The 72,089-nt window shown below is 42.1% G+C and overlaps 1 long non-coding RNA gene across 1 annotated transcript; it reads left to right on the top strand.

The window, feature by feature from the left end:
- Nucleotides 1-42,304: 42,304 nt before the first annotated feature.
- Nucleotides 42,305-44,729, top strand: LOC137150854 (uncharacterized). Its single transcript, XR_010919099.1, has 3 exons — nucleotides 42,305-42,360; nucleotides 44,002-44,117; nucleotides 44,676-44,729. It is a non-coding gene; the product is annotated as an uncharacterized lncRNA (long non-coding RNA).
- Nucleotides 44,730-72,089: the final 27,360 nt, after the last annotated feature.

The following is a 72,089-nucleotide window of genomic DNA, read 5'->3' as shown; positions in this document are numbered from 1 at the left end:
GCTTTTATGCCCTTAATAATGTTTCTTTGAAAAACTACCAACAATCCTGAACTCTTTTTTCCCTTAGACTTTTTTCCCATGGGATCCTACCTACCAATTCTCTGAGTTTACTGAAGTCTGCCTTCTTGAAGTCCATTGTCTTTAGTCTGCTATTTTCCCTCCTACCATACTTTAGAATAGTGAATTCTATCATTTCGTGATCACTTTCATCCAGCCTGCCTTCCAGCTTCAAATTCTTAACCAGTTCCTCCCCATTTGTCAGAATCAAATCAAGAATAGCCTGTCCCCTAGTCACTTTCTCAGCCTTCTGTAATAAGAGCTGTCTCCAGTGCATTCCAATAACTTGTTGTTTTGCTGCCTTCCCAATTGAAGTCCATCATCACCACCAAGTCCTGTGCTTTGGAAATTGTGTTATCTGTTTAAAAAAAGCCTTATACACCTCTTCTTCCTGCTTAGGTGGTTTACAGTAGACCCCTACAATGACATCATCCTTATTTTTTTACCCCTCTTATCCTTACCCAGAGACTTGCCTCTCACTTCTAGTTCAACGTCAGTGCAAATGTATATATATTTGATATACAAGGCAACACTTCCTCCATTTTTCCATATCTATCCTTCTTGAAGAAGATATACGCTTCCAATAATGTGAATTATCCAACAGGTCTCTGTGATGCTAATTATGTCATAATTGTGATTATTCACTACTATCTCTTGTTCTTACTGCTTGTATTGTATACAGACATCTAAGATGTTAATTAGATTTACCCTCTATAATCCCTCTTGTCTCTCCTTTGTCACTTCTATGATTATCCATGATCCCCCCAGATTCCAACTCTTCACCACGTCTCCATGTTCTGGCCTTACCAATTTACTGTGTTGTCCTTCTGTTTCTTTTGAACTCCCACTTAAATATTGGTTGAGAGGTCGCCACAGGGCAATTATTTATCTTTTCCAATTGTGTTAATATTCTCTTCTTTGTATAGTTTTGACCTTGTAAAATCCATTTCCAGAGGCTATTTGTCTTCATGTCTTCCAAGGTTTAAATCACTAATGAAGAATTATCAGGGTTTATGTGTTCAGACTCTTGCCTGATGGACATAGTTTACAGTAAACATCTTTTTATGTTTGATCATTATATTTGATCTTTATCATGTAATCTTTGGTTCCATAGCTAAATTTTGAACCCATAATTCTCAAGAGAATTTGAAATTCAGGGATGGTCCTAGTTATTTGCAAACGTGTAGTTGCACAAGCCTTGAATGAGTGGTAAGGTCCACACAATCAGCACCTGCCTCTTCGATCACTTTTTACCACCATTTATTCGCTCACACTAACCCACCCCACATCTTGACAAATTATCTTGAAGATTTAAAGCTTCTTCTTAGACAAATGCACTAATCAACAGTTCTCAGGATACTATCACTCAATTTCCTCATTCATCTCCTATTTAATACAATGGGAGACTTTCTATTCATTTCAGTGGTCACTAGATCAGAATTAAAATCCTCTGAGCTTCCCTTCCCTAGCTGCCAGTGTGTGTCCTTCTACACACTAAGCTGTTTGTGGAAGTCTTTAGAATCTGTCACACATCTTATTTCATACTGGTCCCTGTTGGTTCCGGATACTTTGTGATCAGTGTGAATACCAGTGAGACATGGTACTCCCGATATGCAGATCAATAAGGTTTAATGTACAAGGTTTTCTATAAATATACTAGTTAGATACAAAGCCTAAAATTAACTACAATGTATCATACTCACTAAGCCTGGAGAGCTAAGCAGTCACTCAGAAGACTGTATACAGGAACAGCTTTCTTCAGGGGCCCCACCAAGGAGTCAGTGGCTCTGGTCCAACCGTCAGCACCTCTCGCGGAGTCAGGTGTTGATGGAGCACCCCCCCCTTTATCTAAGTGTAACTACTTATACCCTTCCATAAACAACCTTCACCTAATTATTTCTTTCTCATTATCATATATGCTAATTACCTACATTGGGTTTCCACCCAATGTACATTTCATTCTCAGCATAATAATTGGGGTCGTCAAAACAACATCTGGTAATAGAAGGGGCGGAGTAAAAGTATGCCCCTTGGCAATAAAACAGTGTACCCTAGACGTTCAAGGATAGCTTCTTGTTCCCATCACCATTTTCTATGTGCAGCTGCAAGTATACAGTATCTGTATTTTGTCTTATTATGTGCCGTGCTATGAAGAAACTGAGACATCTATAAGGTTATTCAGTCTCTCCCAACTAAAAAATGTCATGCTACAGGGGTCAAAATAGCCAAGCAAGCAACTAAATGCTATGCTAAGCCTGTAGAACAGTGGTCAAGCAACTCAGATTGTACTGGGTCTCCAACAGTCCCAATAAAGCTTTAGATTGACTACACTGAAATGTAACCATACCCATTTTTCCATCTTCCAAAACTCCATACTAGCTATCTTCATTTTCAAAGGTATCACCAAAGTCTACAGGCTACAGCTCTTGAGCTCATGGATTCATGAGAAAACATCCAGGATAGAACATAGGATCTGACAATTTAACAGTGGAGCATAAGAAGTTTAGATCTATTGCCTTTCTTTCTTTCTTTCTTTCTTTCTTTCTTTCTCTTACTGTTATAAGCAACTATGTACATACATGGTGTGATAAAATCAATTATAATAAATTTAAATATAAAATCATCTTACACTTTGTTAAATAAAGATTCAGAAAATTACAATAATCAATTATATATATAATAATTTGAGAAGTATTTCATGAACAGAGTCAAATTTAATTTTTGTAAAGAATATTATAAAGAGATGCAGAATATATCTTCAAATTATATTCTTGAAAAATTTTAAATGTGAAGAGACTATCTAATTTTTCTCCACTTTCTAAAACAATTTTGATTTTGTTTTTAAAAGTACTTATCTATCATATTTTTAGATACTTTTAGATAATTTTTCTCTTTTTAACATTATGAATACTTTGTCAAATATAACTTCAGCCTCAGATATTTATATATTTTTATTCAATATTTTTATATTAAGTTTTGATTACTTTTTCTAAAATACAGTGATGAGCTGCAATTAGTTCCTTGCTCTCAGTCCCTCGGGTAGTTCACTAGACGTGCTGCCTCTCATGCTGTTAAACTGTACTTCCTTGTGTCTTGATGGAGCTCATGCTAGCTGCTCAGCGAAGGAGTTGAATTAGCTGCAGGCGGGGAACTTGTGGTGACTAGTGCCAGCTGTGGTAATCTAGGGACCACTACCTTGGTCAGCTGTTAATTCATATGGGGCTTGTCCCAAAATCAAAGGATATATGGCTATTTTTTTCCAGACATGAAAGTTTAAGACCCTGAATAATTACCATAGAAAATCGAAAAGCTTTTCTATGGTAATTATTATTTATTATTGTGGTGGATATCAGCCTTTACATGAGCCAACAATGTGATGCTGTTGCAAAAAAGCAAATGCAGTTTTGGGTTGCATTAACAGAGGCATAGCATGCAAGTCATGGGAGGTGATAGTACCGCTCTACTTAGTGCTGGTTAGGCCTCAGCTGGAGTACTGTGTCCACTTTTGGTCACCAATGTATAGAAAGGATGTAGAGAAACTGGAAAGAATCCAGAGGCGAGTGAGAAAGATGATCAAAGGGATGGAATGCAAGCCATATGAGCAAATTCTGAAGGAACTGGTATGTTTAGTTTGGAAAAGAGGAGATAAGGGTGGACAAAACAGCTGTCTTCAAACACTTGAAAGGCTGCCATAAAAAAGATGGAGAAAAATTGTTCTCTCTTGCCACAGAGGGCAATACAAGAGGCAATGGATTCCAACTACAGTATACCAGTTTTAGATTAAATGTCAGGAAAATTTTCTTAACTTTAAGACCAGTAGGACAATGGAACAAACTGTCTAGGAAAGTCATGGAAGCTCCTTCACTGAAGGTTTTCAAGAGGAGACTGGATAGCCATCTGGATAGCCATGGTTTAGACACAAGTCCTGCATTTTGGCAGGGCGTTAGAGTAGATGACCTTCATGGTCCCTTCTAACCCTATGGATCTAATTCCATTATTTCTAGACTGCCATAAAATTGAATTGTGCTGTTGAGACAAAACTCAACTCCCTACCCTGGCAAACTTTCTCTCTATGTGCTTGTTCTGTCCACATACTGAGTGCTTTTGCAAGGTGTTGCATACCCTAAGCCTGCAGTGAACACAATGGGCATTGATTTGACCCATTACAAATCAAAATCGACTAGGGAAAATATGCAGAGTCAGTTATCATTAGGAGAACATTCCAAACCCTTCATAATCACTCAGAAAACATTTCCTTTCAACTAATCAAAATGCTTATGACTATGCTCAGCACAACAAAAAGAAACCCTAACTGAATGGTCAAAAATGGGTTTCCTCTGTGTTTCCTTGTCAATAACATAGGAATGATATGCATTAATTTTTATGAATGTTATGTTTATATAAAATGTAGGTTTGGGTGGTTATGGTATTGATGACTAAATAGCAGCTAAGGGTTAAGTCCTGAAGGAACCCATAAACAATGGTTATAGACAGAATTAAATTGCCTACTGCTGAAGGGACAATTCCAGGAATCTACTATGGGAAAAGTACCCCTGACTCCTCTGGAGAAATGCATAAACCAGTTTGGTCAGGTTCAGGTGCCTTGATGCAGGCTTTCCAATGGATAAACACATTGCTTATGACTTAAAGGGAGAGGGATGCTGTCTGAGAGGCTGCAGTTGCAAGTGGCAGCCTTTCTGACTGAGTCCAATGCTTGGGGGAGCTTGGGTTAGATGAAACCTGCTTAAGCTGTCGGGAAAGGCTAAGTTTAGTAAAGACAAGGTAAGCTTAGGCTTTTATTGCTTTAACCCTATTTCTCTCAGCTTATTAAATTTCTGTGAACCAATATTATTTGCAGTGTTGCTGTAGCCAGGTTGGTCCAATAACTTAATATTTCCCTACAAGTTCAATAAAAAGAACAATGTACAGAAAGTGAAAACAGCAGAAATGGAGAAGTTACAGTTTAGGGGTGAGATGCACCTGTGACATCTCTCTTAGTCTCTCCAAGGGCACTGCTTTTGAATGACAGACCAACACCTGCACTTTTCCCAGAGTGGAACGCTTCAGTTCACCTACTTCAGACTGTATCAGCAGGCTACACCACCTTCTTTTTACCAACCATATTTACCTCAGGCAACCCAGCTGAGTTTGGATCCTGCTATAGAATTGTTACTGGGAGCTTGTGACTAGCAGGAACTTGCAATGATTTAGGACAGCTTCTAGAAAAACAAATATATATATATTGCTTGACAGAGAGACAAGATGGATGAGGTAATATCTTTTGCCTTTTATGGAACAATATTCTAATATGAGATGCTCCAGAATCTGCAGTAATATCTTACTCCACAATAGGTTTCACTTACTTAAACTGGAGTAAGTGTATCCAAATCTAGGGGTATGTCTATACTGATGGTGGCAAAGTCACTGCCATCAGATCGACCTTTCTAGTGAAGACCTGCTCAATCGATCCAGAAGTCAATGCAGTAAAACCACCACCTCAAGTGGCGTAACGCTGTGTTGACAGGAACGCGGTTCCCATCTACGCAGTGCAGTGAAGACACCGCACAGAAGGGAAGCACAGCAGTTGATGGGAGTTACGCAAGCTATGACAAATATGACAAAAAGTTCAAGAAAAGAATGTAAATTGTGTGTAATTATTTATATTCACCCACTACACTGATGTAACTTCCTATTGCCTCGTCAAACCAAGTACATTTGTGTACAACTGTCTAATGATTGCTGATTTCTGGTGTCCCATATCAATTATGTATATAACTACAGGAAACCGAGTCAATAGTCTTTTTTTTCATTTAGAATGCCTGCTATCCTCCTGTTTCCAGCAAGATGAGTTGTCTCCTGGTCTAATGCCTTCTATGAAATCAGAGTCATGCTCTAACAATAACGTGATTTTGGTTTATCAGAGAAATGAGGTTTTCTGATCCCCGTAACTACTCAAGCACAACAGTCATTTGAGAAAAGGCATTTTGAATTTGTGCTTGAAGAAATACATGTACGTCTCAAGAATGATTTTTATTAACTGACATTCAGAAAATGACAGCAATATTTTTTGTATGCGCTTAAAAAGCAGCTAAATCACACTGCAGTAAATAGAGGTATGAAAAACACAGAAAATGTGCTGATAGTTTCTGACATGTTTATTTTGGTTACAGTTCACAGAGGAATCAATTTGATTAGACTAATAAAACAAATTCTACCCTCCATCACCCTCATGGAAATCCAGAGTAGCTCCTTTGCCTTCAATTAAGTTAATTTAGGTTTAAATCACTATAAATGAGCAGATTTGATGCAACAGCTTCAAAATGAGCTGAGAGAAGAATAAAATGTTTTATGGGAATACTGGCTTTTAGGAATATTTTTGTACCTCGAGCTATGTCAGTTTCAAACAGTTCACTATAAAATTGAGAATGGGTTGAGCTAAAGCCAGTAGAATACTAAACAAAAGAGAGGCTTCAAATCCTGGAGTGTCTAAGCATCTCTCTCTCTCTCTCTCTCTCTCTCTCTCTATCTTTAATATAAATCTCTAGTTCTACAAAGACCGATACACATACATGCTTAACTTTATGCATGGTGAGTAGTCCCATTGAAGTTAAATGGGATTTCTCACAGAGTAAGAAGTTAAACACATGCAAAGGTCTTTGCAGGTTCAGTTTCTTCATTTTTTAAAGTGATCTGTATTGTAATGAATACTTAATCTGACATAAAAACGGATTTTATTTGGTACTGTATCTAAAAGTATAATAAAAAACCTTTGATCAAAATGTTCTATTTTAAAAGTGATCTTTTTTTTTTAAGAAAACATCTTAATTCTGTCAGCCAGCAAGTGTTCATGGACCTCCTAACAGAGAACAGCCACTGCTTTTCCTAGTGGGATTCTAGCCAGCTCTTGCGGAAGAGTACAAGGAGGGGAGAACTCACCCCAATTTTCCTTCCTATTCCTCTTGCGCTAGATGCATACACAGTGGGTGGTTAGAATCTGATTGTGGATATTTACTCAGCCAAACTTCTTTGCATTCACAAAGTCCCTAGCACACCAGCAAAATACAAATAGTTAATAAAATTTGAACCTACTTGCAAAGACTTACACATTACATTTACTCTTGGCAGTATATTTAAGCATATGCACTAATCTTTGCATGAATACTCTGGATGGATGGTGCTCAGGGAATGAATTAGCGCTGTGCAGTTAATGAGGCTGTTTGTGTAAGACTGTCCCTCATCGTTGAAGATTTTGAAAGGTGTGCAGTGAATGAGGCAGGGGATTGCGGGACAAGTAAAGTAGATCTTACGATTGAGTCAGTTGAATGCTGCTCTGGGGATGTGGATTCTATTCCTTCCTCTGCCACAGAGTTCCTGTGTGATGCTAAAAAAGTCAATACAATGATGCTTTCCATAGGTGGCCACTAATTGTGTGTTTTGCATTTCCTTTGTATCTAACTTGAGACACCTCAGGTCTGATTTGCAGAGGAGTTGAGCACTCACAGGTGCAACTGAAGTCAATGAGAGTTGTGCTTTGAAAAGTGCTATAAAATATTAATTTATAGATGAAATAATCAGGCTCTGAATATTTCAAGTTAGCTACCAAAAATTAGTGGAAACTTTGGAAATTAAAATCTTTGTACCTCAGTTCTCTATCTGTAAAATATACCACCAGTTTCACAAGGGTGTTGGTGAAGATGAATTCATTAATACTTCTTAAGCACTCAGAGATTACGATGAGCACCATAAAAAAGCCCATGAGGAAATTAAAAATTCTGTATTCAGACCAGGGTTTGAATAGTGTGCAGTAAATAAGGAACAGGGTCAAACACTGAACAATGAGGATAGACAAAACAAAGACTAAAACTAGAGCTAGTTGAAAATTTTCCAATGGAACAGTTTTTGGTTGGCAAATGCTGATTCAATGGGATCAAAATGTTCTTTGGGAACACGCCAATTACATTAAAACTCACTGGCTGGCCAGCTTCCTGGCTGCCTGCCTGACAAATGGATGGGTTGCCTAGCTCTTTGGGATGCCTGGCTTTCTGGCACCCCTGTTGCCTGCCTGGCAAGCTGCCTAGATCCCCTGCCTGTCCAGCTTGCTAGCTTTTTGGCTGCCCACTTGGCAGGTGGGTTGCCTTCTCCCCCAGAGTGATGGCTCACCAACCTGCCTGGCTTGCTGACTTTCCAGCTGCCCAGGTTCTCAGCCTCCCACCTTGCAGGCTGCCTGGCTGCTTGGCTCCCCAGGCTGCTCAACTTGCCAACTCCCCTCCTACCCCCCTCCCCCCCCCAGGGATGTGAAGCTTCCTGTCTCCTCAGACTGCCTGGCTTCCCAGATGCCTACCTGACAGGTGGGTGGGATCCCCTGCTCCCTGGGCAGCTGGCTTGCTCCCTTCCCAGCTGCTCATGTGGTGGGCAATCTGTGCTGGCTACTTGGGCAGCTGGCATCCAGGCTGCACAACTGGCAGCTTCCTGGCTTCCCAGATGCCTAGCTTCCCAGCCCCACACATGGTTGGAAAGCTGCCTACCTTGGTGGCCTTCCTTGCTTCCCAGATCCTGGGATGCTCAGTGTGTTGGCTAGCTGGCTCCCCACCTTCCTGCCTCGTGGAATATCCAGCTCCATGGGTGACCTAGCTTCCAGGATTTCCAGGCAACTTTACTTCTTCCATTTCCAAATTTCAGATGCTTGATTTTGCAAACTTAACTTTTTTTTTAAATGTAATTTTTGGTATGTAATATTGACTACAGAACTTGTAGGGCACTGAAGTATCATGACCTTTATTCATTCCTTATTCATTAAAAATACCCTGGATTCTGTTCCATCTTCAAATGACTTTCATGAAAAAGACAAGAACCAAATCCTGAGCAAATAATAAACTGGCATTTGACAGTCCTAGGCTGGCTCAATGGATTATTTTTTGGTATGGTCTATGAATGATTTAGGAGAACTTCCAAGCCCATTTAATCATTTCATGCTTGTGAAATATTTACTGAATTGAATATAATTGATACAATACTATTCTGTTTCTTCTAGTGCACTTTGTTTGTTTTTTCCATCCATTTTTTTAAATCTTGCAGGACTTGAGTGTTGCTATTTGTCTATTGCATTTCAGTTCCTAACAGCCATTGCCCCTTGTGATTGATATGACCTTGCATTTATAATATTGCCTTTCATCCCAAAGTGCTGTACTAACTCTGGGCCCACTCTTAGAGCATGCTAAGTGCTTTCACCTCCTGTTGATGTCAGTGCATATGGCCTCACAGAAAGCACTCAAGGCCTGATTCACCTCCAGTGTAACTCTGCTGAGTGACACCGCAGTTGAATTTGATCCTAAGTACTGTTAAGAATCATCTCCTATGGCTAGGAGTCACTTCACTGGCAACTGAGCAAAGGGACCGCTATGGGGTGGAGTATGACAGCTGTTTAAGAGTGCCCATTGATGCTACACAAGCATTTAGAACAGGAAGTGAATCAACATACCATATCCAATTAAAATTCAGGGGGAGAAATAGATATAAATCTAGGTTATTTACAATAATTACACAGAGCTTATTTTTTTAAAAGTGCCACCATGGCTAAACAAAAAAGTAAAAAAGCAGTTAGAGGCAAAAGGACATCCAGGACCCATGCATAATTTTTTTGGGCCCAGTACAAACTTATAACACAGGTCCCCTCCCACACACATACCACAATCCCTCATCCCATACATACAATCTCATGAGCCATGAAAAAAGTTTGAATTCTGAAATTACTGTTACATATTCTACTTTTCCGAAAAATGCCCCCCTTTGCTATTTTTGTTTAATATAACACCCAGCCTGAGAGTCCTACAAGTTTGCTGACTATTTTGTATCTTTTTGGTCATTATAAAGGTATTATATCCTGTCAATGTCTTGGTTTTTTTATTCTAATGGACCAAAGTGACTGCAAACATTATATAATTAGGCCAATTAACTTTAAAGCTTTATTTTTCTGGCCTTTTTCATTGCAAAATCATGAATTAGTCCCCCAAAGTCAATTTCTCTTGCAAGTTCACACTCAATAGATAAGAAAACTAGGTGGCTTAACCGTTCTTGCCCCATTGTGGAATGCCCGCAGTTTTTGATGAGTGTTCATTTGCTGAAACTTCTTTCAGCTTCTGATACAGTCACTGGCAGTGTGCAAAAAATCCATAGGGCTATGCACACTTCACTGAAAATTAGTTGCAGTTGTTTTTTTAAATTTCATTTGATAAGGTAAGTGGGGGTAGTTCATATTCTTTTCCAAAAGTAGAACTTGAAGATTTTTTTCAGATGCAACATTTCACAAGGAAAATTGTCAGAAAGATCTGTAGGATACTTGTGAAGTAGACATTTAGAAGCTTCTTGCAGTTCCTCAGGCTCTAATGTCATATATTTTAGGACTGAACGGAATGTCAAACAAATGTCAAACTACAAGTCCTAATTTAACTGCACAAGCACACACTCTCTGTTCTAGAGAAGGGCCTGGGCTGAGAAACTCACTATTCAGAATGTTGCTTGAGATTGCTCTAACACTGCGTCTGATTGGCTCCAGCAAATCTCACAAGATCGGGACAATAGATACATAGAAACAGAGAAATAAGTTTCTATAAATATCCTCAGACATGATCTACAATTTAGCCTCAATTATTTCCTCATGGTAATGGGGGTTGCAACCTGGGCTGGGCCCCCCCAGGGCCTCCAGGCCCCGGTAAAGTGTACCTTTTTCCCCCCTATGTGGACATCCTTTAAAAATTGGAAGTTAAATCCTATTGAGGAAAATAGAAAGGAATATGAACTGTGGTAAGTGAGGTGTAAAAAATTAATTAGGAAGGCCAAAAAAAAATTTGAAGAACAACTAGCCAAAGACTCAGACATTTTTTTTTAAGTACATCAGAAGCAGGAAGATGGCTAAACAGCCAGTGGGACCACTGGACAATTGAGATGCTAAAAGTGCACTCAAGGAAGATAAGGCCATTGTGGAGAAACTAAATGAATTCTTTGCACCAGTCTTCATGGCTGAGGATGTGAGGGAGATTCCCAAACCTGAGCCATTCTTTTTACATGACAAATCTGAGGAAATGTCCTAGATTGAGGTGTCCTTAGAGGAGGTTTTGGAACAAAATGATAAATTAAACGGTAATAAGTCATGAGGACCAGATGGCATTCACCGAAGACTTCTGAAGGAACTCAAATATGAAAATGCAGAACTACATAACTGTGTATGCAACCTATCTTTTAAATCAACTTCTGTATCTGATGACTGGAGGATAGCTAATGTGATGCCGATTTTTTAAAAAAAGGCTCCAGAGGCGATCCTGGCTTTTACGGGCCGGAACACTTAACTTCAGTATCAGGCAAATTTGTTGAAACTATAGTAATGAACAAAATTATCAGACACACAGATAAACAGAATATGTTGGGGGAAGAGTCAACATGATTTCTGTAAAGGGAAATCATGCCTCATCAATCTATTAGAATTCTTTGGGGGGGGGGGTCAACAAGCATGTGGACAAGGGTGATCCAGTTAATATAGTGTACTTAGATTTTCAGAAAGTTTTCGACAAGGTCCATCACCAAAGGCTCTTAAGCAAAGTAAGTGGCCATGGTATAAGAGAGAAGGTCCTTTCCTGTATCAGTAAGTGGTTAAAAGATAGGCAACAAAGGGTAGGAATTAATGGTCAGTTTTTAGAATAGAGAAAGGTAAAACAGTGATGTCACCAAGGTGGTCTGTATTGGGACCAGTACTATTCGACATATTCATAAATGATCTGAAAAAAGATGTAAACAGTGAGGTGCGAAATTTGCAGATGATACAAAACTATTCAAGATACTTAAGTCCAAAGCAGACTGCAGAGAGTTATAAAGGGATCACACAAAACTGGGTGACTGGGCAACAAAATGGCAGATGAAATTCAATGTTAATAAATGCAAAGGAATGCACATTGAAAAATATAATCTCACCTATACACATAAAATTATGGGGTCTAAATTAGCTGTAACCACTCTAGAAAGAGATCTTGAAGTCGTTTTGGGCAGTTTTCTGTAAACATCCACTCACTGTGTAGTGGCAGTCAAGAAAGCTAACAGAATGTTGGGAATCTTTAGGAAAGAGAGAGATAATAAGACAAAAAATATCATATTGCCTCTTTATAAATCCATGGTACGCCCACATCTTGAAGACTGCGTGCAAATTTGGTCACCCCATATTGAAAAGAATATATTGGAATTGGAAAAGGTACAGAAAAGGGCAACAAAAATGATTAGGGATATGGAACAGGTTTCATATGAGGGGAGATTAATAAGACTGGGACTTTTCAGCTTGGAAAAGAGACAACTAAGGGGAGATATGATAGAGGCCTATAAAATCATGATTGTTGTGGAGAAAGTAAATAAGGAAGTATTATTTACTCCTTCTCATAACAAGAACTAGGGGTCACCCAATGAAATTATAGGCAGCAGTTTTAAAACTAATAAAAGGAAGTATTTTTTCACACAAAGCACAGTCAGTCTCTGGAACTCTTTGCCAGAGGATGTTGTGAAGGCCAAGACTATAACAGGGTTCAAAAAAGAACTAGATAAGTTCATGGAGGATAGGGCCATCAATGGATATTAGCCCGGATGGGCAGGGAAGCAAAACCATGCTCTGACGTGTCCCTAGCTTCTGTTTGCCAGAAGCTGAGAATGGGTGACAAGGGGCTTTATGACAGGGTGACTTGATGATTACCTGTTCTATTCATTCCTTCTGAAGCACCTGTCATTGGCCACTGTTGGAAAACAGGAGACTTCACTGACAAGGGAATCACCTGACAAGGATGGGAAGGTAATCTAAAGGGCAGAAGCTTCTCTATTTGTTCTTTGGCCATTTTTTACCTGCTTACAATGAGGGAAGCTGCTGCAGGAAGTGGATGAGGCAAGGGAGACCTTGCCTCTCTGAACAGACATGGTGTGCCAAGGACTCTAAAGGGAAGGGCAAGCTGGAGTGAAGGGAAAAGGACCCATCAGAGGGAATGGATCAGAAGGAGACCCGTTTGATCAGAAGGCAAGGGATGCATTGTCCTAGGAACGGGGGTTCCACGACCACCATTCCCAAGAAGAAGAGAAGGGTGATGGTGGTCGGGGACTCCCTCCTAAGGGGGACGGAGTCATCCATCTGCCGTCCGGACCGGGAAACTAGAGAAGTGTTCTACTTGCCTGGAGCTAGGATTAAGGATGTGACGGAGAGACTGCCAAAACTTATCAAGTCCTCAGACCGCTACCCCTTCCTACTTCTCCACGTGGGCACCAATGACACTGCCAAGAATGATCTTGAGCGGATCACTGCAGACTATGTGGCTCTGGGAAAAGAGATAAAGGCGTTTGAAGCACAAGTGATGTTCTCATCCATCCTCCCTGTTCAGGGAAAAGGCCCAGGCAGGGACCGTCGCATTGAGGAAATAAATGTGTGTTTACGCAGGTGGTGTCAAAGAGAGGGCTTTGGATTCTTCGATCATGGGATGTTGTTCCAGGAAGAAGGATTACTAGGAAGAGACGGGATTCACCTAACGAAGAGAGGGAAGAGTATCTTCGCAGACAGGCTGGCTAACCTAGTGAGGAGGGCTTTAAACTAGGTTTGACGGGGGACGGAGACCTAAGCCTGAAGGTAAGTGGGGAAGAGGGACACCACAAGGAAGCAGAAGGAGGAGGGTGCAGCAGGGGAGGCCTCCTGATTCATACTGTGAAAGTAGGCCAGTCGGCTACTTATCTGAAGTGCCTGTACACAAATGCAAGAAGCCTGGGAAACAAGCAGGAGGAACTGGAAGTCCTGGCACAGTCAAGAAACTACGACATGACTGGAATAACTGAGACGTGGTGGAGTAACTCACTCGACTGAAGCACTGTCATGGATGGGTATAAACTGTTCAGGAAGGACAGGCAGGGGCGAAAGGGTGGAGGAGTTGCACTGTATGTAAGAGAGCACTATGATTGCTCTGAGCTCCAGTTTGAAACTGGAGATAAGCCAGTTGAGAGTATCTGGGTTAAGCTTAAAAGAAAGAACAATAAAGGTGATGTCGTGATGGGTGTCTGTTATAGACCACCAGACCAGGAGGATGAGGTAGATGAGGCTCTCTTTACTCAACTAGGGAAAGTTTCCAGTTCACAGGACCTGATTCTCATGGGGGACTTCAATCACCCTGACATCTGCTGGAAGAGCAATACAGCAGAGCACAAACAATCCAGGAAGTTTTTGGATAGTGTGGCAGACAATTTCCTGGTGCAACTGCTGGAGCAACCAACTAGGGGCCGTGCTTCTCTTGACCTGCTACTCACAAACAGGGAAGATTTGGTAGGGGAAGTAGAAGTGGGTGGCAACCTAGGCAGCAGTGTCCATGAGATGGTCGAGTTCAGGATCCTGACAAAAGGAAGAAAGGAGAACAGCAGGATACGGACCATGGACTTTAGAAAAGCGGACTTTGACTCCCTCAGGGAATTGATGGGCAGGATTCCCTGGGAGGCTAATATGAGGGGGAAAGGAATCCAAGAGAGCTGGCTGTATTTTAAAGAAACCTTATTGAGGGCACAGGAGCAAACCATCCCGATGTGCAGAAAGAATAACAAATATGGTAGGCATCCAGGTTGGCTTAACAAAGAAGTCTTTGGTGAACTTAAACACAAAAAAGAAGCTTACAAGAAGTGGAAGCTTGGTCAGATGACTAGGGAGGATTATAAAAATACTGCTCGAACATGCAGGAATGAAATCAGGAAGGCCAAAGCACAATTGGAGTTGCAGCTAGCAAGGGACGTGAAGGGGAACAAGAAGGGTTTATACAGGTATGTTGCCAACAAGAGGAAGATTAGGGAAAGTGTGGGGCCCTTAGAGAATGAGGGAGGCAACCTAGTGACAGAGGATGTGGAGAAAGCTGAGATACTGAATGCCTTTTTTGCCTTTGTCTTCACAGACAAGATCAGCTTCCAGACTGCTTCACTGGGTGGCACAGAATGGGAAGGAGGCGAACATCCCGCAGTGCTGAAGGAACAGGTCCAAGACTATTTACAAGGATTAGACATACACAAGTCCATGGGGCCGGATGCAATGCACCCGAGGGTGCTGAGGGAGTTGGCTGAGGTGATTTCAGAGCCATTAGCTATTATCTTTGAAAGCTCGTGGCAACAGGGGTTGGTCCCTGAGGACTGGAAAAAAGCAAATATAGTGCCCATCTTCAGAAAAGAGAGGAAAGAGGATCCAGGGAACTACAGACCGGTCAGCCTCACTTCAATCCCTGGAAAAATCATGGAGCAGGTCCTCAAGGAATCCATTTTAAGGCACTTGGAAGAGAGGAAGGTGATCAGGAATAGTCAACACGGATTCACCAAGGGAAAGTCATGCCTGACCAACCTGATTGCTTTCTATGATGAGGTGACTGGCTCTGTGGATGTAGGGAAGGCAGTGGATGTGATATACTTTGACTTTAGCAAAGCTTTTGATACTGTCTCTCACAGTATTCTTATCGGCAAGTTAAAGAAGTATGGGTTGGATGAATGGACTATAAAATGGATAGAGAACTGGCTACAGCATAGGGCTCAACGAGTAGTGGTCAATGGCTCCATGTCTAGCTGGCAACCAGTCACAAGCAGAGTGCCCCAGGGGTCGGTCCTGGGGCCGGTTTTGTTCAACATCTTCATTAATGCTCTGGAAGATGGGGTAGATTGCACCCTCAGCAAGTTTGCAGATGACACTAAGCTGGGGGGAGTGGTAGATACCCTGAAAGGTAGGGATAGGATACAGAAGGACCTAAACAAACTGGAGGATTGGGCCAAAAGAAATCTAATGAGGTTCAACAAAGAAAAGTGCAGAGTCCTCCACTTAGGAAGGAAGAATCCCATGCACAGCTACTGACTGGGGACCGACGACCTAGGCAGCAGTTCTGCAGAAAAGGACCGGGGGTAACAGTGGATAAAAAGCTGGATATGAGTCAGCAGTGTGCCCTGGTTGTCAAGAAGGCTAATAGCATATTGGGCTGCATTAGGAGGAGCATTGCCAGCAGGTCACAGGAAGTGATTATTCCCCTCTATTCGGCCTTGGTAAGGCCGCATTTAGAATATTGTGTCCAGTTTTGGGCCCCCCACTACAAAAAGGATGTGGACAAGTTGGATAGAGTACAGCGGAGGGCAACAAAAATGATTAGGGGGCTGGAGCACAGGACTTATGAGGAGAGGCTAAGGGAACTAGGCTTGTTTAGTCTGCAAAAGAGAAGAATGAGGGGGGATTTGATAGCAGCCTTTAACTACCTGAAAGGGGGTTCCAGGGAGGATGGGGCTAGGCTGTTCTCGGTGGTGGCAGATGACAGAACAAGGAGCAACGGTCTCATGTTGCAGGGGGAGGTCTAGGTTGGACATTAGGAAAAAGTTTTTCACTAGGAGGGTGGTGAAGCACTGGAATGGGAGGTGGTGAAATCTCCATCTTTAGAGGTTTTTAAGCTGAAGCTTGACAAAGTCCTGGCTGGGATGATATAGCTGAGGTTAGTTCTGCTTTGAGCAGGGGGTTGGACTAGATGACCTCCTGAGGTCCCTTCCAACTCTAATATTCTATGATTCTATGATTGTATGAAAAGCATGTATGTTTTATATTTTTGTATGATTAGTGTATTTATCACATGATAAACCAAAGAGCAACAATGTTGTAGAATTCTATGCAAAGTGTCTGTTGCATGTTACACTGATCATGTTGTCCTGGAGATAGAAACTGTAACCCTTTGGTGGGATTCTGGGAGAAGGTGAGTTTAAGATCCTGGGGTAATTTGGGGGTTAGTACTGGATCTGGGGGTCTAAGCAGGTGAGATTAGGGGCTCCATTTCCATCAAGGGATAACAGACTGAGGGAGTCAGGAAAAAATTTTCCCCTGGCTCTGAGTGACCATGACCTTGGGGGTATTTTGCCTTCCTATGCAGCATGGGGAGTGGGTCACTTTCTGGATCACCTGGGTATAACCCACTTAACTAAATCCATGACATTGCAGGGACCTTGGGGTTTGGTGCACCTCAGTCTCTCGTATTCGCTGCTTGTGGCACATAATAGTTTATCCATCTGAGGGCTGTAATACTTTGGTCTAATTTCAGTTGTTGAGTCTGGCTTGTAGGTGGCTGTGGTGGTCGTCTGTGATAGACAGGAAGTCAGACTAGATGATTTTGTAGTCTCTTCTGGTCTTATACTTTATTATACTAAAAAAGTGCTTGCAGCCTGCTAAGACCCAGGAAGATTTAAAACACCCAGGGATCCAGAGGCTGGATTCCCCTCACAGAACTCGGGTGAGGGGATGTTAGAGGGAGCCTGATCTTCTGAATGAAAAAGGGAGCATAATTTTTTATTGAAAGAAATAGTTAACAGTGAAACCATAAAGTCTTTTCAAAGACTTCTCTCTGAAGATAAGTGAAGAAAGCTGAGCCAGGAGTATACTGGGTATGAGAAACTGCAGCAAGTTAGCATTGTTTGATTACCTGAAAAGCAGATATAAAACTTTATTGAAAATACTGCTTTCCCAACATGCAGACCGTTCAGGTGATGTAGTGACTTTTTAACATTCTATGTATAAAAAAATTTAACAAGAACCCTGAAACTCTATTACTGCAACAAACCTCAACAACACATATCAGATGCTTTTGCTCTCTCTATACTCCCACCACCTCCTTTGTTCAAAAATCTTCTCACATGGGACCTGAGCCTGATATAATCTCTAACTCTCTGTTATAGCCCTCTGCTCATGCATCCAACACCAGATTCCGGCCATCTAACCTGCTTATTTTGCACCACCACCCCCTCCTTTTCCAGGGTAATGTTTGTTCTTTTTGATTCAGCTAATACAGCATAGCAAATATAGGGCCCGTTAATTATGAAGACAATTGGTGTTACACCATTATCATTACTGAGAGCAAATTGTGCTTTAGTTCTCATATTAATGCACCAAGTTTGACACTGGTTGTGTAATGCAAAGTAACTGACTGGCCATGAGTGGTCAAGCCTAATAGTGGAAGTGAGGGTTCAGCCAACTGGATAGAGCTGGGTCCGTGGTGGGCAGAATCCAGGAAATGAGCCAACGGTCAGTACTAGAGAGACAGAAGCCAAATGCTAGAACAAGAGGATTGACCAGAGTTGTAAGCGAGAGGCAGAGCCAGGGTTCAAAGCCAAAAGTTTGAAGCCAGAGGGGAGCAGAGGCTGCAGTAGAACAGAAGCTGGGCTGGAACAAGGAATGGAACAAAGCATGAGCAAAGACTGGAAAAGGCTGGAGCAGGGATTGGACCAAGGTGTTTATATATTGTATAGTCAACTGCTTGACCACACTTTGGTTCGTTATTTCATTATGAAATATATTTGAGATGAAATAACCAATCTGTTCCACCTTGCATTTATCTGTGATGCTCAGAGTACCTCTCCCAGATCTCATGAACAGAAGTTGGGCTCTCTCACCAACCAGAGGTTGGTCCAATAAAATATATTACCTAATCCAACTTGTCTGTCTAATATCTTGAGATCAACATGGCTACAGCCATGATGCATACAATAATTAATGTCAGTCAGATTTATTAATATAGTACAGGGAAAAGTTTCTGTATGATACCAATCTCTGAATAGCTGTCCTGTGCAGCAATGTTACAATCACCTTATGCAGAAAGTGTACTCCCCAAAGCTATGTCTCAAAAGACATACTTTTGTACTCGTTTACCAGAAAAGGGTACTCTGTACATAATTTAGTCAGTCAGCTTTTTGCCCTGTTTGTTCTGGAACCTGAGCATTCCAGGTTACGATGCACCTTTCTCTTTGTTTTGAGTCCATACATTCCAGATACTAAAGGGGATGAAGTCACCTATGAGTTCTGTGTGGGCAATTCCTTTCCTTTTGTTATGAAAAAATAATAATCTGTCTTGTTACTGACAGTTTTCCTATCTATTCAAGTCAAGGCCTACTGCAGCTAATGCAAGGTGTTTTGGGATACTTAGTATAAGCATTCAGGATTATAGTCGAGTTACAGGCCAATCTAGGCAATTTATATGCTAGACTAATGCTTAATATGTATACTTAAATGTTTAAAATATGTATGAAACCCTTCTGCCAGTTGGAATTGGAAGTGACAAGGGCCAAGTCCAATATCTAGGGATTCCTCTAAACAATACAACACAGAACCGGCTCGAGCCCCCACTTGCAAGCACTGAATCTGTGTGTAAAAAGAAAACTTTCAATAAAAAGGGGGAAATAATATGACATTAATTTGGGAGAACTCCATAAGCATGATTCAGAAGCCTGTGACTCTGAGCAAAACACCTACCCTAGAGTAGTCTGAGCAATGTCCTTTGTCTCAGGTTCTCACCTTGCACTGATGAAGTCCAACCAAAAAAGTTCCTTTAACCTGCCGCTCCCCTCTCCCTCCACTGCACCCCACTCAACTGGGTCAGAGTTCACCTCTGGACAGGGAGGTGTCGAGCAACGTCTCAGCTGCTGCTGCTCTGCCGTACTGTGTGTTGCTGCCTGCTGCTGCCACCCCTCTGTCCATTGCTGGTCCACTCTGCTGCTAGCCATTGCCTGCATTGTTGTTCATTCAGCCATTGCACCATCACCCGCTGTGTCACTGTACTGCAACCTCAGCGATGTCTTGTCGTCCCCCCACTTAACAGAGCTCAGTGACTTCCGCAGTTAGTGTGAGAGCTTCACTAATAGACTAGACTGGTCAGTGTCTTCTGGGAAAGATACTGCCCCATAGAAGGTGTAAGGCTTAATACTTAAATCTGGTTATCAATTATTTCAGATCTGGTGATCCACAACAAAACAAAAGATTCTCAATTGAGTCTTACCAGCTCTGTCATTAAACAGTGGAGAAGGAAAGGGTCAAATGGTGCCTAGGTCTCTTTGGACAGAAACCACCCAGACGTGTCCCCACATCATCTCCTCTCCACTGGGCTTTGGCACCCCTATCCCCTGCTTAGCAAGTGCAGTTCAGTTGAGGTGACCGCCCTTAATTAGAGCATGCCAAGCACAGTTCTGCTGTCCCACTCACAGAACAGGGACAGCAACCTTTCATCAACCTGTCACCCAACACCAAAGTGACTTGCAATCCAACACCAGCCAAAAGTGATCATTTGGGCAAAGCAGCTTCATCATGCTCTGAACCTAGGCAGAGTAGGTATGTCTATGCAAACAAGGTTGGTTCCTGAAGTGTTTTCCCCCAGTTCATCACTAGCTATCAGGGAGAACTCATTCAGATCATACTAACATGTACATTGCAGGTAGTTATTGTATATATATATATATATATATATATATATATATACACACACACACACTTTAACACACACTGGCTAGTGTATGTTAATTAACAAAAGCAGGAAGCAGGGCTGGACCAAGAGCTGGAAGAGCAGGGCAAGTATAACTGTGTGATATGCACTGAGCAATGCTCAATGAGAGTTGAAGGATCTCATCATGGAGGTGCCCATCAGGATTAGGCTTTTAGGGCTAGATTTTTAAAGGTATTTAGGCATCATAATATTCAGATAGATGTCTAGTGGGATTTTCAAAAATCCAAAGAGCCTATCTTCTTTTGGTTTCAGTGGAAGTTAGGCTCCCAGACACTTTTGAAAATCTCGCTAGGGGCCTATCTTCTCTGTTTAGTGCCTAAATATCCTTAAAAGTCTAGCTCTAAATTATCAGTTCTAATGCTTATTTAATTGAGCAAGGGGCGCAAATTCTCATAGGAACAAATTTTTCCCATGACATTTCAAGCCTCCTGGTTCTCGGGAGACAGTATGGCCTAGGTCACTGGTCTGGGGCACTGGAGATAGGTTTAATTCTCATCTCTAATGCTAACCTGCTGGACAACTGGGACAAGTCATGTCCTTCTTTGTGCCTCAATTTCCTCATCTGTAAATTGAAAATAATAATATTGGCTTACCACTTTGTGAAAGTACTTGAAATCTACTGATGAAAACACTATTTAAGAGTTAGGTGTTACTATTTATAATAGGGTGAGAAAAAGAATGCACAAATAGTGCTTCTCATGATATTTTGACCCAACCAGAAGCTGATATGCATTTATAAACCCCAGTTTTTTAAAAGAGTAACTTAACATTTCAGAAATACCCAAGGGATCAATTTGGGGACCAAGGTTTGGGCCAGGGAGTGTCAGGTTGTTTCTTCCTGAATCTGAACCAGTTCAACCATTCCATTCTCATTCAGATAAATTTGAATTTGGAAAATTCCAGTATAATGGAACTTGCTACATGAAGGAAGGAGAACAAAGAACAAAACCTTTAATTCCATACATACTAAAAATGCTAAAAATAAGTAAGGGACACCTAATTTACTAACAATGATACAGCAATCTAGCAGGCTGTATAATAGCAATTAAATAAAGAAACATCATATAATTATGTTGAACTTTTCAGCATATCCCACTACTAAATTCCCAGTGTTCTTCTGAAATCTAATGAATGCTTGACTTTTGTCATCTTTCTGTTGCCAAAGAGACATATTGAATGTTGCTTATATCTTAAATATTTATCAAAAAGCCTACAATATGTTTAGTTAAAACAATTTTAACAGAAAATGCAGAATTATATAACAGTTATCACCCTGCATGAGACAGATTGCTAATTTCCTGTAAACAGGAGTTACTTACGGCTAGCTTCATTGATTGATTTTAATGAAACCACTCTCAGAGTAAGGTACTATGCAGCAGAAGTACGGGTATCACTATCTGGCCTTTATTTAGGAACCTATCGTTATACTGTTTAAAGGGAAAAGAAAGAATATTTCCTGGACTTTGAAACAAGATAATACAACACTTATATTTTTTTCTACAAATTTATGCACCTCTATCAAGGTGCAACAGGACTGACAATCCTAGAGACTGAATTCTCTTAGGGTATATTTACATGGCAAAGAAAAACTCATGGCACCGAGTCTCAGTGCCCAGGTCAATTGATTTGGGCTCTGAGGGCTTGGGCTGTGGGCTAAAAATAGTAGTGTAGATGTCCCCACTCGGGCTTGGACTCAGCTTTGAAACCCAGTGATGGGGAAGGGTTTTGGAGCCTGGGCTTCAGCCCAGAATGGAACACCTACACTGCTATTTTTAGCCCTTCAGCCTAACCCCGGCAAGCCCAAATTAATTGACCTGGCTCTAAGACTTGGTGCCACAGGTTTTTCTTTGCAGTATAGACATAGCCTTGATGATTAAAATCAAACCATAAGAAAGCAAGCTTTGTATGGGAGGATCAGGTTGGCTGGGAATGCAGTCCTCTGTGCCCAATCCAGACTAGTCACTCTGCAGCTTCTCCGACAGAATAACAATAGCAAATGAAATAGCAATTGCATCCAAAACTAGTGATTATTAAATCTATGCAGCTCAAAGATCTGTGGTCAGATCTGCTTATTCTACCTGTCTGTGTACGCAGCCCTGCTCTCAGTGTCTGTGGAATGGACTGTGGAATGGCCACACAACCTCACAGCTTCTTGATCCTTCATTTCTAAAGGAAAACAACATAGTTCAGCTGTCATTTTTATATAGCTCTAATTTATGTGAAAGAGGATTAAGTAATAAAAGCTCAAGATTAACTTTATAACCAAACTCACAATAGATAAGCCATTATTATTACTTCCTTTGATCCTTAGTTAATTATCCTGAGATGTCTGTAATGAAAATTTTACAAGATTGCTGCAATATTATTGTATTCAGTATAATTTATGATGGAAAGCAGATTATAAAACCTTTACTACTTTTAAATAGTATTAAAATGCAAGTTTTAACATGAAACAAGAATATACAAACACATGTAAAAGACAGAAGAGGATCTAAAGCAGAACCTTGGATCCAAACATTCCTTGAGTTCAGTGAAATTCAGACCTGGAAGGTGATTTTCCAGTTCTGGGATTCAGAAGCAGAATGTAATTCCTGTCCAAGCCTTGCCCGCTTTTTTTCCGCAGTTCTCTCTGCTCTCCTACACACACAAACAGGCCAGGTGGAGTGATACTGTTGTAGTTCCAGTGGCTGCACAAATTGTGGCACTGTACTTGTGCAGCTTCATGCTGACCCATACGTATAATGGGTAGGTGACAATGGCCAGCTAACATTCCTGGAGGTCCTCATTGGATTGGAATGTGGGCCTCACTTTTCAGCTCCCAAAAGAAGCCATTGGGGAGAGCTGTCAGTGGGGCCCCAAGAAGAGCCCAGTAAGTTGAAGTTCTAATGGCAACCCTCTCAGAAGTCATCAGTGGATTTGAAGGGAGATGTGGACTTGATATAATGACAATCCTCTCCTATCAAAGAGGATTTTGCTGGGGAATAGACTAGCTGGATGGAAGCTCTTGAGGAGCCTAGAAGGAGGTTGGAAATATGTGTCCACATCCCAGAACAAGATAGTGTGAATGGCCATTTTGTATCTGAATTTTGATTTGGACCATGACTAGATAAAAAACAATACACTGAGTTCCAATTCTGGACCTAATCAGCATTGTAACATCATTGGATCAGCCTGTCTGCAATTCAAATTATACAAATTAATAAATATACAGTAAGCAGTCAAGGGAGCTCTGGCCCTCAGGCAGGCTGGAGCAGTAAGCCACCTAAGGAGCTCTGGCCCTCTGTATGGGGCAAAAGCAGCAAGCAGGCTAGAGCTCAGCTTTCTGGCTGGGCAGACTGCAGGTGAATACAAGCCGTTCGGCCTCAGGTGAGGAGGCTGCCGCCCCGGAGGTGGGATTGGCAGCAGGGGGGGTAGGTGAACCCAGGCCCAACCTACTCCACCAGGTCCCAGCCCAGGCCCCTAACAGTGGCTCAGGGTTCCATCACTGGATCAGTGGGGATCCCACTGAAACATGCTGACTCATGCTTTGACAGCAAAAGCTGATTCAAGTCTGGTTTCCCTAGGCTACTTCCTACCACAGTCCAGGGATCAGGTTCTCTAGTCCAATGGTCCTCTGTCTCCTCAGGGTATTTGGTAGCAGGCAATCCCAGAAGCTCCTCTCCGCACTTAGTCTCCTCTAGAGTCAGGGGGCAGATCCGGAGGCCTGCAGCAGGCTAGAGACATTGTGTGCTTCCCTGGCCCAGGCCCAACTGAGCTGGATACCCCACCTCTTATGTTTCCTATCTCATCTTTCAACTTCCAGCACAAGGGGAGGGCCTGGCCTGGCTCCAACCACCAGTGGAGCAGAGGGAACTTCCTACCCCTCTGGCTTAGACGGTCCCCATTCTGCCTCACTACACTACGCTCCCAGTCCTCGGGGCTGGTAAACTCACTTTCCCCCAAGCATGACAGAAAGTCCATGTTAGCATTCTCCTTACCTGCTTAGCGTTTGACAGTGAATGCATACAGCTGGAGGGTGAGGTACCATCACATCAATCTGGATATGGGGTTCTTCATACTGTTCAGCCATTTTAAGGGGGCCATGGTCTATTATAAGCACAAAGGGGGCACCGAGGAGATAGTATGTGAGGGTGTCCACAGCCCACATGATGTCAAGGGCCTCTTTCTCATGACTAAGTAGTTTCGCTCTTGGGGAAACAGCTTCCGACTGATATACATGGTAGGGTGCTCTTCCCCTTTCACCTCCTGGAGAGAGGACGGCCCTGAGCCCCACCTCTGAAGTGTCCATCTGGATGGTAAAGTTGTGATACAAGTCAGGTCTAAAGAGCACTGACTTTCTGCACAGATGATTTTTAAGGGTCCAGAAGGCGTCTTCACACTCAGCAGACCACTGCACTCGATGCAGGCTGTGGTTGGTCAGGAAGTGGTTGGAGGGCTGAGATCAAGGCAAATCGTGGAACAAACTGTTGGAAATATCTGGCTAGCCCCAGGAACTGCTGCATCTGTTTCCTTGTGGTTGGGACCAGGCAGGCCTGCACTGCTTGGACCTTCCCCATGAGGGTGCAGACTGGACATGGCCCCAGGGTGTACCCAAGTAGGCGGTTTCTTGCCACCCAATCTGGCACTTCTTTGTGTTCACAGTTAGCCCAGCAGTTTGCAGGGCCTGAAGAACGGCTGCTACCTGGTTCAGATGGTCTCCCCAGTGGTGGCTGTACTCCACTACATCATTTAAATAGACCACAGCATACTCGGGGTGGGGATGCAGGAGGCAGTCCATCAACCGCTGGAACATTACTGGGGCTCCATGAAGGCTGAAGGGCATCCAGGTGAACTGATAGGTTCGGGGTGGTAAATGTGGTCTTCTCCCCGGGAATCTGTCAGTAGCCCTTCGTGAGATTGAGAGTTGTGATATCCTAGGCCTCCCCAAGCTTTTTTGCCTCTATCTTCACAGACAAGGTCAGCTCCCAGACTAAGGCACTGGGCAGCACAGAATGGGGAGGAGGTAAACAGCCCTCAGTTCTGAAAGAACAGGTTCAGGACTGTTTAGAAAAGCTGGACATGCACAAGTCCATGGGGCCAGATGCAATTCATCCGAGGGTGCTGAGTGAGTTGGCTGATGTGATTGGAGAGTTATCTTTAAAAACTCGTGGTGATTGGGGAAGTTCCCGGATGATTGGAAAAAGGCAAATATAGTGCCCATCTTTAAAAAAGGGAAAAAGGAGAATCCAGAGAACTACAGTCCAGTCAGCCTCACCTCAATCCCCGGAAAAATCATAGAGCAGGTCTTCAAGGAATCCATTTTGAGGCACTTAGAAGAGAGGAAGGTGATTAGGAACAGTCATCATGGATTCATCAAGGGCAAGTAATGTCTGACCAACCTGACTGCCTTCTATGATGAGATGACTGACTGTGGATGTGGGGAAAGCCGTGGATGTGATACACCTTGACTTTAGCAAAGCTTTTGAAACGGTCTCCCACAGTATACTTATTAGCAAGTTAAAGAAGTATGGATTGGATGAATGGACTATAAGATGGATAAAAAGCTGGCTAGCTCATTAGGCTCAATGGGTAGTGATCAATGGCTCAATGGTAGTTGGCAGCCTGTAACAAGTGGAGTGCCCCAGGTCCGATTTTGTTCAACATCTTCATTAATGATCTGGAGAATGGCTGGATTGCACAGTTAGCAAGTTTGCAGATGACACTAAGCTGGGGGGAATGGTAGATATGGTGGAGTGCAGGGACAAATTAGACAAATTAGAGGATTGGGCTGGCAATGGGGTATATTCCCAGGTCTCCCTCACTAGGTATAACAGCCCTCAGGGTTGTCAACCACACAGTAGTTTGAAGGGAGAGAACTTCATGGAGGACTGGGGCACTTTCTAATGGCCAACGGTAAGGGCAGGATCAGCTGGTCCCAGTGGTAGAGTTCCTGTGGAGGGAACTTATAGAGCATCTCCCTTAGCATCCCATTGAAGCATTTGACCAGCCCATGTGACTGGGGGTGATAAAGGGAGGTCTGTAGCTTCTTGATCCCCAACAGTGCACACACACGGTGAAACAGTAAGTTCCATAATTGAGGAAGAAGTCCCTTTTTGGTTTTAAAAAAATCCCCAACAACCTAATTTTCAGGGAAAGTAAAGGGAGCTGTAAAACATTTTTTAAAAAATACAATACATGGAAGAAAGGGAATGAATATAACATCAGAAGTTAGAAATTGTAGAAAATTGATAAGGGAAGCCAAGAGACACAGGGATAAATCTACGGCCAACAGAGTTAAGGACAATAAGAAGGAGTTTTAAAAATATGTTAGGTACAAAAGAATCCTGACAATGGTATTGGTCCATTGCTAGATGACAATGGGTAATAATTTTAATAATTATTAATAATAATGCAGAACAGGCAGAATTGTTCAATAAATATTTTTTTTGTATTTGGGGAAAAAACAGATGATACAGTCTCATCATATGATGATAATGCTCTTTCCATTCCACTAGGATCTCTGGACAATGTTAAATGGAAGCTGCTAAAAATAGACATTTTAAATCAGCAGGTCCAGATTGCTTGAATGAAATAGTTTTAAAAGAGCTGGCTGAAGAGCTTGCTGGATCATTAACTTTGAATTTCAGTAAGTCTTAGAGCATCGGGGAAGTTCCAGAAGTCTGGAAGAAAGCTAATGTTGTGCCAAACTTAAATAAGGGTAATCAGGATGCCTCGGGTAATTATAGGGCTGTCAGCTTTACGTAGCTCCCAGGTGAAATAATGGAGTAGCTGATACAGGACTCAATTAACAAAGAAATAAAGGACGGTAATGTAATTAATGCAACTCAAGATGGATTTATGAAAAATAGATCCTGCCAAACTAACTTGATATCTGTTTTTTATAAGATTATAAATTTGCTGGATAAAGATAATAGTGTTGACTATACTTAGACTACTGTAAGATATTTGATTTGATACTGCATGACATTTTGATTAAAAACCTAGAATAATATAAAATTAACATAGCACACATTAAATGGATTAAAAACTGGCTAGTTGATAGATCTCAAAATGTAACTGTAAACGGGGAATCGTCACTGAGTGGGTCTGTTTCCAGTTAGTTACCACAGGGATTGGTTCTTATATCAATGACCTGGAAGAAAACATAAAATCATCACTGACAAAGTTTGCAGATGATACAAGAATTGGGGAGGAGTAAAATAATAAAGAGAACAGGTCACTGATTCGGAGTGATCCAGATCATTTGGTAAACTGGTCTCAAGCAAACAAATATGCATTTTAATATGGCTAAATATAAATGTATACATCTGAGAACAAAAAACTTGGGCCACACTGCATGATAGGGGACTCTATCCTGGGAAGCAGTGACTCTGAAGAAGACTTGGGGGATCATGGTGGATAATCAGCTGAACATGAGCTCCCATATTTGTTGCTGTGGCCAAAGATCTAATGCAGTCCTGGGGGGGCATAGACAAGGGATTCTCAAGTAGGAGTAAAGAGATTATTTTACCTCTGTATTTGGCATTGGTGCAACTGCTGCTGGGATACTGTGTCCAATTTTGGTGCCCACATTTCAAGAAGGATGTTGATAAATCGGAGTGTTTGATAAATTCAGGGAAGAGCCAGAAGAATAATTAAAGTATTAGAAAACATGCCTTATAGTGATAGACTCCAGGAGCTCAATCTATTTAATTTAACTAATAGAAGATTAAGGGGTGACTTGATTACAATCTATAAGTATCTGCATGGGGAACAAATTCAGACAGGAAATAAGGTGTACATTTTTAACTGTAAAAGTTGTTAATCATTGGAACAATTTACCGAGGGTCATGGTGGACTCTCCATCACTGAGAATTTTTAAATCAAGATTGGATGTTTTTTTCTAAAAGATATGCTCTAGGAATTATTTATGTCCTGTGTTATGCAGGCAGTCAGACTACATTATTCTAATGGCCCTTTCTGGCCTTGGAATCTATGAATCTGAAAGGAGAAACTATCTTACCTAACCATACTATTTATAAGATAACTTCGGGGTCACCAGATCACAAAGTAGGGAATCAAACTGATCGTGTCACAATTTGGTGCAAATGGAAAAGAAATTTAGAAGATGTATGTAGTAGGAACAGGCAGAGGTGGGAATCGACCCCACACTAATGGTAGCTAAACTGAAACATAAATTTGGAACACAACTCCATCCATTCACCTAGATATTTTAATTTCACATCATATGATGCCGGCTGCTTTTTTAAATCTTTGTAAGGAAAAATTATGAAAATAGTATAAAAGTAAGAGAAAGGAATACTTTTCTTTATTCAACAGGAAAGACAAATATTGTATTAAAAATGAAAACAATATGCAGTATGGCAGTTAATGAGATTGGTTGGTTTAGGAGCAAGAAGATGGCCTATGGCCTGTTCTTTCTAGGATCCTAAATATCATTCTCTATCCTTTTACTGAACATGCTGTAAAGCCTGTGTTGGCCCCTTTCCCATTTTGAAACAGAAAGAAAAGGAAATAGTGCATACAACTTCACAGCACTTGTGAATGGTTACAGAGGCTGTTCAAATTAATGAAATTTTGAAATAAGTGGATAATTTTACAGCAGGATGTTTAATCAATTAAGTTCAATAGCAGCTGTTAATCCTCTTGCAGTTGAATAATAGTAAAAAATGTTTAAATATCATTGACTTTTATCACCATGCTGTGTCTCACAAGCAGTTAAAATGCTCTAAGATGATTTGTAAGAACATAAATCTGTGTTGCTAAGTAACTAAATGATTGGTGTTACTATTATCAGTTAAGATCTTTTAATAGGCTACATCTGGCAAGGTACCCAAATCCTTCTCAAGAGAATATTTCATCCAAAGTGTGTATCAGATGATTTAATTAAAAAGATAAAAATTTAAAAAAAGAGCAAATCACCATGAAACTGATGGTGAAGCTTCTTCAGTCAAGAAAGCAAATTCATTTTTCCTTAAGAAAGCTTATTTCCTTTTTTTGGCAGCTGCAGAATGCCAATTCACAGTCCATCTTTATAAGCAGAGCAAACAAATCACAGAATAAATTACTAGTCAAATTTTCCACTTTTTCTGTTTGCAGAATGTTCATGGTGGTTTACTAAGTTCTTAAATGTATTTGTTAATTTTTGTGAATTTGTTTTCTGTATGAAGAGTGCATTGTTAATATCAGATATGAGAACTTTTGAAGTGTGCACTGTTTTGTTTAGTGACATAGGTCTCATGGTATTTCTTCTGTTCGCTACATTGGATGATTTATGTGAATATTCAAGCATTTGAACTTAACCCTTGATTTTTGTACCTATTTATGCCAGTAAAGGTCAGCTACTTGGAAGTGTGCAAACAGCAAATATGAAATGATCACCAATATGGCTGAATTGAGATTTATTTTCAAATACAAATGAATATTCATGGAGAATTAAGGAGACAATTTCTGCCCATTTGAAGTCCTTTTTGCATTGCCAGAGTAGAGTAAAGGAGCCTTAGTGTATATAAAAGTCTGTCCAAAAGTCTATTTAAATTCCAGGCATAACTATGGAGATTTCCCCTAAGCATAAACAACTGGCTACACTTATACAGCTTTGTTAGACCACTTTGGTGTAAAATTTCATGGGAGCTTAGGTACTCGTGATGAGGGCCATATAATTATCTAAACAGATAAGCTGGAACTCTGACAAAAGAAACTATTTCCCCCTTGCATTTTTGCAAGCATTTTTCAAGACATGTCAAGTAGGAATGTTACAAGTTTAATCTCATTCTATCAAATGGCTAAGAATTATTTTTTCATGTCATTTCATTTCATGTCTGAAGCGCATGGCATTGGCCACTGTTGGAAGACAGAAAACTGGGCTAAATGGACCATTGGTCTGACTAGTATACTTGTACTTATGTTCTTATTTCAACAAACCTAAATGAAACATTTCAATCTTGGGAATTTCAAAATGTTTCAGTAGAAACTAAACATGTAATTACGACAGTTAGTTCTATTCCATGGAAAATTTCAGCTTTTCATTCCATTTTGGGACAAAGACAAATGTCGCAATGTTGGAATTTTCCACACAATGGAAATTCAGTTTTTCTCTGCTCTACCTTTAATATTGACATTCACCACCAAAATAATTTGTTAAATGACAGAAAAGATGTAGCATCAGCTGAACTTTGATTGCCTGTCTTTTTACATAACGTAAAGGTAGGGATTTTCATATTTTCCTCATTTTGCTTCCAGATATTCTTTTATCCTGGACTACTATATTACAGATTATTTACCATGTTCCATTCTACTGGGAAAATGATACTGATGCAATTTGGAGGTGGACATTTGTAGGAAAAGGCACATCATTGTACCTACTATCTGAATCTAGCATGAATAGAGCTTGCTGTATGCATAGTATACAATTAACTGACAAATATAAAGCCCTGATTTTTGATCACAGATTATCTGTGAATAGATGTTGACTTTTATTAATGCGGTAGTTATAATTGTTCAATGAAAACTTTATGTGAGAAATGAACTCTGCCACAGACTCCTGTGACCTTGGGAAAGTCACTCTAGACCCAGATACTAAATACCTTTTAGGATCTGTGCCTTAATCTCTCTTGGTAGTACTGCAGAATCTGTAAAACAGGGATAATATTTCTTCTTCTGTCCCACTAAGAGAGTGAGAGTGGACATGTCTGGAACATGATATGTTCTGGCAGTTCCCACCCCCCTTGCATATGAATCGTTTGTTAGATGACAGATGAGATCCACTCCAATTTAGGCTTAAACAGGTTCTTGTAGCCTTTATTTTGCATGTTTTAAAACAATGCAATCACCTATTAATAGCATATACATACAAAAACAGGTAAGGCAAGAAAAGTAATTTATCAAGTTACCTCTCCTGTGGACAGGGCCACTTTTTTCAAGTCTCTGCTATGTTCTTCCCCAGTTCTTTTCCACTCTCTTGTGGTCAATTACTATCTTTTATACCTTCTTCTGTAACTTTACATAGACTCAGTTGCTCAGTTACCTCAGCTGTTCACCTATCCATTCTAAATCCCTAACTAAAATCTTTTTATGCATACATCACGATAACTAACCTAAACTAACACATTTTACCCTACTAAAACTTCTGTGAGCTTCTATGATTATTCTCTGCTTTTAATCCCACTGGCTCAATCCATTGGTTTTATTTTACTGGTTTGTTTTTATGACCTTAGTTTGTTTCTTGTCTTGGGGGGCACCTGAAGTTAACAATTCCTGTCATACTCTGTTTCACCTGCTATTTTCATGGACCAAAGTTGTACAGAGTAAGAAAGAAAAGCCAGGTTTCATGGATTACACAACCATGAAACTTTTTTAGCTAAGTTCTGGAATGCTGCATTAGCAAGGATGCATACAAGAGCAGAGATTCCTTTACATTTTCCTATATTTTTACTTATATATGTCACTAACACAATTCATTACACAGTGTTCCAACACCTTGAGAAACATTGCCAGCCCCTAAGGGGAATTCTTTATTAGCTTACATCTTGACAGCTCAAGAGGAACTGTACACAGAAATTAGGGGTTGCTTAGGTGCAAGCAATCATGACTTGATTCTATTTATGTGCTAACAGAATAAATTCCCAGCTCCCCCACCACCACACACACAGTGCTTTAAAAGGGCCATTTTTATAAAGCTGAAAACAATAGCTAAATCAGCTGGAAGAAAGAATTTAAACAGAAAAAAATAATGAATGTCTAAAAAAGTCTATGTCATTGTAATTACCACCTACAGGAGAATTTAAAAGTTTCTTTGATAGGGTACTGGCCTAAGAATAAAAAAAAAAGTCTCGCTTGCTGTTCAGTTATAATGAGAGCTTAGAACCCTTGCAGAGTTCCCAGTTTCAGGAAGCAGCATATGATTTTCCTGTCTGTAAGTGAAGTAAACTTTCCATGTATTGAATATCAGAACCATCTCCCAGTTACTCATTGTATGCAAGTGTGTATCCTTTTCAGACTGCTCTTTCACTATCTTGTATATAGGTAACTGGTGCTGCCCCTGTGAACCTATCAAGTGCTCTGAGAAAGTTAGATGAATGGTGGCGAACAAGACATCTCAATAGCACTGATGATATCAGTGTGGCTGAGGCTGAATTATGACTTGGTGGAGCTACTAGAGCATCACCGGAGCCAAGGTAAATTACTAGCAGATACCACAGAGATGAGCACAATATAAGAACCTAAATAGATATAAATACAAATGTGAATTCTATTCAGCAGAGTGAGATTTTTTTATGAAGCCAGGGTAAATCTGGTTTGCATGCACTCCTGCTTAAATAATTTGGACTGCTATTTTGTGCAGTTGGAGCAGCCTATATAACTGGGAGAGGACAGAGGTAAGTTTTCCATCCCTGAAGCTTTATGGTAATATTGGATAAATTTATGGGGCATAGATGTGTGAAACTGGATGATGCTGGAAAAGATCAGAACTTGGGTGAACTCTTCTTTCACTCTCATTAGTAGCTGATTTGTTACTGTGTACTATATTTACATGTTACAGTCTGATCTGGCCCATGCACTATGTAACTACACTATTATTAGTTTCTAAAAATGCAATTTCTTGTGCAGTTGGCTTGTACTGTTTGTGTTATCAGAGAATAAGGTAAGATTTGTTAATATTATTGGTATCCTGGCATATGAATACAAACTAAATGACTAGAGGGCTCAGAAAAACCTAAATTCAGCGTTAGCTGGCTTCAAAACAATTTGTGTTTTCCAAAGACAAATTCTTTCTCAAAAACCACACAACTACCATCTGAGGCCTTGTGTATGCTTAAAAATACCCCAGGTCGGCAGTCAGTGTATCTGCACAAGACCTGATTCGTCAGTATAGGGCAAGCTGGGAATTGAACCAATTGAGCTCACTGGAGTATACTTAATGGTCACCACAGGTGCAGTTACTTCATTTTCTAGTCACCCACTACTGAATCAGAGATACTCCACACTGTAGAATAGCTGCATAAGCAAGTCCTGATTCCCTCAGTGCCAATTCCTCCCTCTCTAAATCCTCAACTTGTACTGACCATATCTGTGTTAATCATTATGTGATTTAAAAATTGAGAGTGGGTGGAGTTCATTGCGTACCCCAGAGCCTAGGAGTACATGAAGTCTCATGGAATAACCTGACTGAATGCTTCTGGCTGAATAACCTGACTGAATGCAGATTAACCTTGGCATGTTTATCCAGGTTCTCTGTTCACCAAAGCCTCTGGGTTTGGTAATTATTTAACAACAACAAAAGTAACAAATAAAATAAACTTTGTCAATAAGACCCCTTCCAACTTATTTTTAAGACCCCTGCCCACTTTTGTTTCATGCCTTCATTTTTTGCTCCTCACAAATTGGCTACTGTTTACCGGAAAACATTAGATACAGGAAATCATGCTTTGAATTTCAGCTGTTGTTGTTGTTAAGCTGCACTTTATTTGCTTCTCACAAATATGCTATAAACCTAGCAGACTGTTTTTGAAGCCCATACTGGGTGACTGAAAATTCTTAACAGCGTGTGCATGAAGCACCTCTCTGACCACCAGACCTGTTTTATTTTCAGTAATTAGGGCTCCTGCCTTGCTCAAAACTTCTTGCACTTTATATCCCACAGCAGATTGTGTCTGTTCCTCCATCAGCAGAGAAATTGCCTCTGCTCCTGATTCTCTGTCAGCTAAATCTCATGAGACAAATCCATCGTTTCAAGGAGTTGTCTGTGAATAGTATGGTTAAATCCTATGCTACTCTTAACCGTACAGGGCTTCAGCGAAGGTGTGGGTGTTCAGCACCTCTCAGGAACAGATAAATGCCTTCTGGGATCACAAAATAGACAGTGATGAGAGAGTATGTCTACACTGCAATTAGACACTCATGGGTGGCCTGTACCAGCTGACTCTGGCTGCAGGGCTGTTTATTTGCAGCATTCCAAGCTCTGGGAACCTCCCACCTTGGAGGGCCCTAGTAATCTAAAATCAGCTATGGAACTGTCTATAAGGAAAGGTAAATAGGCAGCTTTAGAAAACAAAAAGCATAGAGGAGTCTGAACTTATACTCTCTTCCTGCTGAACCGGAAATACATGCCTAGGGCAGGAGAAATAAGAGTAAGAAAGGAGGCTTCTATTTCAGACTCATCAAAGGAGAAATGATCAGTTATTCAGATGTTGATAATATGTGGTGGTTTTGGGATTTGAACAACTCCCCACAAATCAGATCTAGCTACATATCATTTTTATTTTTAATAACCATAAAAGCAGGTTGTCCCAGATAATGTGTTTTCCACTCCCTTCTACCCTCATCCAGCAACTATATGGGATCAGAAAAGTAAGCAAACAAAAAACTGGTCATGGGAATGCCAGCATTGTCATAATTAGTGAAATCTAACCATAAATGTCAGCTAGCTAAATGAATCATGAAGAGTTTCTAATCTATCTGAATATTGCCTCTCACATATTGTAGTCCTCAGAATAATACTACCTTTCATTTAGGGCAGCTAATGTGCCATTGTCTATTGCAGCAGACTCATTAGCACAAGAAGGACATTCTGGCATGTGTTTTATTTTAGCATGTACTGCTTTTTCTTTATTTAGCATGTACCCTTGTCAAAGATTTATTTTTAAAAAGGTAATTGCTTTTAAAACTATGTTTCAGTTTTAAAATAATGAAAACTTTGATTACAGTGAACTAATACATTCCACATACTGTGTCATTGAATTAACATTTTCTCACCTGTTCAGAAAAAGGCACATATTGTAAGCAAGCTGTTTTGCTGAAATTACTCCCTTTTGAACCATTTTGCTGAAGTGAAGTCACTAGGAATACTCAGTTAAACCCATGTTTGCAGGAGCAGGGTTATAGCCATACTGGACAAAAGAAAGATGAAGCTTTCATAGAACCTATGACCCCATCTATCTATCAGCAAAAGAAGAAAGAGCACAAAAATTAAATTTAAGCTTCTTCCTTAATCTTCTGTAGATTGGTGTGTAGTATCATGGTGTGTAGTGCAATCCAATTGGTAGAGCAAATCAAGAGGAAAAACCCAACAGAAGTGGAGAAGTTTAACGTTTTAATTATAATTTGCATCTACCAAACAGTTGTCCAACCCTACAAACATGTAGGTATGTGCTTAGCTTTACTCAAATGAGTTCAATGAAGCTACGTGCAAGAGTAATATCATATATCTGTGAAAATGATTGCAGGATTGGGCCCAATGGTAGGGATGATTTCTTTCCATTTTCTGAGGCTACAGATGGCAACTGTAGAATTTCTAAACAAACAATTGACCTGTCCTTTTTACCTGTCATGATAATAGGCTATATTTAAGCTAATTAACAACTCTGGAGCTTTAGTTAACCTAAACACAGTTTATTTTGGTGTTAGAATCTCTTGCTTGGTAAGAGAAACTGGAAACAAAAATCCTTTCCCAGTATAAGTAGTTACCCTAGTTCATTCAAACCATTCATCACAATAACAACTGAGTTTTTAATAAATCACATATTTTAAGTTTATAGCTGGTAGAAACAGTGGCAAAGGGACCAGTGATGGAAAGTGATCATGTTCCCACCCCACCCAATGGGGTTAGCAGATCAGACGAGCAATCTGTGTCATCCATCAGCTCCCAGTGCTTCTCCACTAGAGGTGCTGCCTTGCGTATTCCAGTACTCTCATAAACTGGCTTCCCTAAGAGAGACCTCTGTGGGGGAGCATCTATGGAGCCTTGGTGGTAATTAAAGCTGCCCCGATGAAAAGCAGATGTGGTTATGAATTTATGTATTTGTGTAGTTATAAAACTGCTAATAATTTGTGCTGTAATATTCAGCTCCATCTCACAAGAGGGAGGTGGTAGGCCAGAGGAGGCTAGCTCCAAACATCTTGCATTGTACAACCCAGGAAAAGGCAAGTGATGGTCCATTAAAGTAAATGGGAAAACATTAAAACAACTTGAAACTAAAAAGAAAATCCCAGTCTTGGAAAACTTGGAATTGCCTTTACAATAATGTGAGAGAAAGGGAAACAAAACACAAAGAAAAAGGGAAAAATCCCTGCAAACCTGGTTAAAAGGAAAGGGGTTTGAAGTGAACGGTATCCACAAACTGAGGGCCAGCATTTAGACAGAGGGCATGCTGGCAAAACTAAGCAAAGACAATAGGTAACTTATGTTAGAAAAGGGTTTTGTATCTAAAACCTGACATTGGGTCTTTGTATTTATTTTCTGGGTAACTGTTATGTGTTTGATTCCCCTTACTATTTCATCTTTGAATCTGTGGGGTTTCTATTAATAAGCCTTTTGTTTATTTGTTTGTTGTCTACTAATAGGTCTTTGTTGTTCAAACTGTATGGTGCATGTCCCAAAGTGAATTGATAACTGGGGGCAGGTTTCACTCCTTTGGGGGTGATGAATCAGAAGGGAAAAATTCGAGTGTCTAGTAGTTAAGAACTCAAGGCAGAAAGATTTGGGGAGACTTGGGACTGGAAGGGATGCTGAGGTCACCCTGCAAGAAGTAACAAGGTTGGTGGAAGGTAGAGAAAGACCTATATGCCTGTAGGCTGGCTACTGGTGTTAAGGCCATAACAGCACAGCATTGAGGAGCCCAAAGTTAAAAGGCAGATGGTCAGAGAACATCTTACTGTTCTGGGTGATCCCCAAAATGTCACAACTGTGTGAATTTGGGCAATAATTGAACCTATCTGTGCTTCAATTTCCATATCCAGAAATGGGTATAATAACACTTCCCTACTTTTTCAAGTGTTAGTCCCAATTAATGCTTGTAAAGTACTTTGAGATCCTCATCTGGGAGATACTAGAGAAGTGCAAAATATTATTAAAAACTGTGCAAACTTAGATGGGGATTGGAGGACCTCTTTGGAAAAAAAATCGATTCCAGTGACTCTTGATTGGTGGGGGGTTAAAAAGTGGCATTTAATTTACAATAATGTAACATTTGGAAACAAATTGTTTTTCTATGATGATAATAAAAATAGAAGGCAGAATCTTGTTCCCACTGAAGCCAGTTTTTATAGGTTGGACCTATACTTATGAAGCTTTTGTCCAGTGTATGATTCCTGAAGTGTTATTTTAAATGGGTGCAGTTACTGGTGGTGTAGAGAGCCAACACCAGTTGCTCTGCATGAATGAACCCCTGCAAGAGAGCCATGAGAGAAGTAGCTGTACAATGGTGCCCATGTGCTATGCATACCATGCCCTGTGTAAACAGTTTCTGCATCACTCTTTGCACAGGACAGTGCAGAAGGCCACAATGAGGGCAGGCGAGGGATGGGACTACATCCATGTTTATCCAGACCCAGTGGTCCAAACACCCTACACAACTAAGGTCTGATCCAAAACCCATTGAAGACAATGGAAGTCTTTCCACTGACTTAAATAGCTACTTTCTACAACATTTCTAATACAGCAAATGTAAGAAAGGTTTAATTATACACTATTCAAAATATTTCTACTTAATTAAAATACCTGTTCATCAGAAAATGTGTAAATTAAGAAGATTCAAGAAAAGAAATGCTATTAAGAAAAGAGAGTAGTCACCTATTGCACAAGTTGTCTTCTTCAAAGCATTGAACTGTTCAAAATACTTTCAGCCTTAAGGCAAGAAATATAGTATTGTTAGAAGTCATATTATGAAAAGACTGTCAAATAATATAAATTTTAGAAAACTGAAACCATGCAGCCCATAGGTCAAATTGACGGGTAGAACTCTGTTGACTTGAATGGGTTTACAATGTCTATTACAACAGTACATTATACAATAATTCAGACTGAATTGTTTGTGAAGAAACAGTTTCTAAGAGCATCTGCACTTGAAAACTCAAGAACACTCACACTAAGTTTTAATGCTGTCAGACATTAATTCTGCCATTCAAATGCACCTCCAGTATAGGCAGTGACAAAATCTAATATGATGGAATCTTCTTGTCGGGGGGTTAATATTTGGATTTATTTTTACTAGCAGTTGGGGGAAAAAGCTAGTCCCAAGCATGCAAATTAAATCATCAAAAGACCTTTGTAAATCTCTTCATGAAAACGAAGATCCCAGTTCTGCTCCCCATGATACCAGTAACAAATTCCTACTGACTTCTGTGAGATTAGTATTAGGACTGAAAGAGCCTGGGAGTGAGCAAGATATTGAATGACTTCAGCTCCCTTTGAAGTCAATGGAAAATGAAGACACTCTGTAGTCCTCACTAGGTTTGGACTTTAGAAAGCATCTTTATTTTTGGATATATCAAAAAATGTACACAAACTTCCTGCTTTAAATAAACGGGGTGTTGAGAAATGTTTCTCACTCTCCAAAAATTCAGTTTTGAGTCTACATGGAGGGTTCCACTCTTTCGTTGTTGCAAACAGGTATTTATTCTGAGGGAAACATAATAAGTTATAGCAAACAGTAAAAGTTGCACCCTTATATAGCCCTCATCATCACAGTATTTGAGTTCCTTGGAATTATTAAAGGATTTTAGTCTCAGAACATACATGTGAAGTAGGGAAGTATTATCTCTATGAAGAACTGAAGCAGAGGGCAGAATGAGTGACTTGCCAATGTCCTAGAAAACATCTGTGATAGAACTGGGAACTGAACTCAACTCTCCTAAATTCTAATCCAGTGTCCTTCACAGTTTAGAGAAGATTATTGATTATTTTTGAGTGATCCCAGTTAGGGACATCCTCACTTTGGAAGTGGCCATTCTAGTTGTTTGAAAAATTCAGAGCAGCTGATATCAAAATGCAATTTTATATTTAAGGGGCAAGCACTTACTCAAGAGACTTTTAAAATTGCTAGAGTAAATTACCATAGCGATTAAACTATTTCATACAAAAATAAAAGAATTTCAGCAGTGTAGAGTCAGAAAGATTGAACAAATCGCCACATAAATACCACAGAAAACCTAGTTGACACTGCAGGCTAAAATGTCGATCTAAAGTATTTTCAAAATGGATTATATATCACCTCTTTGCATTATTAAAATGATTAATATACTGAGGTAACTGGGGATGCTTCTTCATCCTGAAAACATTGGGTTTGAAAATAGGAAAGCAGCATCTGTTATTGCCGGTGAGCCTACAGTCAGGTCTGGAATCATAGTGTCTCGGGTGGACTCTGTAGATGCTTCAGCTCCACAAGGAGCTCTGAGCAATATTGTGAAAATCTGAGCAGGTACTGATATAATAGTATACATATAATAATGATCTGTAATTATACAATTTGAAGAGGAATGGTCTGTTAAATACATTTTAAATGAATAATAATCTCTATTTACTGTATCATTCTACCTCTGCATCAGATGAAGTGAGCTGAGTCTCACGAAAGCTTATGCCTACAAAAATTAAATTTGTTAGTCTTTAAAGTGCCACAGAACTCTCATTGTTGTTGTTTTTTTTTAAAGGGATGGAAACTGAGGGTATAAAATCTCAAGGATTCAATGATAGCTAATACATTCAGAATCTTGTTCTGGAAAACTTTGAGGAGTGATGAAGTCAATATTTTTAATATTGTAAACCAAGCTTATTCCCACTTCTCATCTCACAGCCAGTTGCAATTCATTTTCCCATTGGACTTTGATTACAGTAGTAATGGGGTATGAGAATATTTAATGACCTATAGATATTTCTGGGCCACTATACTGAGAGCACATATTTGAATTTAGTTGACAACTATAATTCCTTGGTCATAATGTAATAATGGGTGCCAAATAGATAAAATGGTTTGAACTCACAACTAGAGACACACACTCAAAAGCACTGCATGCTCCCTGAAAATAGAGTAAAAAACCTGGCTGGTGCCTCTCAGAAAAAGAACAGTCAGTCAAATTTATGGTCATTTCTTCACAGAATCAGATGGTGGCACTTTGGTGTATATGTTTATTAAACAATAAGAAATTCAGAGTTATCAACAATATGCAACAATGCACTGAATACAACAATCAATTAAAATAATAGATGATAGTGAAACTAAGCCAGGGTAAAGGATCTATTTAACAAGATCCCATAGCTGCAGTCCAACTGGATAGTAAATATGTATGCACCTGGAACAAAAAAGAGACACCTAGCAAATAATATCATTAGTGCACTCAATGATTGACCTCTCTTGCACAGGGGCAATGCTCTCTGATGGTTAGAATGGACATATTATGGTTTCTACTCAGCCCATTGGAAGCTTCTAAATACAAAAAGAGAATCATGTTGTCATAGTATAGATGGAGTCAGGGGTGCTTTGTAAGCAGATCTAGGTGAGTGGATTGACAGAAAAGGTGGGTTTTGTAATTCATGTATCATATTTGGAAACAGTAGTTCTGGGTTATATTACAGAAATTTCTTGGCCAAATTCATCCCTGGATCAAGTTAACTGAAATCAATATATCTCTTCAAATCTGTCCTCAACATTCCCTTCTTTCAGTTCCCTTTCCAACTCTAGCATCTATTTCTGATTTCTTAGGCAGTTTTCTTCCCTCATTTCTTAGTATATAAGCTTTACAAAAATATAACCCTACAGTGCATCATTATACATTCATCCTCCACAATTCAGAGTCTCATTTTTGTTTTGGTTTCTTTTTGCAGTTATAACAATAAAGTCACTACAGGAGAGGACTGTGTTTAAATCAGCTCCTCCTGTGTCTGTCTCTTTCTTTGCTGGCTCCAAATATAAAATTGATGACAAGAAGCTTCTATCCCATAAGTGCTTCCATGCCTGAACAAGAAGAAGAAAAGGTAAGAAAATAATAATAATAATAAATAATTTAATAATAAAAAAAAGAAGTTCATCTAGGAACAAGGTGGCAGACTGCTGCTTTTTACTGCAGGGCCAGTGTAGGCCAGCTAGCTCAAGAGGGAGACTAGACAAATAAAAATAAACAAAGGAGAAGGCTGCTGCCAGAGCATCTGCAAACAGAGACGTGTGGGAGAAGAAGCCATCTTGACTGACCTCATTCAAGGAGGCAGGCGGGCAGACAGTTAATAGCCTGCACTGAGAGTTTACCACCAGCAGAGGAACACAAGTAAAACCAAAGGAGGGATTCTGCAGTGTAAGCACAGAGCCAGCAGAGGGAAATCAAGCATAATTTAATTACATTTTTTTTTTTTTTTTTTTGCAACCTGCTGAAAAAAGTTGCAAGATCAGAGCGAAAAGAGATAAAAAGGTTCCCTGGATAAAAAGACTCACTGTGGCAGTGGCGATGACTGGGAGAATGCAAAGTTCAACAGGAGATAAATGAAATGGCAACTTTTGTGGACAATCTGTAAAGGGACTCAGCATGGCAATGCTGATAGGCTGTCACGTCTGCCATGCCCAAGCTCCTGTCAACCCAAAGTATTTTATCTCAGTTTCATAGATAAGTTCACTAGCACAGACGTGCAATAAAGAAACAACTAAAGATGATGTGTTTTCTCTTGTGAAGGTAATGTTACTACTAGGTATAATGTTGGATCACAAGAATCTGCAGTTTATGCAATTCATATCACATCAGTATTGAATTATCTGTGAATCAAAGTTGCATCTTATGGGAAAAGTAAGTGATCATTCTAAAATCAATTCAACCTCAAGTTTTGGAAGCTCTTCATGAAGATCATTTTGGCATTGTGCAGATGAAGACATAGCCTGGAGAGATGTCTGGTGGCTGTGTATCAACACAGACATTGAGAGGAAGGTGAAGTGTACTGCGTGAGCAAATTCAGCATGATCCTGGCCCAGCTCATCTACATCCTTGGTTGTGTCCTGTGATAGGATATGCACCCCACACCGGCCCTGATAGTCTTAACAAGGGCTGATAGGCTAGCTAAATTACCTGGAGTCACCTGTGAGAGATTAGGCCAGGGTTAATTAAGAGTGATCTAAGCTGGGGAGGGGCTGGTACAACACTATAAAGCCAGGACGCTAAAAGCAGAAGGGGGATGTAGGAGAAGGAGGCTTCAATCACACCCTGGGATGAGGGAGGTTGTCAGGCACAAGGAGTAAGTAATCCCTGAGATCCTGTCCTGGAATAAGGAGTGTACCAAGAGGCTAGAAAGCAGTGTAGTAGCCCACGGGTAATAGAGTACACTCCCATGGTAAACCCAGACACCGGAAAGGGAAGCTAGAGAGGCTTGGTAGGAAGGAGCACAAGAAAACAGCAACTGGGATGGGGATCAAGCAGACCTATATTGCTGATTATAGGGTCCCTTGGCCGGAACCTGGTGTAGTGGGTGGGCCCGGGTTCCCCTGCCATCCACTGGTATATTGGCACAGTGCCCTGAGTTGAGGCTGAACTCTGTTCAGAGAAAGTATTTGGACAGTAGTCCTGTTGGACCTCATAACCCCTGAAATGGTGGACTAAATCATGACCTGGCCAGAAGGCCAAATTACCAGAAGAGAAACTATTGCAGAGGGAGCAGGGGACTTCAATTCTGTTCTGAAAAATTCCAAAGGTTCCTAGCTTCAAATGGAGTTCAGCACATACATTATGGTACATACCATCCTGTATTGATGGACAAGTGGAATCCTTTTATAAACACTTAAGCATACCTTAAGAACTAATAAGTCCATTTTGAATGATCAGCAGAAATGGGACAATTCCTCGAATATCTAGAGCAGTGTTTCTCAACCTGTGGTCCACGGACCACAGGGGGTCTTCAGAATATGTCTAAACAATCCACAAAAGGTTGTTGTAACCATAGAACAGTGGTTTTTCAACTTGTGGTCTGCTGACCCCTGGGGGGTCGGCAGACTATGTCTAAGATTTCCTAAAGGGTTCTCATCTCCATTTAAAAATTTTAGGGGTTCTGGAAGTGAAAAAAGATTGAGAACCACTGGTCTAGAGGAACACACCACATGCTACTACCCAGGAGTGACCTTTTTTTGAGTTGATTTCTGTGAACCTGTTTGGACTTGGCACATTCTCATGTTACTTCATGTGTCACCAAATCCCAAACTATGCAGACTGATTGACTGACATGAGACTCGTCAACATTTTATTCAAGTAGGAAACTTAGTGTGGACTCGCAACTACAGTGATGGAGTGAAACGAGTACCTGGAAAACTTGTAAAATGCACAAGGCCTGTTTTGTTCATGGTAAAAGTATCTGATGATACTTTATGGAAATGACATATGGACCAGTTGCAGCCTCAACGAGTGCCAGAGTCCAGGGATATTCCAGTAGGACTTTTTGTTCCTCCGATTGAACCTCTGTCAGTTACAACTCCTAATTTTGATGACTTGTTGAAAGAAACTTTGGTACCAGAGCAAGCTGATTCCTGTTGTTCATGACAATGATGCACCACCATTACCAAGTTATTCCAAGAAAGTGTGAAAACCAGTGGTGCACCTAAACTTATAAATGGTTTTAATTTGTGAGTTGCTATTCCAGGGCAGAATAATCTTCATCAGTTTAAGAGTCTGAGGTTGTCCACCTGCAACTTTTAGTTAGGTTATATAGTATGTTACATTAGCCATGTTAAAAATTAGTGTGTGTGTATGTGTGTGTATATATGTAAATGGAAAGTATTTTAAAATAGGGTGGCAGAATACGATATCCTGTGTCTTTAAAGGTTTGGGCACTCTATACTCACCTTTCCCAGTACAGACCTTCATTTTTGTTTTGATTTCTGTTTTGCAGAACAATACAGTCACCACAGCAGACAGTTGTGTTTAAACCAGCTCCCCCATGTCTATCTTCTTCTGTGCTGGGTTCAAATATAACATATATCTGTCTCACCAACGCCGACTACAGAGGTAAATTCACCTCCCGCTCACTACTCATCAGTTAGAATAGCTGCTGCAGTCTTTCTACCCCAGTTGTTCAAGATGTTAGTGCCAATGTATATGTATAAAATGGATCTCATGCTCCCTGTCCAAGCCATTCCCAGTGTTGTCTTCTGTGTTGGTCTCTACCCTAGAGAGACCATTTATGTGGTGTGTAGAGAGTACACAGGCAGCCCCGTGTCTGCTCTGCACTAAAGGAGAATTTTGCCCGTAATAAATGGAAACACCAAATACACTAACTGAGCAGGGTGAATTTTCTAGTTTTCAATCTAAAGTACATGAAAAATTGTCTTGGACTAGGACATACTGGAAATCATTCTAGAACTGGAGTTGATGAGTAATAGCATTGAACGAGAGAGATTTATCCCTCTGAGCTTTACTAGTAGGAGATGAGACTTCATTCCCATAACTGTAACATGCCTCATTATAATGCCACCCTAGGCTGTAATGTGATCTTTTAAGAAAATAGGGGGAAATGCTGCATCAATCTTTTTTCTTATAATAAGTAGCTCTTCTTCTTTTTCACAGCTTAGAAGAGAAGACAAATCTCCTGTCAACGTGCAGAGGAAACAAGAAAAAAATAAAACTGATGTGTTGCTTTTATGTTAAATCTCTTTTGAAGTTACCTGTGCCCGTGTTGTACTGAGGATCTTGTTGGAAGCTGCATCAAGGCATTTCAACTTTGCTCTGAGGGAAATGACATTTTTAGACACTATTTTAAAAATAACAACTGGCTTACCATTTAAGAAAATGAAGGAAACTAAGATTTCCATACTGGCTCAGACTGCTGGCCCAGTATCAAGTCCAGTATCCTGCCTCCAGCTGTGACTTGTACCTGACATATAATGAAAAGCAGCCAAGTACACTTTGTATATGAAGTTTTTGGGAAGAGAAAGAGGAAACTGGTACATAGTATAGCAAATATTTAATGGCAATTTGCACTTTTAATAAATTGATAGACTTAAAAATACTCCAGATAAAGGTGCCAAGACTGCCAGATAATTAGAACAAAGAGTAAAGTAAGATACCAGTGCTTCAATGATATTTGGTTAAGTGTGTTGGTGATTTTTTGGCCAACAGAATTTATAACTATAGTATCATGACCAAAAACATTTTTATAATGCAGGGGGAAAAGTTTTTATCATGCATGAGATAAAGTGGCAGCCCCAGAAAAGTGTTGGCCAGCACTGAGGGGGTCTGCAGAAAGTTATTTAGAGAGGTGCAGAAGTAATAAAAATAGCCTTGACCTAAATTATCAATAATTTGGAAAAAATAATTAGCAGCAACTCATCATTAGTACAGAAAGGACATTTCCTGAAATAACATGTTAGCAGGGTCTGAGTGGCCCTCCCCTGCTAAGCTGGCTGAAAGGTGAGGGAACTGTATTTGCGTGAGCAGTGTATTTGCATAAGCACACCTCCGTGCTCAGCATAATGTGAAATGGTCATTTTGGCTAGGATTGGTTTACAAATCACTTTAGTGTTAGGTAACAAAATCTTGACCCTTATTGTATGAACAAATGGCAGTAGAAATGTGCTTAGCATGTTCTGATAAAAGTTTTGTTCTCATCTGAGCAGCACTCAGCAAAGGAGGCTTTTGCATGCCAGATCACTGAAATGCAGCAGGGGGGTGGGATAGGTTTTTTCTGTCTGATTGCAGGGACTCTGACCAAGGGCCCCAGGCATGGTTTGACTGCCCACTCCTGCTGATCAAAGATAGAGTTAATAGGGATTCCCCTTGGAGTCGTTTTTGTTTTGTTTTGTTAAAATCAGGGACAGAATTCCTGGGTCAGCAGCGGGGTTTCCCCCACAAACTGAGAGCTAAAATCACTGAAGCTGAACTAAGAGCTGAAATCTCTAAAGGAACTGGGAAAACATCAAGAGACTTACCTGCAGGGGTCAGCATAACTGAGCCCAGCAAATGGCGTGTCTGGCAGAGAGGGCTAGTCAAGTGCAGTGACAGGCAGGTGGTAAGGGGTAACTGAGCCCAGCGACCAGCAAGCAGCCATATGGCTGGCAGAAGGAGCAAGTTGAGCCCAGTGACAAGCAGGCGATGTGGCCAGCAGAGGGGGCTAGCCGAGAGAGAGGCGAACAATGCAGCTACGATGGTCGGTAGGGCAGTACTGGGCTCTGTCCCCCTTCCTCCCCAGGTGACAGGGACACTCATTTGGATGCACCCGAAGCTCTAGGTCATCGCCAACCCAGGACAACAACTGTGAGTGGGGATGAGGGGAAGCAAGAAGGGAGATGCAAAGGACACTTCCCCACGTACTCTGGGGTAGGGGTGGGTTCTTATGGTTTTTGTGTTTATGAATTCTCTTTGCACTGTTTTCCCAAATAAGTGCTGAGTTCCTTCCTTCCTTTTATTAAAATGTTTACTTTGTACACTCAGATTCTGTGCTTATAAGCGGAGAAGTATTGCCTTTTGTGGTTACCCAGGGGATAGTGTGTAATTTCCCAGGTGACTGTGTAGGGGCTCGAGCCAGTTTGGTGTTGTATCACTGACAGGAACCCCTAAATATTGTCCCCAGCCCTTGTTGCTGCCGATTCCGACTGCTAGAAGGGTTACAAACATATTCATGGAGGAGGTCTTACTGGTAATGCAACCAGTGCAGCAGGGAACATGACATAGCACTGTCACCATATCACTGCTAATTGAGCTACAAATAGTTATATCACCCCATGAAACTTGAAAGATATTAGTATAAATCACAAATCCGACAAGGTTATTTAACACTCTGCTTTTGAAACTAATCTGAACACAATTTATGGAGCTAATTTTAATTGTTTTTTCCCACCATTTACGAGAATAACGTGTAATCTAATAGCTCAGAAAAACTCTGATCTCTGCTCTCAAAGTTTATGCAAACCATTCTTGGTAAAATTAGTTTAATTAGAATTGACCTGTTCTGGCACAGAATTAAAATAATTCTGTGATTATTTTCTCTATAAAAATATCATCTGGAGTTGGAGCTTCATATGTTCTGCTATGCTGCACTCAATCATTTCTAAGTGAACTACTACAGTGTAATTATGTTCGCTGTTTTCTCTAAGTCTACCAGAGTAAAGATATTTTGAACAATTATGTTACCTAAAGAAAAAAAAAGAGATTGATTTCTATTTTTACTATAATCTAAAAGGCTTTTGAAATGCCAGGTAAGTTGTAAGGGAACAGCATGAAATTTGACATTGATTGGGATGATTTTAGTTATGTTCCTTTTCCTTAAAATAATGAAAATGTTATTATGAGATAATAATTTAAATAAATTTAAATAAATGCCATATGTGACCAAAAAGAATCTAAGTTTGCACAATGCAAATGAAACGTAGGAAATGTCAGGCTCTTACACAAGGGCGATAGTCAAATATCTATTATTTATTATTAATAATAATAATATTGTGTAGGGCACTCTAGATAGCCTGTTGGGGTGTAATAACAATTAACATAAGCTATTTACAGTAAGGACTAGATTGTGTATTTAGGTATTGTGATATAGCAAGAGCAGAGGGCAGTAGGAGAGTGCTTCTATTTGTAGTCTGGGAAGTGGGCAGGTGCCAGCCTGCCCACTGCTGAAGACCCCTCCCCCAGCCTAAGGGGAGGAGTCACTGGCCCCAGGACACAACTGAGTTTGGGGGACAACTAATGAAAAAAAGGAAGGAGCGTGAGGGTCAAAGGGTAAAACAGAGGGTCCCGGAAGGGGACACCGAGCAGAGAACCCCGGACAGCGCCCACTGCTCCCGAAAGGTGTCTAGGGAGCCAGCGGACACCACCCATAGGAACTCTGCCTGGATACGTGAACGGATGGAGGAGCGGAAATAGGCCCCAGAGTCGCAGGGCGCCCCCCCCAGCCAACCTCTTCTCCCTGGTGTTATAGATGGCCACTTTGGCCAGGGCTAGGAGGAGGATGATGAGGAGGTCCCGCGACGGGGTGTGCATATAAAAACAAGAGTGGTGAAAAGTGCAGCCAGAACCTCAGCAGGAGATTCTGGAGGAGCTGGAACAGGGGCTGCAACCTGGCACACACACCAAATAAATGTGTGCCAGGTCTCCCTCATGCCGCAAAAGGGGCAGGTGTCGGGGCAAGAGGTGAAGAGCGCCAGGTACACGCCGGTGCTCACGGTTCCGTGAAGGAGCCGCCAACTGATGTCCTTGGCGGGCCGTTGGGTCAGGGTGACGTACAGGCTGGCCCACCGGGGGTCCTCGCCCTCCACAGGTGGTATTAGGTCCCGCTATTTGGTGTCTGGGTGAGAAACAAGGGCGAGGAAGTGAAGGATGTGGAGCACGAGCATGTACAGATGGTTCCTGGGCACAGTTCAGAAAAGGACCGGCTGCAAATTGTGCAGCCAGCTCGGTGTGTGGGGAGAGGGCGTCTGGGGGGGGCTCACGGGTCTGGGGCCCGAGGAAAAGCTCCAGAGGTCTAGGACTGAAGAGGGGGCGGAGAGCACCCTCTCGCAGGACCTGCTCGAGATAAGCCCAAGCAGCAGGGGGCAAGGCTACCCTCACCTCCTGGAGTACTAATCGGGGGGGTTGAAGGGTGGAGAGTCCCATGCACCGAGCCAGTGCCTGAGGGTTCACCCAGTCCCCCTGGTCGTAGTCCAGGAGATCTCCGATCTTGGTGACTCCTGCCAGGACCAGTTTCCATTGCACTGAGAGGGTCTCCGCCACCTGCACACTGAGTTGGGCATTGTGTAGCAGGGTCTCCACAAGGAGATCCTCCCCCTCGGTGGCCATAAGGGGGCTGGAGGCCAAGACCAGCCTCCAGGTCCAGAGGAGGTCCTGGTAGAAGATTGGCAGCTGGGAGCGATCTCGCGGAAGACCTCTCAGATGGAGATAAAAGAGTTCTCAGAGACATATCGGAGCCCTTGGAGGCGATGGACGAAGGCGTGTGCCAAATGGCTCCATGCCGGACTACCTGCACTAGAAAGGAGTGTCTGCAGGGCCTGGAGGTGGATGGTGTGGACCTTGCTGTGGAGACAGCACAGGCCCTGCCCTCCCTTCTCCAGGGAAGACTCAGGATCCCTGCAGAGACCCAGTGCAGTCCTGGCCAAAAGAACTCCAGAACTGTCTTCTGGAGGTGGGCCAAGAAGCTCAGGGTCAGGACCAGGGTGTTGAGCCGGTGCCAGAGCATGGACAGGACTAGCTGATTGAGCACCAGCTAGTCCTGATTGATTGAGCACTGATTGAGCTGATTGAGCACTGGAGCAGTCCTGTCTATCTCCACAGCCGCTCAGACACCCTGCCCTCCAAGTCTTGCAAGTTCTCCGCCGGGGAGGGATGAATGGCAAAAAGGTTAACATCCAGATAGAGCAGTGGACCCACGCTCCACTGGATGGCTTGAAGCGCGAGTGAGAGGGAACTTGACTGCCACCTGGCCCCTACCATCAGGCCAGAGCTCTTGACCCAGCTGACCCGGGTGGAGGAGGCTGCTGAGTAGATGGCCAGGCAGGCCTCCAGCTGCACCAGGTCGCCTGGGTCCTGGATCGCGAGAAGTATGTCATCAGTATATGCTGACAGGACCAGCCTCAGCTCTGGCTCACGGAGCACCAACCCTGTCAGCCTCCGACGGAGGAGACAGAGGAAGGGCTCGATGGCCAGAGCATACAGCTGGCCTGACAGTGGGCAGCCTTGACACACTCCTTGCCCGAAGCTGACCGCCATGGAGGCGTACAGCACCTGGAGAAAACCCACAAAGTGGGGCCCGAAGCCAAATGCCCGCAGGGTGCCCAGGAGATACCCGTGGTCCATCCTGTCGAACGCCTTTTTCTGGTCCAGGGACAGGAGGGCGAATGACAGACCAGCTCTACACCCAAGCTCCAGGAGGTCCTGGACTAAATAGAGGTTATTGAAGATGGTACGGCCTGGGACGGTGTAGGTCTGGTCAGTATGGACCACGTCCTTCAGCCTGGACCCCAGCGTCAGTAAGATGGCCTTGGCCACGATTTTATAGTCCATGCTGAGGAGCGAGACAGGATGCCAATTCCGAAGGTCATGGAGGTCCCCCTTCTTGGGCAAAAGGGCGAGCATGGCTCACCTGCACAAGAGGGGGAGCACTCCACTATCCTCGGATTCGGCCCAGACAGTGGCTAGGTCTGGGCCAAGGATGTCCCAGAATTCATGGTAGATCTCCACGGTCAGCCCGTCCATGCCCGGGGATTTGTTCGTGGGTGTGAGGCAGAGGGCTTCCAAGAACTCAGCCAAGGTGAGAAGTAGCTCCAGCGAGTCCAGGTGGCCCATGCTGACGGTGGGAAGTTCATTCCAGACCGCCCTGCAGGCGGAGGCTTTGGTCGGATCCGGGGAGAAGAGGCTAGTGTAGAAGGCCCTGGCTCTTCTGTGCATCTCCGCCGGATCCATGAGGGGGGCGCCGTCCTCTGCCAGAAGGCAGGTGACGTGCTTCCAGGCCCCCCAGATTTTCTCCAGGGCTTAGAAGTGGGAGCCACGATCCATCTCCCGAAGGAGATAGATGCAGGATCAAATGAAGGTCTTCAAGGGCCCAGAGCTCCTCCCACTTCTCCCGGAACGCTCCGCAGAGGGATGGATCCTCGGGGCTGGCAGCCAGACATTTCGCCAGTGCTGAGGCCTTCCACTCCAGCTGCTTTATCCCCAAATCCCTCCGCTGGCTGGCCTCCTGAGTGCAGTTGCTGCAGAAGAGCTGGGCGTACACCTTCCCCATGTCCCATCAGTACCGTGATGAAGGAAAGGTGTGGCTGTACTCCCACCAGGCCATCCAGAACTGCCGGAAGGATGCCATGAAGCCCACATCCTCCAGCAGGCTGTTGTTGAAGTGCCAGTAGGCTGGGCCCAGCCTCTCCGCGGTGAGAGAGGCCCTCACGGTAACCAAGTGGTGATCCAAGAATGGGGCCGGTCGTATGCTGGAGGAATGGGCTCGTGAGAGATGGTGAAGGGAGAGGTAGATGCTATCCAACCGGGAGTGGCTCGACCAGTCTTCCCCCACCCAGACATAGGTGAAGGTGACGACGTTGTTCAGGTGGTGGTCACGCCAGACGTCCACCAGGGAGTGATGGTTTATAATCTCCCGGTGGACATCCGCAGGAGCCTGGCACTGCTCGGTCCCCGTGCGGTCCTGTTCCTCGAGGGTGGTGATAATGTCCCTGCCCAGGACCAGGCATTCACAAAGATCCAGGGTGCCGAGGAAGGCAGAAACCTGCTGGAAAAACTGCACCTGCTCCGGGCCCGCAGTTGGGGCATAGACGTTGACAAGGTTCAACGCCAGCCCCTCCATGAGGACCCGGAGGTGCAGCAGGCAGCCTGGCACAAACTCGATGACCCCCAGCACCTTGAGCTGCAGGTCAGGGTAGAACAGGGGGGGGCCACTCCGCCTGCATGGGCAGAGAGGTGACTAAGGAACACCGTGTCCCCCCACTCCAGCCACCAGCTGGCCTCGGTGGCTGGATCCGTATGGGTCTCCTGCAGGAGCACCACAGAGTAACCCCCCTCCTGAAGGAAGGAGAGCACTTGGCTCCTGTGGAGACCTGTCCTACAGCCCCTGTTGTTTAAGGTTGCGAAGATGACAGGCATTATATGGAGGGCTGAGGGGGATCCTCGCGGGCAGGAGTGCGAATGGTCCCTGTTGGGCTTTGTAGGAACCCATAGCCGGTTCCGAAGGCCATCAGGGCATCCTGCCACCCAGTCCCTTTACCCTCCTTCATTGTGGCCCTCACGGCTTGGAGGATGCGGTGGAAATCCTCCCAGTGCTGCAGGGCGAGCTGCACCCGGTTCCAGACACCCCGGGTGTCACGGAGAAAAAAGTGCAGCTCATTGCTCAGCATCTTGGGGAGTCGTCCTCAGGATCGGCCCCCGCAGTGGCCCCATGGCCTATTGGGACGGGCGCTAGCGGCGGCAGTGGAGGGAAGACCACAGCCCGAGTGGGCTGGGAGAGGTGAAAACAAAGGCTGCCTCCTGGGAGCTTTCGAGAGGAAAGGAGACAACTCGAGGGGCAGCAGAGGCACAGGTGGCGAGGAGGGGAGGGGAAGGTTTGGGGGGTGGGGGCGGGAGTGAGGGGGGGATTGGGAGCACGTAGGGGGGCAGGAGCTGGGGCAGGGGAAGGGTCAGGGAAGGAGTGGGGGAGGGCTCAGGGCCAGCGGGTCACAGTGCCTCCTGATCGGGGCCGGCAGCTAGAGAGGCAGGAAGGGTGGGGGATCTCAGTGCCCGCAGCTCCGGCCTTTGTGAAGGGAAAGCCAGGCTGGCACCTTCAGGGGAGAGGAGGAGCAGCCGTCCCACAGCAGGGGAAGGAGTGCCCAGTGGCTGGGGCCCGGCCACTCGGCCCTTGCCGTTTCCACAAGGGCTGCAGCAGCTTCGATGGGGGCGTCGCTGCTGACTGACCAGACAGAGGATCTGCAAGGGTCCCTGAGGATGGGAGCAGGGGCAGAATCCTGGGAGGGGAGGAGATGGGGAGGGGTGGCTGGGCATTGCCCTGATCAAGGCCCTCCATGTAGGCCAGGGTTGCTTCAAGGAGAGACAATAGGTCCCCCCTCACACCACAAAGTCCTCCCCGATGGTGGCCGAGGAAGCAGTATCTTCGGCACCAGTGGGGGGTTCGGATAACAAAGTGGCGGGGGGGCTTCCGGCTGGGGACTCCTCGAGGACGGACTTCAGGAGGAAGATGGTGCAGCCCACGTCTGCTGCCATGGCTTCCTTGGCCGGTGCTACTCTTTGGGCTCTGGCAGGGGGTGCGGAGGAAGGCCTGGCTCCAGAAGCCTCCTTCCTGGTTTTGCAGGGGCTCCCTCACCCCTCAGTAATGAAGGGGAGGGAGTGCTGGGCTCCGGCCTTGCGCTTGCTGCGCTTGCCCTGCACGAGCACCCAGACCTCTGAGGCGGAAGGCCAGGCAGCGGGGACAGGACCAGGGAGCAAGAACGCAGGGGTTGGGGCTTGGGAAAGTGGGGGCAGGGCAGCAGGAGAAGGAGAGGCCTCCCCCCAGGGCGCGCCCTCTCCGATGCCCGACAGTGGTGGCCCTGGCTCCCTCTCCTCTGCAGGCCCCGCTGGACTGCGCTGGGCATTGGCGGGGCCCACCCACTCACCTGGGCAGTCCGGGGGGGCACCCCCAGGGCCCGAGCGGAGGTGACAGCTGGCGACGGAGGAGGAGAGATGGCCACAGGGACCAAACGGCTATGGTCACCACCGCTGGCCTGGCTGGTGCCCTCCGGGGTCCTTGGCCTCTCTCCTTGCCGGAATAGGGGGCAGTCCCTCTGGACATGTCCCATCACCTGGTAGAGGCAGCATCGGGCCTCCCACATCGAGTAATGGACCTGGTACTGGGCCCCTTGATGGGGCACCAGGAAGGACCCCTCGAGCGCCTCTTCACCACGCACCACAGGTGGCACCTGAAGCTGCACCTGCTGGTGGAAGGAGAGGATGTGGCGGAGGGCGGGGTCCTTACAGCTGAGGGTAAGCAGGCTGATGGTGGAGAGGGGCTTCCCCAGGATGGAGAGGAGAGACAGAAGGGAGGCATTGGGGAGGAAAGGCAGGACAAAGGTGAGGACCACCCATACTCCCAGGTCCTCCAGGGGCTCCACAGGGACATGGACGCTGCCCACCACCAGGCCCTTCTCCACCGCCTCCTGGAAGGTGGACTCAGATGCCAGGAAGAAGACCTCCTTCTCATACATCTTCAAGGCCGCCTCCACGGCTGTGGGCCCCACCACCTGCGCCATCGCCCGCATGTAGGTTTCCATGTGGGGCGAGGCAGGCACCAGGAGGCAACGGACCCCATGCTTCCTGGTAAAGGTGGGAAAGGGGCCCCAGCCCCCAGGGATGGTGCTGGAGGCAGCAGTTGGGGCGGGTGATGAGGTGGCGAGCGGGGGCCCCACGGCCACCTGGGCATATGCCCTGGGAGTGGCACCGCCCCCAGAGCTGGTGGAAGGGAAAGCGGGGGAGAGGAGAAGGGGAGGGGACCCTGCCGCGGGAGGTGTCACCTTCCAGGTTACTCTTCTTTTCCCCCCCCAGGTCCTTCTTCCCGGCTGAGCGTGCACCCCCCGGAGCAGGGGGGGCAGTAGCCATTGCAGCAGCAGAGTCCCTGGAGTCCCCACTCAAGTTGTCCACCGCCGGTGCCCGGGGACCAATGCCTGGTGGCCCAGCAGGGCCAGCAAGGCCAGTCACCACGGGCAGGGATGGAGTCTCAGGGCTAGAGGGAGGGGCGGGACAGTGGAGACTGGGAAAAAGGGGATTTCTTCCCTCCCCATTTCTTAACAGTCTTGACTTTGGGGCACTAAAAGGAAGCAGATGCTCAGCCTAGGTTTTCTGCAAACTCTGTTCTTAATCCATTTCTGCAGTCTGTGTCTAGGCTTCCTCCCCATCCCTTTCTCAGTCTTCTTCCCATTGCCTCTCCAGGCTGTTCTCTGCAGTTCCTAACCAGACATAGTTGTCTGTCCCAGAGCTTCTGCCCATCTCCTGCCTTTTGTGGAGTTGACAAGTCAGTTTCTGCCCTGGTGCCCTCCTGAGCTCTCTATCAAAGCTCAGCCCTTTTCCAAGCTCTTTCGGGGGAAACCACTGGAGATTTTGCTCCATCCATAATTGCAATCCCATTGCATATCAGAAAGCCCTTGTATTTCCCTGTCCCCTTTCTCAGCATGCACTGCTGGTCAGCTGACAATTCCCAGGATCCTCTGAGAAATATTCCTCCCAGAATGTCTTTATTCTGGGTTCAACTGGTATCAAAACTGGGCCTGGCCTTTAACAGCATGCCTTCAGATAAACCCATTCCGTCAATAGCAGAATAAGAATTTCCAGTTTAATATAAAAAAAAACTTCCTGAAGCTGGAAAATTCTTCTTGAAGTTTATATAAATGGTCAAAGATTAAAAATAAGTGGACTCTAATTTCAAAGTAAGTATCTCTTCAAGTTTTTGAGCATCGTTGGGAATAAGTTTACTGTCCTATGGTCTAAAGCTGTAATGAAGATAGCCTTGCTGGACATTGAAGACTTGAAGGATGTGCAGTTTCATAAGTACATTCTGACTTTTCAGGATGATGTCCTTCATTGCATTAATTGCTAGTATTTTAGAAATAGAATTGAAAAATGAAATGACGTCTGTTTTCTCTTTCACCAGGTTTTCCAATGTTTCAGGTAGGTACAGTTTAAATAATACAATATGTTTAATAGTTTCTCAGATGATATATATTTTTATTGTAGAGAATGAGAAGGTCCTTTGGAATGTTGTCTCTCCTGATATTAGTTCTGATTGCGGTATATCTTTAAGCACTTTGTCTTAATTACAAACCTTTAAACAATAGGCATCCTGGTCATGTGGCATGGTGAACAGCCTCTTCTGCTTGAGATAAAGAAGAATATCTGTTAGTTATTAATATATAACCACTTTACTGGCCAGACACTAGTGAGTAACAGTTACAAACATTAAAGCAAATCTGGCATTCCAGCCAATGTGAATACATAGGTCTAGCAAAGTAATCAATCTTTATTCCTCTCACCTATACAGAATTATCTGTTTTTAAAATAAAAGATACCTGCTTTTTAACTCTTAGAACAGTGACACGTGTCTGCATTCCAAATACAGATATCTAAAGAGATATAATAAAGCTTCAGTCTTTGGGCAGGAATCTTAAAGGAAGTCTGCTAAAGAAAAATATAGTCCTTTCAGTTAAGTTAATTATGGCTATTTCTATTCTAGCTAGGAGGAAAAGGCGCTAATATTGCTATCTGGTGAGGCTAAGGGGCATTTGCTTCAATAGAACATTGATATTATTTTCTGGGGGGAGGGGAAGAGAAGGGGGAGACAGAAAGAGACTTGTAGCTAGATCAAGTTAATGGAAATCATAGTGCTCAGAACCTCTGAAAAACAGGCAACTCCTAGATGGAATTAGGAGACTAATGTTAAGCAACTAGGTTTGAAAATATTACTCAATGTCTGTTTCAGATAGTTTTTCTCCTGATATATTAGCTTTCATTTTTCTAAATTTAATCTCATTTTGCTATTTTCTGTCCATATTTGTAATTCCTCTAGTTCCAGTTGTTTGATTTCTCTGTCTTTATTGTTTTCTTCCCAGTATAGTATGACCTACATATCTTTCCACAGAGATTCTCTAGTTCAGTCAGAAGTTATGGGCTTGATGCAGGAATATGTGGGTGAAATTCTATGGCCTGTGTTACACAGGAGCTCAGACTAGATAATGTTCTTTTCTAGCTGTTGATAGACAGACATAGACCCTTTAATATAAGTGGATCAGTGCAGATTACACTGGTTGAGCACCTTGCCTTATGAATGAAATGTCATTAATATGCTGTTTCCTCCCTTTCCCAGTCATTACTGAAGATGTTAAATAAAACAAGCTCTAACATATTCCTTCAGCATCCCCACTAGAGACCACCTCACAATTTGGCACATTAAAGATTAATAATTCTTAATTTATAGTCAGACCATGTGACAGCATCACTGTCCAAGCTAATTTGAATTAATTTTTAAATTAGAGTTTGTGAGACACAGTATCAAATGCTTCACTAAAGTCCAAACATCTTACATATACTGCATTCTCTGCAACCACTAACTTTTTGTAATTCTATAAAAAAAATCTAATCACATCTTGAATAGGATTTTTAGTAATTTGTGGCAGCTTGGCTTATTGAACTTGCTCCAGTTAATTTTATATCCTGCTAAATGTCCAAATATTATGATTAGGTGCAAGATATATGGAATGGATCTGTCAGGTTTCTGCATTATTATGAGTAAGGTACCTTATCAGACTACATGATATACTTGTAAGTCAAATTCCTTACCAGAATGCAATCAGCCTAAGGATGAGCCTTATTATCAGGACAAGAGTTTCTAGTGAAAGACTAAACAGCAGGGGGATAAAGAATATTCCTCTCACATTCTTTTGCCAAGTTAAAAAGCTGTGAAAATACTATCGCTGGGTGCGGTAAAAAAGATTCCAGAATGTAACTTTACATTTATTAACTTTTCACAAATTTGGGGCCATAATTCAGTCTCATGACATCTGTTTTACAGCACTATAACTCCATTGACTTGAGCAGAGTTACTTACGAGTTACAAAGTCTGGCCCTTTGTTCAAATATTGATAATCTTCTTGTATTAAGCTATGACTCTGTGTTTAGTGCTTTTTCATTATCAGTAGTAGGTGTACTTTATGCTTCATTGCACCTGCCCTTTAATTATTTTGGTACATATTTATATATAGGTCTTTGAATAGTTAATAACAGATTCTTTTGTTATAGCTCTGCATATGTTATGAATAGCCTTAGTCCAAGATTAAAAAAAAATAGATGCCTAAAGTCAGGCTCCTTAATCTTCATTTACATTCATTTTTTGTTTTAATATACACTACAAATAATGCATAACTACTGATAGAAAACAATATGTCAAGACCTTAACTAAGGTAATGGAAATGAGCAACATTTTGTGATTCCTAGCAAGAGGATTTCTAAGAAAGTAACAGTAAAAGTTTTAGCTTGCTGTTTCCTCAAAAATGTCAAAAGAGCTGAAGGTGCTAGATAGTGAGTAACAGTTTAGAAGTTTCTGAATGTATTCTCTCATTTTGCAACAAAAGGAAGTTTAATATCTGTACTTTCTGAACCATCTGACTTATTTTAGTATCACTTATATACTTAATAGAAACAGCACTATACAGTATGAAATTCCACATATACATCAATATCCTTTTCAATGACAAAACTTTTAATACAAGAAATCATTGGGTTTTATTAGTGTTATTTCTTTATTTTTACAGCAACAAAATGGTCAATGCAGAAAAGGAAAGAACAAAACAGAGCAAGTTCTAGTACCACACTATACAAGAACAGGATTGCATAACCCAAAGGCTATTCTAACAGCTTAAGCCATTACCCTATTGTGCCATGAAGTCTAATATATTGTTCCATTTTGTATAGAAGTGGCTTGGTTTCTGTTTGGTAATGAAGACAGCATCTGCAGTAGTAAAAAAAAAATTGTACAGCTCAATCACATCAAAGTTGAGTTTGTTTTCCACACCAGGAGAATGCACTTCTGAACCAGCAAGAGCAAAAACAGAAGACTAGTCTTATTCTGAGGGAATAACATAAGCTTTCCTAGATGACCTATCACAAAAAAAGGAAAAGCCAATTTAAAATATATTAAGAGTATGTTATGAAGATAATGAAATATATTCTACACTTCAGTGTACTTCAGTTACTGGGTCCATTGACTCTTTCCTCATAATCTGCAAGAAAATGATTATGAAGCCTAGTTATAATGTAATTAAGCTGCTCTATTCCACTTTTGGGTATGAACCTCATGGAGCATATAAATTCAGAAAATGTTTTATGAATGGTTTGCAAGATTTGATTAAAGGAGATAGGGATAAATTTCAGTATAAAATATGGATATTTAGTTTAAGAGATAAACTTGTAACAAAGGGGACATGGACAAGTGAACCTACATCTCTGAGTTGTTGCTTTTTTAATAATGGACCATATAGGTATTAGATTTAGTGAGTATACTTTTGTGAAGTCTTCAGATTCAATTATCCTAAATTATTTTATTTGTTGATGAGTTATTAAAATTGTGAGGTCTACAATTCCTTAGTATCTGAAACCCACATGCAGGATTTATGACTTGGAATAGAGTTTCTGTATTCACCCAACTGAATCTCAGCACCCAGTATCAAAGTTGCATTGAGATGGAACAATGTACATACATACTTACAAAAACTACTGTAATTAAAACGAGTGTCAACAGGCATCTGTGCCTTATTCTTGGGATAATCGAAACCAATTGTGTGGTTATTTCATTCACCAATATGGAAGCTAATGGATTTAAGAGATGACTGATTTTAATGAAAACTGACAACAAAAGACATTATATTCTGATTGAAATAGACCAGAATAAAACACACGTCTACACTGCACTCTCCTATACACTGTATGCCCCCTAATATGGGTATAATTAGCAGTGTAGATGATGAGGCACTGCACAGAGAAGTAGACTACAGACAGCACCTGAACTGTGCAGTGTTGTGTTCGGCTGCCTCCTTGATGCACCAGCCTTTCCTCAATGCAGAGAGCTCCCGAAGTCTTTACCCACCAAAAAGAGCTGCCCTGAGTCTTTCCTCACAACTGGGAAAGACTCTTTCCTGGCTCCCTTGCCCTTCCAGAGTTTTTCACAGACATGTAGCTACACACTGCAATGGGGACACAGCTTGCTTTTGACTGCAACCATAGCTATGCACACCCTACAGGCCTCTGCCAGTGTATTGTCAGTAGCAGCTTTCTGGTGATGTTATTTACTTTACAATAACACCTAACAGTCCCAGTGGTGGTCAGGGCTCCATTTCACTAGTTGCAGTAAATATATATATATATTTAGAGAGAGAGAGAGACTCCCTGCCCCATATAGTCTAACTTAAAATAACTTGGACATCTACAAATTTTTCTACCTCACTACTCTACCCCACCTTTCCAGAACATCAATAAATATATTAAACAACTAGTATCCAATATGGAACTTTCCGGCATCCCATTGTTAGCCTTTTATCAAAGTTATTCCTTGATTTGTTGATTATTTCTACTGTTTCCTGTCTCTTAGCCAGTTTTTGATCCATGACAATACATTGCCTCTTACTTGAAAGAAGTAATGAAAATATATTAATTTACAGATGTAACCAAATAAATGTCACACTTTAGTTATTTGTTGACTTAGAATTTTCATGAATAGTTCAGTGAGTGTGGTATCTCATTATTTATGGACATTCAATAAAAGGATTCATATATGCTGCAATCTACATACGTCAGTTTATAAACAATAATCACCTTGCAAAGTGTCTTTCACCCAAAAGGATCCCAACTTTATTAAACCCAGTGTGGGAAATCCTGGCTTCAATGACATCCAAAATGCCCACTGATTTCAATGTGGTCAGAATTTCTCCCAGTGTATTCATGAATCACCTCAAAGGCACCAGCAACACAATATAACAGTGACTTTTGGAGCAGAACTACTGTCAGTTAATAGCTGTGTTACATTTCGGTAAATAGATTATAAATATTTTAACTGGATTTTAATCCAGACCAGACTTGGTTAACACCCATGTCTGGGGAAAACTACCATCAGATTATTAATGACTGCAAATGACCAGTGCCCTTTCACATCTCACCTTAAGCTGACATCTTGTTACAGTACAATACTTCATAGCACCATGTGTGTGCCAAGAGAAGCGTGTCACTTAAGGACTCAACAATAGCACTTCACATAGCACCTGAATTTTGATTTGAGGTCTCCAGTCTGGGTACTGTCCAGGAACAAGTCAGTTGAGCTTTTGGGTTCTGGCAGCACCATATCCCAGTGCAATTATTATCACTAAAATGTGGTGATTAAAATTCATAAGTAAATAACTAATGATGAACAGGAGTGTTTGTTTTGTGTTATATTTTAAAAACTAAAGTATATACTTTCCATTAACTGTCAAGTCCATGAATATATTAGGTAGTACTTTGAACACACAAAGTGCTATTCATGTAATGCTAAATATTATCCTATTCATATAGGAGCCTTATGTCTATTTATTTTCAGAAGCTAGAAATACATGATAGTCATGCTGATTAGTTGCACAACATTTTTAACTGGTTTGTGATATTCTCATAGTTTTGCCACTATCTTAAGTACGCTGCTAAATCTGTGAAATATATTTTCAGAGAAACATTGTTTTATACTGTACTATGCAATTTTCTTCATGGATCATGAGGGATTATATATCCTTTTTCATGAGTAGTATTGAAATACTGAACCAACATATCAAAACAATTCACTTTACCTCATTTATTTCAAAATGTCCATTTCTTCAAGCTACAAATTACATATTTTCAGTAGTTTCACAAAGTATTTACTGATAAAGCTCTATTGAGATTTACATGACCACCTCTAACTTCACATATTCCCTTTCTCTCTCTTTCTTTTATTCAGTATTTTTCTTGCCATTTGTTTTGTATATAGAGTGCCAGGTTATCAAAAAACATGTTTATATTTCCACTCCTTTTTTACACCATAGCGTTTAGATAGATATTTTTCACCTAGAACTATTTTATTTTATGTCTTTTCAATTTTGCAAGTGGTGTATGCTGGCATGTCAATGACTAAAACTTTAGCAAAAGTATCTTTTTACTATATTTTGTAAGAGTGAAATCCCTCTTTTTTCAGTCTGTTGCGCAATACTTGCAGCAGTATAGAGCTCAATATATTTAGATTAACAAAGAGAAGATTAGGGGTGACAATACGGTTTATCAGTATCTACATGGGGAAAAATATTTAATAATGGGCTCTTCAATCTAGCAGAGAAAGGTATCCCTTTGATCCCATTTGACAACTAGGCAAATTCAGACTGGAAATAAGGTGTACATTTTTAACAGTGAGGGTAATTAAACATTGAAACAATTTACCAAGGGTCATGATGGATTCTCCCTTACTGACAATTTTTAAATCAAGATAGGATGTGTTTTTAAAAGCTATGCTCTAGGAATTATATGGGGAAGTTCTATGGCCTATGTTATATAGGTGGTCAGGCCAGATGATCATAATGATTCCTTCTGGCCTTGGAAATCTGTGAAGTTATACATTTGGTTTTAGTTTCTTAGATGTTGAATCTGAGTGGTTGAAAATGTGTGACACTGTAGGATTCTGAGTTATTACTTAGCATTTGTATTATGATACCTACATGCTTAGAGTCCCATTATGCTAGATGTTGTACATATACATAGTGAAAAATTCCTTGCCCCACAGATCTTTGGTTATGTCTACACTGCCCCACAGTTAGGACTATAGGGGTATGTATAGCAGTGTGCACCAAGTTGCTGCACAATAATTCCCCCATGTGGATGCTGCAAGCATGAACTAAAATGTACCTAGTTCACATTAACAAAATCCTGTTTGAAAAGGATTACATTAATATGTATTAGAAACCTTTTAGTTCACTCCCAGAGTGTCCAGACAGGGAAGTTACAGCACAGCACTTTGGTGCTCACTGCTAATCACACCCTGTAGCCTGAATTGGGAGGCAGTGTAGACAAGCTCTTACAGTCTAAATAGCTTTATGGATATGTTCCCATTGAAATGAGCAGTATTTCAGTAACCAAACATCAGGGTTTTCATTTAGGAACATGAGTAGGGATTTTGGAGTCACAATTTAAATACAAATGTTTGAAAATTTTGACAACTGTTTTTTGTTTATCCAGATACAATTCATCCACTGTACTCTAGATATATTTAATCCATTTCATAAGGATTTTTAAATTGTTGATTTATCCTCAAGAAAAGAATTTATAATCAATATTTGAGAAGCTGCTAGAGTCACACAGACTTTATCTTCATGCCAGTATATAAAAAGCCTAGGACACAGATGGTTGTATATAAATTTAAAAAAAAAGGATAATGGTTAGTACTTAATAATAAATAACAAATACTAATTTCCTGGCCTGTCAAAAAAAAAAGAAACAACCCAAAACCCGCCCAAAACAAGAAAGTTTATGAGAAACACAAGGATTTTTAGTGTTTCAAAATAATGAAGCTTTCCTATCAGGGCACCAGGGTGACCTCCTGGGGGACCATTCATTTAGAATTCTAATTGGCACTGTATAAGACATGGGTCTCTGAAAACCCCTGTTAAAGTATAATCTGATTAAAGTTTTTAAAGTTTCTTTTGTTGTTGCTGCAATTTATACAGGGTGGGTGATGATCACTACTCAGAGACCTGCAGGTTGCTATACGGTGTGCTACTATGTTTGGCGATAATTGAATCTCTGTGGGCACTACTCTGTGTGCATCTACCTCCTCTGTAAATTACAGTCATTATACATAACTGAAGTAGTGGCATACTGATGCTTCCAATCCCTATGCACTCACAGTGTGCAAAGTTCAGGAAGGACACAGTCAGACTCAGAGCAATATTATTTACTTCAGCAATTCTTTTAATCCCTTTCACAAGAAAAGAAAACTACAAAACCACTGATATATTGTTATTGCTAAAAGTTTCGGATCACCATATCCAATGTGACAAACAGTGAATTTCTCTTATTGCTAATGAAGAAAACTGAATACTAGCCACATAATGATTTACAGCTCTTCACATTAAATCCTTTTTCTCCTGGAAGTTGTTATTTTAGGTCACGACTTGCTACAAAAACATAAATTCTCATTGAGAAAAGGGTGCTAACATTTTCATATATTAAAATGTTTATATTTCATGGCAAGAAATTAAAATACGTGTTAGGGATTCCTTCTCTCTTTCTCACTTCTATTAAAACCCTATAATGTTTTTAAAACTATAGTGTGTGAAATGTATGTTTATATAGAATAAAACCATATGAGCCAAATTCTCCTCTGAGTTACATTGCATGCATCCCTGCTATTGAAGTCAGTGGGAAAAGAGCAAAATTTGTTTCCAGTAACAAGAGAACATTCTGCACAGTGAAACATAAAGATAGGTCTATGAAATGGATGGTAGCATGATGATACTTCCCAGATTTGCATCTCCCTCAAAGCAGGTAGCTATTCCTGATAAATACATGAAAAATAATCACCAAGCTTTTTATTTGCATGAAGAGTCTTACTATTGTGTTTGTATCAGATACCAGGGCACAACCACTGTCTAAATTTGAGCTTCTAAAGAAAATCTTCTGGAAATCCTTCGGAAAGAGAGCCATTGAAAATACCCCATAGTAACCTCATTTTATATTGTCTATCTGATTATTTCTGGAATCTGGATAAGTTTAGGTCTTTTCAGAAACAGACTTATTGGGTGAAATCCTGGCCCCAATGGGCACATCTACACAGGGATAAAAGACCTGCCAGCTAACTCAGGCTCACAGGGATTGAGCTGCAGGGCTAAAAACTGCTGTATAGATGTTTGGGTTCGGGCTGGAGCCTGAGCTCTGGGACCCTACATCCTCACAGAATGTCTATACAACAATTTTTTCTTAAATTGAAAATATGAATTTATGGGATTTTGATGGGGTGTCACCCCACACAAGGTCTAGAAATGTTAAAATGATGAAGTAGGCCAATTATCTGCCCGGGCTGTACCTGGAGAAGAAGACAGGGAGCAGGGATTTAAGTAGAACAGGCTCAGATGGACAGGAACAGGCGGGGCCTATATAAAGCAGGAAGCTGGCATTAGACAGAGGATCCAGTGAAGTAGTCTTCATTCACTCTCTGGGAGAAGAGAGGTGTATCTAGAGCAAGAGGCAAGTAGCCCACAGTTACTTCCTGGGAGGAGGGCGTGTGGCATGACAAGCCCAGAGAAGAAGGAGGGCCAGAGAGGTAGGCAAGGCTCAGGGGAAAAGCAGCAGGGTGTGGGGTTGGTCAAACCTTGGCTGCTGATGAGAAGGCCGCTGAGCCAGGTCTCGGAGTAGAGGGCCGGCCCGGATCCCCCTTTCAGCTGCTGACCAAGTGGCACCAGCAGGGTACTGACTGCCTGAGCCTATTTGTCAAGAAGGACTTTGATACCCCAGAAGTGGGGGAACATGTATGGTGACCCAGCTGGAGGGCAGAGTGATGAAGAGGAGGCTGTGGTTGTTGGAGTGAGAGGAGTCTTCAGGGTAGGAGGATGATGGGAGAGACATTGCCAGGGGAGAGCACACACCAGGTTGGAGCTAATTCCCAGGATGGTGAGCAAGAGGCACGACCTGCAGTGAGTGAATCCTGTGACAGGGATATAATCCAGTAGTCTCAATTTGTCTTTATTTTGCCTTCATGGGACAGTAATGCTAAGAAACATTTACTATGTTTCTTTTTTAGACTTCTTTAGGAAATAGAAATAACCTTTAACTTCCCTGTTGTTTGGTTCTTTATAAACCAGCCCAGTTTCTGTTTTGCCGACTCACTCCATATTTCTCACTCTGAAGTAAGATAGCCAACGCCATTCAGCTGAAAGTGAGAATCCCTAGAATGGTTCCATGGCTGCTGCTAGGCTCTGACCTATTTTCCTTGATTACCATTACCTCTAGTCTAGTATACACATGCTTTCCTAGAGCCCCTGCTTTCAGTTGTCAGGATTCCAGTTGCTGTCCCCGGACGTATCCACCCAGCATCATCAAGTGGGTTCCATCATTCAGCTGATGCCAAAAACTAGAGGCATACAAGCAAATGCTGACAGAAAGCAGTGATAGCCCGTGGTATGTGAGCAAAAGCAGGAGCAGAAGCAGCATCTGCTTAGGTAGTAGCAAGGCATCATGCATGAGGAAGCTGCACTAAGCTTTGTCCAAATGTTTGGCATGCAGCCTGCTCTTGTTGTTGCTGCTGTGCGAGAACCTGTTGATGCTGCATCTCATACTGCATTGCCTGAATGGAAAATAGTTTTTTCAGTATAATCTTCATCTTCTCCTTGCTCTTCCCCTCCCCACCCTGTGTGCAATGCATGATACACCATCAGCATTGCACACACATAACATTTGCAACTTATAAACCAAATTCTAGCTCTTTCCTGAATCAATAGCGGCAGCAAGACGTGTTCCCCCTCTGTCACTCTTCTTCTTTACATGCACAGTGTGTGTCACAGGAGCAGTATTATATAAACATAGGGCCGGAGTGTGCTTAGCCTTGCGGTAGGTACACAGAGGAAAGGTGACGAATGAATGAAGCTCCACTCCACTCCTCTGGATGGCCCATAGAAGGGCCAGGCACAATGGTGTCACGGCAGTGATGAAGTGCAAAGAGTACTGGCTCTGTACTTCCCACATCTGCAGCTGCTGCTCCCTGAGGAAATAAAGCAGGGACCCACAACCTCCATAGTTCAGTGGTAGCTCCAGCCACTCCCCCTGTCTTTCGAATGACAGAAATAGGTAATGGATCTATTCTACAGAGAAATCTTTCTAGATTTCTTTCAGAGGAGGCACAGCGTGTCATTGTCGGGTGCCAGACTGGGGTCATTAGACTTGCTGTGTGACCCTTGGCAAGTCATTTAACCTCTCTTGCAGTTCAGTTTCCCCATATCTATAAAGGGGAGGAAGTTATGTTTACCTAGCTTTCTAAAATGTTTCTGGCCTTACTGATGGAAAATGCTATCTAGATGCTAATAAATATTTATTATTCCAAAAGGTTAACCCGGCAACAGATTCCATGTATTCTCCAATTAAATTCAATGGGAGGTACATTGTTTTTTTCCTTAAAGATGAGAGTTTAGAAGTGGCAGTTTCACATAATCATAGAATTGTATGGCTGCAAGGGATCTTGTTCTCAATTCCAGTACCCTGTGCTAAGACAGGACCATCCCTGACAATTGTTTGACCAACTTGTTTGTAAAAACCTCTATTATGGGGATTCCACAACCTCCCTTGGAAGACTATTCCTGAACTTAACTATACATATAGTTAGAAAGTTTTCCTAATATTTAACTTAAATATCCCTTACTGCAAATTAAGCCCATTACTTCTTGTCCTGCCTTCAGTGGACATGGAGAACAATTTATCACTATCCTCCTTATGACAGCCCTTAACACATGTCAGGACTGCACATGCTCAGTTTTTAACTTTTCCTCTTGGGTCACATTTTCTAAACCTTTTGTCATTTGTATTTGTCTCCTCTGGAATTTCTCCAATTTCTCCACATCTTTGTTAAAGTGTGATTACTAGAATTGGACACAGCACTCCAGGTGAGGCCTCACCAGTGCCTAGTAGAGTGGGACAATTATCTTCCATATCTTAATACAACACTCCTGTTGATACACCCCAGAACAATATTAGCCTTTTTTGCAACTATGTCACATTATTGTCTCATATTCAGTTTGTGATCCACTCTAACCCCAAAATCCTTTTCAGCAGTACTACCACCCCATTGTGTAGTTGTGCATGTGATTTTTCTTTCCTAAATATAGTACATTGTACTTGTCTCTATTGAATTTCACCTTGTTCGTTTCACACCAATTCTCTAATTTGTCCAGGTTGTTTTGAATTCTAATTCTGTCCTCCAAAATGCTAGCTACTCTTCCCAGTTTAGTGTTATCTGCATGTTTTATAAGCATGCTCTCCATTTCTTTATTCAAATCATTAATGAAAATATTGAATGTTACCAGATCCTGAACTGATCCCTGCAGGGCCCCACTTGATACACCCTCCCAGTTTGAAAGACAACCACTGATAACTACTCTTTGAGGATCGTCATTCAACCAGCTGTGCACCCACTAATAGTAATTTCATCTAGACCACATTTCCTTTGTTTGCTTATGAAGAATGTCATGTTGAACTATGTCAAAAACCTTTCTAAAATAAAGATATCATGTTTACTATTTCCTCCCTGTCCACTAGGCCAGTAACCCCATCAAAGAAGAAAATTTGGTTGGTTTGGTATGGTTTCTTTCTGACAAATACATGCTGACTATTCTTTATAACCCTATTATCCTCTAGCTGTTTAAAAACTGATTGTTTAATAATTTTTTCCAGTATTCAGGGATTGAAGTTAGGTTCACTGGTCTATAATTCCATGGATGCTCTTGTTCCCTCTTTTAAAGATAGGTACTATGTTTGCCCTTCTCCAGTCCTCTTGGACTTCATCCATCCTCCAGGAGTTTTCAAAGATAATTGATTACAGTTTCAAGATTGCTTCAGCTAGTTCCTTAAGTACCTAAGGATGAATTTCATCAGCTCTGCCAACTTGAATACATCCAACTTATCTAAATATTCCTTAACCTGTTCTTTCCCTATTTTGGATTGCATTCTTTCCCCCTTCTTGTTAATATTAACTGTGTTGTGTATTGTCAGGGGTCAGACCAGCTAGGACCAGTTGGTGTCCTGCTCCATGAATAACTTTGCTGTTAGGTAACCAATGAGCCCAGCTGCTCTGCGTTGGAACTAACACAATGTCACAGCCCCTGATTGGCTACAGGTTTAGAAGTCTTGCTTGTAAACCTGGCCTCCACAACAGATCAGTGGCCACTCAATGTCTACCATGACCACAGCTGTGCTTGGGCTTGTTCCAGCCCTGCTCCATTTTGCTCCCAGTCCCTGCTTCTGCTCTGTTCCAGCCCAGCTCCAGCCCCTCTTCCCCTTTGACATCTGACTTTGATCCCTAGCTCCGCCTCTGGCTTATGAATTTGGATTACCCTATGGGTCTGACATTTGGCTTCTTTCCTTCCAGTACTGGCTCTCACCTCATTCCTGGACTCTGCCCACCCTGGACCCAGCTCTAAATGGTAGGCCAAAGTCATTTTAACCACAAGACATGATTGCCCACAGCCTGGTCAGCTACAGTTTGAGCAGCCAAATACAAAGGTTAGGGAACCAACGCACCAGCATGGACCCCATTCAGGCCAATTTTTCCTTGGGGGAGCTGATGGGGAACCATACAGAACTTGCAGTTGCATGTGTCCACCTTCCAGATGCAGAGTGAAGTCCTACAAACCCAAGGAGTTTCACCAGCAACCCTGGCTCTAGTCTTCCAGGAGCCAAAAGTCCTTCTGGCAGGTAAGTTTAGTGGTGGTCTTGGTCAGATCTGAGCTTTCCTAAACCAATGCTGGCTCCTCTTTCTACATCCCTAATCATGCCCCACAGACCAGACCCAAATCAGCATCATCATTAGTCTGCTCACGGTGGAGTCCTTGGCCTGGGCCTGACGCCCTCTTGGAACAGTCTTGGGCCAGTTCATTCAGGCCATGTCAGTTATCTTCGGTGACCCCCACTGCACCCAATCACTGAATCTGCACTGCAAATACTACAGCAAGAGTGCTGATCAGCTGTCCAGTATGTTGCTGAATTCTATCATCTCTCTGCTGAGACTGAGTGGAATCAGACATTGAACAATGATATAAAGGATGAATTGGTATAGGTTAATACAGCATCCCATCTCAATGACCTGATCCACCTATGTATTAGAACTCATGATTGCCTTACCAAGTAGCGCCATGAATGTGACCCAGCCCCCTTGAGGCCTGACGACATGCCAGCCTGTGATGCCTCAAGCGAGCCCCTCATTCAAGGACCCAGAACCATGTTGACTATGCCTACCCACTCCTGTCTGAGGCTGGGAAGCACAGACACCAAACTCTGGTCCTCTGTCTGTATTGTGGGGGCAGTGGACACTTGAGAGGCTCTGCAAATTTCAGATTAGCTTCAGGATCGTGATTCACCAAGCCTCAGACCCAATAAAAAGGTCTGGGCTGGGCAGATCCCTTTCCCCTTTGGAAGATACTTAACCTCTACATACCTCTGTCAGGATGACAGCAATCACAGATCTACCCCTGATGCAACTCTGACTGACATTGCAGCTCTTACTCCCGATGAGCCCAGCACTCCACCTGGAGACTCTGGTCAATTCAGGGGCCCACAGGTAATTTTATGGACCAGGATGTGGCTGAGACCCACAGGATCCCTGCTATGCATAAAGATTCCCTGGATTTGGTGGAAATCATTGAGTCATTGCTACTAGCCTCGAGGTCAGTCATCTACCAGACCACTCCCTTTGGGATCATTACCCTCCAGGGAGACCAGGACACTCTTCAGTTTGAGTTCATTTAGGCGTCCCGTTTTTCAGTCATCCTGGGAATGCCCTGGCTCACTGCCCATGACTTATGGGTATCCTGTGAAACCTGTGTCATAATCTGGGGAGGAGGAATGGGTCCATGGGATTTGGGCACATCCCCAGTTTTCCCACCTTCAGTTTTCCTTCACCGAAATATTTGTAAGTGCTACAACCTTGTAGATATATCTGACAAGAGAAATACAGACACTCTTCCCCCTGTACCACAAGTATGACTGCTCAATCAGCCTTCAGAGAGGCACCAAAATTTCTTTCAGCTGTGTATACACCCTTTCCAAACCAGAATTCCAGGTCCTCATGTCTATCTGCAGAATGGGTTTATCCAACCATCCATATCTCCAACTGGGGCCCCATCTTCTTCCTTTTGTTTTTTTAAAGGATGGTTTCCTGAGGTCTTGCATTGATTACCGGGCCTTCAGTAAGTTGACAGTTTGGAACCATTATCTCCTTCCCCTGATTCATGAACTCCTAGACTGATTTCATTCTACCAAATTTTGATTAAGTTAGACCTCCGTGGAGTAGATAACAGGTGTGGGTGCGAGAAGGAGATGAGTGTAAAATGGCTTTCTGCACCCATTATAGATACTTTGAATATTTGGTCATGCCATTTGGTCTGTGTAATACTTCCATGTCTTTCCAGCACTTTATCAATGACATTTTCTGGGACAAGCTGAATTCATTATTATCTCTCTTGATGATGTCCTTATCTTTCAAGCAACCATTCACAGCACAACCAGCATGTTTGGAGTGTCTTAGAAAGGCTTCATCAACACTGCCTATATGCCAAGCCAGAGAAATGCCAGTTTGTAGGGACACCATAAAGTTTCTTTGCTACATCAGTTCCCCTGAAGGGTTGGCCATGGACCCACAAAAAGTGGTAGCGATCACTGACTGAATAGTACTGAGAGACATCCATGGGTTGCAATGGCTTTTGGACTTTGCCAATTTCTACAGATGGCTCAGGGCAGTCACAGCCCATTTTTCTTGGTTCCTGGAGACGCAAGTGGCTTTTGAGGTCTAAAGCAGACATTCATCATAGCCCTCATTTTTGTTCATTTTGGTCCAGGCCAGCCATTTATGGCAAAAATGGATGCCTTGAACTTCACACTGGGAGCAATCTTCTACCAAACGACAGCATTCACTGGTCAGCTTCACCCTTGTGCCTTTTATTCACACAGGCTCACACCAGTGGAGCAAAACTATAACATCCCAATTAAAGAAATGCTGATCATCAAAGCAGCTTTCAAAGAATGACAGCATCTTCTGGAGATTGCCAGGTTCCCAATCCTCTCATTTTATAGTTACTTTCAACCAAACTGCCTTCCACATTCAGATTCACATCCAATTCCTCCCAATTAGAATCAACTCTAATATAGCTGTCCCTATGACTACTTCCTCCACTTTCTGAAACAAAAAGTTGTCCCGAGTATATACCAAGACCTTATTGGAAACTTTGTGCTTTGCCATATTATTTTTCCAACAGATGAGTAGTTAAAGTCGTCCATTACTATGGTGACTTGTGTTTTGGATATTTCTGTTGTTTGTTCTCAGTCCATCCCCTTCAACATCTAGCCCTCTGTTAAAGCTACTTTTTTATGCTTACCTGTGTGCTTTTATCATCTTGCCCCCTTGAACCTAGTTTAAAGCCTTCCTCACTAGATTAGCAAATTTGTACATGAAGATGCTTTTCCCCAACTTGGTCAGGTGTACCTCAACTTTTCCCAGAAGTCCTCCTTTCTGGAATAGCATCCAGTGCTCAAAACCTCTCTTTCTGGGACAGACCTACAAATTGCTTAAGTACTGCTTCCCACCTCAACCTCCCCTCCCTAAGAAGTTACTTATTGATTGCTGAAATCCATTACGTTCCCCATATCAATTGTCAGTCTGAGGAATCATGTTGACACATTAAAGACTTTATGTATAATTAAAATACTCATTTAGGCTGAGATTTTGCATGACATATAATTTTCTCATTAGCAAATGTGTGGACATTTTTTAAAAGTCAATTTTGATTGTGTTATGTATGCATTTGAAATGCTTAAATCCTCTCTGACTGCAAATAAATGACCTTGCATCTGTACTACCTAAAATGTTACTTTGTTTTACACATGGTATTATCTTTCCTTACATCAATTACTTATTAAATGTGTGCAAACAAAATAATAGAATGCAGAATTTGTGTCTCCACATTTAAAAGTGCACACTCTAGTGAATAGCACATTTAAGTCTCTGTTTGCGGTGTCATTTCCCCAGATGTAGAGGGACAAAGAAAGACCCTGTACATCACTTAAGTCCTGGAGTGGTACAGGGAAAAGGCAACAAAAACAAAGTGGTTGCAGAGACTGTTAACTCCAAATTAGCTGGTTTGGAGGCCTCCATCAGAAGCAGACCAAGTGCAAGTTGGATGGAGGGGGGCTATAATGGGGTTCACTCATCTCAAGAGAACTTCCTCCTGGCCACAAAGTATG

Source organism: Emydura macquarii, unplaced genomic scaffold (genome assembly GCF_026122565.2).
Source record: "Emydura macquarii macquarii isolate MOO-44397 ecotype Brisbane River unplaced genomic scaffold, CSIRO-AGI_Emac_v2 contig_1027, whole genome shotgun sequence".
NCBI lineage: Eukaryota > Metazoa > Chordata > Testudines > Chelidae > Emydura > Emydura macquarii.
Note: the sequence above shows the minus strand (reverse complement) of the source record. Positions and strands in the feature narration are given on the sequence as shown.